At 64.5% G+C, this 67,328-nt stretch overlaps 3 protein-coding genes across 13 annotated transcripts; 2 read left to right on the top strand and 1 right to left on the bottom strand.

Annotated features, from left to right (window-relative positions):
• Nucleotides 1-23,051: 23,051 nt before the first annotated feature.
• Nucleotides 23,052-42,763, top strand: LSP1 (lymphocyte specific protein 1). The gene is given in 15 exon segments (XM_045038107.1): nucleotides 23,052-23,182; nucleotides 23,511-23,608; nucleotides 24,667-24,728; nucleotides 30,899-31,029; nucleotides 31,260-31,342; nucleotides 31,345-31,393; nucleotides 33,699-33,866; nucleotides 35,589-35,784; nucleotides 36,137-36,229; nucleotides 36,498-36,541; nucleotides 36,711-36,792; nucleotides 37,815-37,949; nucleotides 38,286-38,363; nucleotides 38,517-38,619; nucleotides 42,318-42,763. Coding segments are annotated over 14 exon segments (1,440 nt in total). The 3' UTR covers nucleotides 38,607-38,619; nucleotides 42,318-42,763.
• LOC111556748 (proline-rich protein 33-like) lies at nucleotides 38,861-45,893 on the bottom strand. 2 transcript variants are annotated; one of them, XM_023240197.2, is made up of 2 exons: nucleotides 45,758-45,893; nucleotides 38,861-41,195 (listed from the first exon to the last, which is right to left on the bottom strand). In XM_023240197.2, the coding sequence occupies exon 2, from the start codon at nucleotides 41,184-41,186 to the stop codon at nucleotides 39,867-39,869; it is 1,320 nt and encodes a 439-aa protein (XP_023095965.2). In that variant the 5' UTR covers nucleotides 41,187-41,195; nucleotides 45,758-45,893; the 3' UTR covers nucleotides 38,861-39,866. The 2 variants fall into 2 exon arrangements, with proteins under 2 accessions (XP_023095965.2, XP_023095964.2); XM_023240196.2 differs by lacking the exon at nucleotides 45,758-45,893 and adding an exon at nucleotides 45,268-45,736.
• Nucleotides 45,894-47,227: 1,334 nt separating this feature from the next.
• Nucleotides 47,228-63,596, top strand: TNNT3 (troponin T3, fast skeletal type). Of its 10 annotated transcripts, none has more exons than XM_006937640.5 (17): nucleotides 47,228-47,323; nucleotides 50,216-50,248; nucleotides 50,428-50,441; nucleotides 50,965-50,982; nucleotides 52,047-52,064; nucleotides 52,217-52,231; nucleotides 53,218-53,229; nucleotides 53,445-53,459; nucleotides 55,877-55,895; nucleotides 58,267-58,312; nucleotides 59,290-59,406; nucleotides 59,509-59,586; nucleotides 59,722-59,835; nucleotides 59,933-60,042; nucleotides 60,162-60,252; nucleotides 61,938-61,978; nucleotides 63,384-63,596. In XM_006937640.5, the coding sequence occupies exons 2-17, from the start codon at nucleotides 50,232-50,234 to the stop codon at nucleotides 63,436-63,438; spliced, it is 780 nt and encodes a 259-aa protein (XP_006937702.2). In that variant the 5' UTR covers nucleotides 47,228-47,323; nucleotides 50,216-50,231; the 3' UTR covers nucleotides 63,439-63,596. The 10 variants fall into 10 exon arrangements, with proteins under 10 accessions (XP_006937702.2, XP_006937701.2, XP_011285377.2 ...); XM_006937639.5 differs by having other exon boundaries at nucleotides 53,215-53,229; XM_011287075.4 differs by lacking the exon at nucleotides 61,938-61,978 and adding an exon at nucleotides 61,340-61,380 and having other exon boundaries at nucleotides 53,215-53,229.
• Nucleotides 63,597-67,328: the final 3,732 nt, after the last annotated feature.

Here is a 67,328-nt window from a genome sequence, read left to right as displayed (position 1 = left end):
CCTGCACAGACCTCCCCCTGGCCCCGGCCTCAGGGCTCTGTGTGCCGCTCGGCTCAGTGCCCGAGCCAGGAGCCCGCCTGGAGCCCACCGCCCGCCAGCAGCGCTCACTCAGGCCCAGCCTCGGGTCAGCTTATGGCCTCACTTGACCACCCGCTGTGCCACTGGCCCGCGCACATGTGTGCGGGCGCCAGGATGGACGAGGCAAGGTGTCCACCTCTCAAGTTCCATTGCCGAATGACACCAAGGGACCCAAAGAGGGAGCGTCCGTTTCTCAGCAGACGCCTCTCGTCAGAGCAGGGCGCGGGCGGCACTGCGGGTCCCCGGGAGGCCTCGCCCCATCCTCGCCCCCCTGTCCCTGCCGAACGGCGAGGGGGGCCCCTCGAGGAGCCGCCGGTGAAGGGAGGTGTGGGAGCCCCGGCGGCCAGGGCTGGACAGTCCAGGGCATTTTCAGCTTTGTCTGTTTAAAGCCTGGGGAGGTTTGGGTGTGAGCACGTAGAAGGGTGCTGGCCTGGGAGGGAGTCTGACCCGAGGTTCTGGCAGAGGAGCTAAGGGGCAGGGTTGGGGCAGAGCAGGGGGGCTGAGCGGGGGGCAGAAGAAGGGACTGAGCAGGGGAGCAGAGAAGGGGGCAGAGCAGGGAGGCAGAGCAGGGGGACAGACTGGGAGGCAAAGGAGGGGGCAGAGGAGGGGTGCAGAGCAGGGGGGCTGAGAAGGGGGCAGAGCAGGGGGGCAGGGGGGCAGAGCAGGGGGCTGAAGAGGGGGCAGAGCAGGGGGCAGAGCAGGGGGCTGAGCAGGGGGCAGAGCAGGGGTGCAGAGCAGGGGGCAGAGCAGGGGGGCAGAGCAGGGGGCTGAGCAGGGGGCAGAGGATGGGGCAGAGGAGGGGGCAGAGCAGGGGTGCAGAGCAGGGGCAGAGGAGGGGGCAGAGCAGGGGGCAGAGGAGGGGGCAGAGGAGGGGGCAGAGGAGGGGGCAGAGCAGGGGGCTGAGCAGGGGGGCTGAGCAGGGGGCTGAGCAGGGGGCAGAGGAGGGGGCAGAGGAGGGGGCAGAGCAGGGGGCTGAGCAGGGGGGCTGAGCAGGGGGCAGAGGAGGGGGCAGAGCAGGGGGCTGAGCAGGGGGCAGAGGAGGGGGCAGAGGAGGGGGCAGAGGAGGGGGCAGAGCAGGGGGCAGAGGAGGGGGCAGAGGAGGGGGCAGAGCAGGGGGCTGAGCAGGGGGGCTGAGCAGGGGGCAGAGGAGGGGCTGAGCAGGGAGGCTGAGCAGGGGGCAGAGGAGGGGACTGAGCAGGGAGGCTGAGCAGGGGGCAGAAGAGGAGGCTGAGCAGGGGGCAGAGCAGGGGGCTGAGCAGGGGGCAGAGCAGGGGCAGAGCAGGGGGCTGAGCAGGGGGCAGAGGAGGGGGCAGAGGAGGGGGCAGAGCAGGGGGCAGAGCAGGGGGCTGAGCAGGGGGCAGAGGAGGGGGCTGAGCAGGGGGCAGAGGAGGGGGCAGAGGAGGGGGCAGAGCAGGGGGCAGAGCAGGGGGCTGAGCAGGGGGCAGAGGAGGGGGCTGAGCAGGGGGCAGAGGAGGGGGCAGAGGAGGGGGCAGAGCAGGGGGCAGAGCAGGGGGCTGAGCAGGGGGCAGAGGAGGGGGCTGAGCAGGGAGGCTGAGCAGGGGGCAGAGCAGGGGACTGAGCAGGGGGCAGAGCAGGGGCAGAGCAGGGGGCTGAGCAGGGGGCAGAGCAGGGGGCAGAGGAGGGGGCAGAGGAGGGGGCAGAGCAGGGGGCAGAACAGGGGGCTGAGCAGGGGGGCAGAGGAGGGGGCTGAGCAGGGGGGCTGAGCAGGGGGCAGAAGAGGAGGCTGAGCAGGGGGGAGAGGAGGTGGCTGAGCAGGGGGCAGAGCATGGGGGCAGAGCAGGGGGCTGAGCAGGGGGCAGAGCAGGGGCAGAGCAGGGGGCTGAGCAGGGGGGCTGAGCAGGGGGCAGAGGAGGGGGCTGAGCAGGGGGCAGAGCATGGGGGCAGAGCAGGGGGCTGAGCAGGGGGCTGAGCACGGGGCAGAGCAGGGGGCTGAGCAGGGGGCAGAGCATGGGGGCAGAGCAGGGGGCTGAGCAGGGGCCTGAGCAGGGGGCAGAGCAGGGGGCAGAGCATGGGGGCAGAGCATGGGGGCAGAGCAGGGGGCAGAGCAGGGGCAGAGCAGGGGCAGAGGAGGGGGCAGAGCAGGGGGCAGAGGAGGGGGCAGAGGAGGGGGCAGAGCAGGGGGCAGAGCAGGGGCAGAGCAGGGGGCAGAGGAGGGGGCAGAGCAGGGGGCAGAGCAGGGGGCAGAGGAGGGGGCAGAGCAGGGGGCAGAGCAGGGGCAGAGCAGGGGGCAGAGGAGGGGGCAGAGCAGGGGGCAGAGGAGGGGGCAGAGGAGGGGGCAGAGGAGGGGGCAGAGCAGGGGGCAGAGGAGGGGGCAGAGCAGGGGGCAGAGCAGGGGGCTGAGCAGGGGGCAGAGGAGGGGGCTGAGCAGGGAGGCTGAGCAGGGGTCAGAAGAGGAGGCTGAGCAGGGGGCAGAGCAGGGGCAGAGCAGGGGGCTGAGCAGGGGGCAGAGCAGGGGGCAGAGGAGGGGGCAGAGGAGGGGGCAGAGCAGGGGGCAGAGGAGGGGGCTGAGCAGGGGGCAGAGCAGGGGGCTGAGCAGGGGGCAGAGGAGGGGGCTGAGCAGGGGGGCTGAGCAGGGGGCAGAAGAGGAGGCTGAGCAGGGGGCAGAGCAGGGGGCTGAGCAGGGGGCAGAGCAGGGGCAGAGCAGGGGGCTGAGCAGGGGCCTGAGCAGGGGGCAGAGCAGGGGGCAGAGCAGGGGCAGAGCAGGGGGCTGAGCAGGGGGCTGAGCAGGGGGCTGAGCAGGGGGCAGAGCAGGGGCAGAGCAGGGGGCTGAGCAGGGGGGCTGAGCAGGGGGCAGAGGAGGGGGCTGAGCAAGGGGCAGAGCATGGGGGCAGAGCAGGGGGCTGAGCAGGGGCCTGAGCAGGGGGCAGAGCAGGGGGCAGAGCATGGGGGCAGAGCATGGGGGCAGAGCAGGGGGCTGAGCAGGGGGGCTGAGCACGGGGCAGAGCAGGGGGCTGAGCAGGGGGGCTGAGCAGGGGGCAGAGCAGGGGGGCAGAGCAGGGGGCTGAGCAGGGGGGCAGAGCAGGGGGCTGAGCAGGGGGGGCAGAGCTCAGGACTGCAGGTGGTTCCAGACAAGAGTCCCGCCTGTGCTGGCTTCTGTGTCTTCCTTCGAGTGTGGGCGAAGAGGAGGGAGGCCTGGGGTGACCCTGGGAGGGGCGACCGCATCTGGGCTCCTTCAGCACCCTGCGGCCCGCAGCCCCCCCCCCCCCGCCCCTGGAGGATGCGCCTGCCTCCCAGCCTCCGGGCCCATCGGGGCTCGACGGCAGGGGGCGGATGGCTGGCACAAAGACCCGCAGCCAGGGCGGCTTAAACAGCAGGAACTGGTGTCCCCCAGTCCCCACTCCAGGCGTGGGCAGGTGGGTTCCCTCCGAGGCGGTGAGGGAGAGTCTGTTCCGGGTCCGTCTCCCCCCCACCCCCGTCCTGCGGTTTCCTGCCTTGTTTGAAGCTCCCCGGCTGGTAGACGCACCCCCACCTCTGCCTCCGCGTCCTCACGTGGCCTCGCCCTGCGTGCGAGTCTCACTCAAATTTCCTCTTTTTATAAAAACACAGTCTCATGGGACGAGGGGCCCACCCTGACGACCTCATCCTCACTCATTACATCTGCAAGGACCCTTTCTCCACATCAGGTCCCACTGTGAGGTCCGGGGTGTGGGGGACACGGTTTCCCCCCCGCAGGAGGAGCGGTTGCCTCTGGGCCTTTGAGGACGGGCGTGGGCAGGGGAGGCCAGCAGCCCGCGAGGGCCCTGGGGTCCGGCGAGCGTCCAGAGGGTCACAAGGGCCAGGGCCTGAGAGGGGGTGAACGGGCGGGTCCGGCAGGTCAGGGCGGCGCCCCCCTCGACCCTGCTTTCAGTCTCCCTTTTGACATTCTTAACAGCGTTTGACCCAGAGGCCCCGCCTTTTCACGCCACACCAGGCCCGTGAATCAGGGGACAGCAGCGGCGGCCGGAAGACATGTCTTGGGAGGAGCACCCGGCCTCTGTCTGCCCTCACCATTCCTGGCAAGGCCCTAAATTTCCCAGCTGTGATGTTGGGCCGACCTCACCGTAGGGGCAGAGGAAGGACCAAATGGCGGGCCGATCCGGGGTGGCCCGTGTCCCTGGGGATGCTGGCCGCGATGCCGAGGCCCAGCCCCACTCGGACGGACGTCCAGCCACCGCATCCTGGTCCGTGGCAGGACAGCGAGAATGACCCTGGGAACCACAGAGGGGACGGGGGAGGCAGCAGGCTGAGAGCTCCCGGTGGCCCTGCGCAGTCCTGGTGCGGGACCCCCTTCACAGTGTTGAATGGGGAGGCTCCTCGGTGCGTGTGGGTGGGGACGAGGGCGCCTCACCGCCTCCCAGTCGGCTTGTCCCTTGGCCAGGCCCCACCCTGAAGCATGAACACTCTGGGGGCGCTACTGCCCTCCCCGCCTCCCTGGGGAGCCCCTACGCCCCCACCTCCAGGGCCTGGTGACGCTGCTGGTGCCAAGACAGCTCCAAGCTCCCTGAGTATGGGGGCGAGGAGACCGGGAGGGGCAGCAGGAGACCGGGGAACCCAGCAGCTCAGGGAAGTAAAGGAAGCAGGGGTGTGCGGCGCGGGGCATTTCTGCAGGGCCCCAGCGGTCAGTGGCCTGAAGAGCTCAGACCAGTCGGGGGGCCTGAGGTGTGGCCTCGAGAGGCTCGGAGAACAGGTGCATCTGTGCTCCGCTCCCGGGAGGCTTCCGTCCAGAGAGATGATGCTTATCGTGGAGGCTTGGGGGCCGGACCCGCGTCCTGGTGCTTATGCACGGCCTGCCGCGCCCAGACTTCCATCCAGGACTGTGGGGGATTCAGGAGCCCACGGGGGCTCCCCGACAGGCGTCCCGACACTGTCTGGCCCGTGCACGCACTGCCGCCTTCCCAGGGCCCCTCTCTGTCACCGCTGGCCCTTGCAACTTGCTTAACACTTCCTGATGACTGGTTGGGTTTTTTTTTTTCTCTTCTCTTGCATCAACAGATTAAAAAACAACACCCCAACCCCAGCCCCAGTGCCCTTCAAACCTCAACCTGCAGCCGGAAGGGGGAAGTGAAACCCAGCTGGGGGAGGGGGACTCTGGGACCAGCCGTCTGAGGGAGCAGCCGGAGTCACAGGCAGACGCACAGCCCCAAGCGGCCCGGACCCCGGCCCGATGGCAGAGGCTCCGAGCCACCCTGGCTCCGAGGAGCAGGAGGCGCTACTGGTGGACAAAGACGCCGGGTAAGAGTCCGTTCTGAGCGCACGGGAGAGTTCGCATTCACACTGGGGGACGCTTAATCTGGGGGTGGATGGGGCCACCGGGACTTGGGGCAGCAGGCGGCTGCAGGGTACTTCCCGGGGTCCCCGTCTCACCCCGCGGTGGGTGCGTGTCTCTCCACTCGGCCTCCGTAGCCGGGCTTCGGCGCCAGAGGCCGGCTTCGCGCCCCAGCCGCTGGGATGCTGACCCAGGACACGGAGGCCCGGACCCCCGAGGCGGGGACTCAGGGCCTCACCCCGGCAGAAGGTGGGCGTGGGAGGGCCTGGCCGGGAGGGGCTGCTTGGCCCCAGGACCCTCGAAGCCCTTGCTGGAGGCCGGGCCGGGTCCCCCGCCCGCCCCCGCCCAGGTGACGGAGGTGACGATGCTGGCCGCTGTCTGCTCCCAGTGCTGCAGCCGCTGTTGCTTAGAGATGGCGTGGGAGGCGGACGCGGGCAGAAGGGTATGCCATCACACCCAGAGCTGGGCAGGGAGCCCCGCGGAGCCGCTGGGTGCCAGCCTGTGCAGGGACAGGACACCCAGAGCCACCAGCATGGAGAGGAGGGCGCTGCTGGTCAGCTCCGTCTGCTCCCCACCCCCCTGCCCCCCGCAGCACCTGCTGGGCAGGGCGGAGCCCCCGGCCAGGTCCCCACAGCCTCAGGGCTGACTTGTTCAGTGCATTCTAACCACTGAGGTTGGTGTCGCCTCCCTGATCCTGTGGCGACGTTATTCGTAACGAGGGAACCGATCTGGAAGTCTCTGCCACGAGTGTGCATGTGTGCGTGAGGCAGGTGGAAGGGTGCCTTCCCCTCGCCCAGGCCCACAGGGCGCCCTGCTTCGGGGGTTCAGGGGCCCGAGCGCTGGGGGGAGGGGGCGACCGGCAGACAGCTGTGCCCCACTCAGGAATGTCTCCTCCCATCAGCCTGTCTCGTGTTCCTCCGGCCACCGTGTGCCCATAGAAGGGCACGGCTTGAGCAGCCTGGCCGGGGCATCCCCGCCTCCCTCCTTGACCCCCCCACCCCAGCTGTCCCGCGGGCGGAGGACACAGAGGACGGCGTGGACCGCGGCCGAGGCCCAGGCAGGCGGGGAGGCACCTGTGCCTGCTCGGTCAGGAGCTCGGCCTGAGAGCTGGCTGAATGCCCCTGGCCCCTTAGGGCCTGGGACCCCCCCCCCCCCAAGCACCCCTCCCCCCCCAATGTGGTGTCAGAACGAAACTGAGACCCAGGGTGAGGCACGGTTGTCATTTCACAAGGTGACTAAGGGAACTGGGATTTTCCTGTCCACAGTGGGTGAGAAGTCCCGTTGCCCAGGATGGGGATGTGTGACCTGGGAAGCCCCCATGGGAGACCCCAGGAGAGCCAAGGCTGGGCAGGTTGGGGCTAGAGCATTCCAGACAAGACCTGCCCCCAGACCCCCTCTATTGCCTGCGTCCAAGACATCGCCCCTCCTATCCAGCCAAGTCAGGCCTGCCCCCTGCAACTGGGCAATGGACTGTCCCCTCAGACTGTTCCAAGATGGGGCCACCCCCCTCAGACTAACCCCTGCCAGACTACCCTAAGATGGGGCCACCTCCCTCAGACTGCCCTGGGATGGGGTCACCCCCCTCAGACTGCCCTGGGATGGGCCACCCTGCTCAGACTGCCCCAGGATGGGGCCATCCCCCTCAGACTGCTCCCAGGATGAGGCCTCCCCTCTCAGACTACCTTGGGATGGGGCCACCTCCCTCAGACTGCTACAGGATGGGACCACCCCCCTCAGACTGCCTCAGGATGGGGCCACCCCCCTCAGACTACTCTAAGATGGTTTCAGCTCCCTCAGACTGCCCCAAGATGGGGCCTCCCCTCTTAGACTGCCCTAGCATGGGTCCACCTCCCTCAGACTGCCCCAAGATGGGGCCATCCCCCTCAGACTGCTACAGGATGAGGCCTTCCCTCTCAGACTGCCCTAGCATGGGCCCACCTCCCTCAGACTGCCCTAGGATGGGGCCACCCCCCCTCAGACTGCCCCAGGATGGGGCCACTTCCTCAGACTACCCCAGGAGAGGGCTTTCCCTCTCAGACTGCCTCAGGATGGGGCCACTCCCCTCAGACTAACCCCTGCCAGACTGCCCTAAGATGGGGCCACCTCCCTCAGACTGCCCCCAGGATGAGGCTTCCCCTCTCTCACTGCCCCAGGATGGGGCCAACGCCCCTCAGACTGCTATGGGATGGGACCACCTCCCTCAGACAGCCCCAGGATGGGGCCTCAGAACCTCACATTAGGGCCTAGGACTGGGGCGTACCCCAACAACGTGCCCTGGGCAGGGTGCTTGCCCCTCCTCTGTCCCACTTGTGGGCCAGGTCAAGATACCTTCTCCTTGCTCTGGCTGCCCAGCTGTGGGGTCCCACAGGGCTGGCCAGGACCACGGGTCTCTGTGGGGCCCCTCGGTGGAGCTGAGGTGTGGCCCTGCACCCCTCCCTGTGGGGAGCCATGGACCTGAGACCCTGAGGAGAGCGGGGGACAGGGCCTCCACACAGTGCACGGAAGGGAGTCTCAGGATGTCCCAGGGTCCTGGGCTTGGCAGGTCTGGATCCCGGAATCCCAACCCCTTGGAGGCCCCATGTGCACCCCCAGCGTGCACCCTGAACTTCACCAGGGCCAGACCAGGCTGTGCTGGGCCCTCCCCATGTCCACGTGACAGGAAAGCTGCCCCACACTGCAGACGGGCCTCGCCCCTGCCCCAGCCCGGCCTGCTCCCCAGCTTGGCAAGGATGCCCTCTCCCAGGGGTCTCCGTACCCCTGTCCCCAGCATGCTCTTTCTCCACGAGGCCACTGGACCCCACATGCGGAACCATTCACCACGGGCAGCAAAAGCCATACCTCCGGAGGCCCCTGCAGGCCGGCCCTGGGTCCTCAGACCTCTCTTCCCCTCCAGGATTTGCTAAAAGCACCTCCCAGTTCTGACAGGTGCCAGAGTCACTGCAGACTTTCCTTCCAAGCCCTGCCTGGCTGTCCTGCCCCATTGCCAGGTTTCCAAAGGCCCACCAGGCCCACCTGCAGTGACCACTGCCCTCGGCTTCCTTTGCATCTGCCACTGCCTGTGGTCAGACCCCAGCCTGGGAGCCCTAGTCCTGTCCTGGGATCCCTGGTCCTGTCCTGGAGTCCTGGTCAGTCCTGGAGTCCTGGTCTTATCCTGGAGCCCTGGTCCTGTCCTGGAGCCCTGGTTCTCTCCTGGGAGCCCTGATCCTGCCTTGGGAACCCTGGTCCTGTCCTGGGGCCCTAGTCCTGACTGGGAGCCCTGGTCCTAAGCACCAACCCCCACCCCCTGACTGATTGGGCAGCTCTGGCCCTGAGGACACTGATGGGGGCCAGGTTTGGGTAAGTCGCTGTTTCCCTGCCCCCTGGGCTCCTGACCCCCACTGCCCCGCAGGCAGGGCATGGCTCCTGGTCCCACGTGATTCAGGGATGCTGGCCCAGCACTTCTCCATGTGTGGAGCTAAGAGGCAGGGCAGACACCTAAGAGAGGGCAGGGACCACCTTCGGGGCCACCCTGGGCAGAGTCCCCTTCTGGGCTATCTGTCCCTGCAGAACCCCTTGGCCTTGCTCTTTGGACCCCAGGGTCTTCAGGAAAGAGGTCACAAGTCCCCTCGGGCTATGGGTGGCTGGCGGCTGAAGGAGGGAGCTGAGCTAGCCTGGGGGCTGTGGACACCCTGGACTTCATCCTCCTGACTCCCTCAGGGAGCCAGGGTGGGAGGGGTCTGTTGCCTTGGAGGGGCAGCACCCCACGGGTCGGGACCCCCACACACCGCCAGACCCCCTGGTGGTCCTTCACCCCTTGCCCTCCCCGTGAGGCTGGACACCCCCTGGTACAGCTGGGGCGCACGGCTCTTGGGCAGCAGGCAGCGCCCCAGGCCGTGAAGGAGGGAGAGTGGAAGCAGGTGGTGGCCTTGGCGGTGGGCTGCGGGTGGGTGCGCTGGGCGTGGCTCCCCAGGGCTCCTTCCCAGCCCTGCCCAGGCTCCAGACCTGAGGACTGCAGTCAGAGCTGGGTCAGGCCTTAGACTCCCAGGTGGGCCCCCTCTCCTCCTCCCTCCGGGTCAGGGGTCTCTGGCGCCCGGAAATTTCCCAGGGAGGGGGAGGCTGAGCTCAGCCCAGATGATGGATGCCTTCTCCCGTGCCTGGGCTGGCGGAGGTCACTGGCTTCCTCTTGCCTTCCCTCTGGGCCCTGTCACATTCTTTCCCTAGGTGGGGGACAGGGAGAGGACACCACACCATACTTGGGGACATTGCAGCCCCCCCCCCCCCGCTGCTGATTCAGGAAGCCAGAAATCCTCTCCTGCATCCTGGCCCCCTCCCTGGTCCCCATCTGCCTCCTCATACAAACAATGCTGGAGGCACAAGGGGCAGCACCAGGAGGGTCTCAGGGACCAGAATAGGGCAGGCCCCAGACAGGGTGACACTGTAGATCCGTGCGGTGGCTGGCCTACACGACCCCACTAGCCCACCTCTGCCTCGGTCTCCCTCAGAGGTTGTCAGAGTGGTGGGTGGGCCCTCAGTTGGGAAGATGAGGGTCCCAGCAGTGAGGCTGAGGGCTTGAGCTTTGCTCTCCTGGGGTCTGAGCCCCCAGTGCAGGGGGAGGAGCAGGAGGAGGGGCACAGGGTCCCAGAGGCATGGCTCTTTCTGGAACAAGTAAGCCCCACCCCTGAGGCCTCAGTATCCCCATGTGCCAGCCTTCACCAAGCTCTTCAAACAGAGGTTCCCGTTAGCCAGTGAGGCACTTGACGGGGAGAAACCAAGGCTTTAAGGGCCGAATGAACTGCCAAGAGACACTGTCCCAAACCTGGAGGGACATTGGCTGACCCCAGCTTGGAGGTGTGTGTCCTAACAACCCGCTCTGGGACCCGCTCTGGCTCAAGGTTGGGGTGTAGGCCCAGGGGGCCCGGGGTATCCGGGCTGCCTCTCAGAGGTGCTCAATAACCCCACACAGGGCTGCCTGATGGCTCTGCTCCCAGCGGGTTCCCATAGGGGTGAGGCCGGTGCTCCCTGAGGCCCATCCAGAATAAGGCATAGCTGAGAAGTCACCTCCAGAGACCTCCCCAGAGGCAGAAATGGGACGTGGCCCCATCAGAACAAGCTGATTTTTTCGAGAGGCGTCGCTCCCAGGGCCCACAGCCGGTTCATCTCAGGGAAGCCTCTTTCCAGGGGCTCCTAACATCTTCTCGGATATTGGGGATCCAGGGCAACCAGCAAAGAGAGTTCTCAAACCTTCCTAGAGGCCACCCCCGCCCCGCCCCTGCCCCCACCCCATGAGCCTGGACAGGGGGGCTGGGGGTCTATGTGGGGTGTGGGGCGGATAGGAGCTGGGGGAATATTGGAAATCAGGCCTCCTAACCCTGTTGGCCAGCAGAGCCTTGTGGTGCCGGACACAGGCCATTAAGAAGTGGGGGGCAGGAGGTGGGGAGGAAAGCCCCTCACCCTTTACTGGGGGTGGGGGGGCGGGCAGCCCTGTCCAAACTCCATCAGCTAACTGCCTCCAAGCTGCCAAGTTGGGAGCTGGTGGGGTGGTGGAGGGACCACTGTCTAGTCCTACTGGCTGGCAGGGAGGGACTGTCTGGGAACCCAGAGCCTGCCTGTGGCCCCCTCCGAGGCACCCACCTCCCCCCGGCAAGAGTGGGAGGGACTCGGACCTTGGAGCCTGCCACAGGGGCAGCTGTATGGTTGTGCAGAAGGCAACAGGGACAGCCAGCAGAGGTGGGGTGTGACAGTAGCAGTGTGGGGGGGGAGGGGGTGGCAGGTTCTGCACCAGTTCCCCCACCCCCCAGAGCCTCGGCTTCCTCAGCTGCCACATGGACTGTGTGGGAGGACAGGGGGACAGTCACTGCCCTGCTTTGTGCTTCGCAGATGGGACCTCAGATGCTGCTCCTTCCTGCTCCCAGGGAGGAGCACAACCCCGCACTCCATAGGCGTCTGCCCCCCTTCCTGGGCATAACTTGTTATTTTTATAGTTTTGCTGCCAAGGTAACCCAAGGCTGCCTTCTCGTCCTCCCCCAGGTACCACCTCTCAGGAGAGAAGTGGGACTCAGGACAGATGAATCTAGCCAGTTGTTTCTGGAGGAACCTAGAAAGAAACCTTCAGTCTTTCCCTTGGTCTCACTCCCAACCCAGTCCCAGCTTTCTCACTACACCCACCTCCCTGGCTCTTCTCTCTCTGCTGGGCTGAGGCCCACATAAGACAGATGAGGGCTCAGGGCATTTGGAGGCTGCTTCCAATGTAAACCAGAGACATTTCTCTATCCAGGGTCACTAGGAGCCATGAGGTCACCCTCTTACCCCTTCTCCCCACCCCCACCTGGGTGCCTATTGCATCTTTCATTGGGATACCACTCTGTGAGCGTGTGTGTGTTGAGGATGTTTGAACAAGAGGACAGATTCCTACTTCTCTGGTCCTTATTTAAGCTCTATTTTGGCACTCAGCCTACTGGGCCATGAGAGTCTTCTCTTTTATCTTCTTGGGCTACAAGCTTATGAGCCGTGTCTTAGTCACAGAAAAAAGAAAAAAAGAAACTAAAAGACTTAATGATGGAGAAAAGTCTGAATGAAAGGAAAAGTGGGTGAAGAAAGGTAGGAATTAGGAACAGTTGAATGGATGGATGGATGATGGATAATGGAGGAATGGATGGATGAAGGGGTAGATGGATGGGTGGATGGATAGATGGTGGGAGGATGAATGGATAGATGAATGATGGATAGATGGATAAGGGACGGACGGATGGAGGGTAGATAGATGGATGGACGGGTGAGTGGATGGGTGGATAATGAATAGATGGATGACGAATGGATGGATGGACAGATAGATGTTTGTGTCGACAGATTATGGATGGGTGGATAGATGGACAGATGGATGGATGTGTAGGTAGATGATGGGTGGGTGGATGGATGATGAATAATGGATGGGTGGGTGTGTGGGTGATGAATGATGGATGAATGGACAGAGGGATAGCTGTGTGAATGGATGATGGATGAGTGGATAGATGATGGATGGGTAGATGGATGTGTGGATAGATGTATGTAGGTATGGAAGATGGATGGATGGATAGGTGGGTGGGTGGGCGAGTAAATGGATGGATGGATGGATTGGTGAATGGACACATGGAATGGAAGTATGGATAAGCTTGTGGGTAATTGGATGGAATGTTGACAGATAGCTCATTGGTAGACTAATAGAAGGTTATGAAGACATATGGATGAAAGGGAAACCAACCACAAAAGACTTTTAATGATAGAGAACAAACTGAGGACTGATGGAGGCAGGTGGGTGGGAGGTAGGTTAGAGGGATAAAGTGTATTAAGAAGGAACTTGTGGGGCGCCTGGGTGGCTCAGTCGGTTGAGTGTCCAACTTCGGCTCAGGTTATGATCTCACAGTTCATGAGTTTGAGCCCCGCGTAAGGCTCTGTGCTGACAGCTCAGAGCCTGGAGCCTGCTTCAGATTCTGTGTCTCCCTCTCTCTCTGCTCCTCCCCCCCCCCCCCCCACATGCTGTCTCTCTCTCTCAAAAATAAAGATTTAAAAAAATTTTTTAAAAAAGAAGGAACTTGTTGCGATGAGCACTCGGAATTGTATATAAATGATGAATCACTGAATTCTACTTCTAAAATCAATATTGCATTGTATATTAACTAAAAAATAAATAATAAAATAATAATGATAAAAATAATAATAAAAGACATATGGATGGATAATGGATAGAGTTTTAGATGGACAGATCTAAAAGCAATGGACAAAATTGATCCATTGATCTAAAATCAATCTAATGGAGGGGCGCCTGGGTGGCTCAGTTGGTTGAGCATCCGACTTTGGCTTAGGTCATGATCTCACGGTTTTTGGGTTCAAGCCCTGCGTTGGGCTCTGTGCTGACAGCTCAGAGCCTGGAGCCTCCTTCAGATTCTGTATCTCCCTCTCTCTCTGTCCCTCTTCCACTTGTGCCCTGTCTTTCTCTGTCTCTCAAAAACAAAGAAACATTCGAAAACATTCTAATTAAAAAAAATAAGTAGAATCAATCTAATGGACAGGTTGGCAAAAAAAGGAAATAGTAGATGAATGGAAAGACAGATAGTGAGTTAATAGACGTATGGTTGGGTGGATAAGCTAGATAAACTATTGAAGAGATAGACTGATGAACAGATGACCTGAATCAGGAGTTTTTCACTCACTGTTCTCTCTTTCTAGGACACTTTCCCCCACCAATGTATATAGCTGTCGCTAATATTTCTCAAGTCTCTTTTCAAATAAGGAAAAGCTTATTCCTTCCTAAGGGGTTTTCTTTGACTATCATATATCCTCCAGATCTCCATATCCTCCCACCCTGGAGAGGATATTTTCTATAGCATTTACCATCATTTGATATATTTCAATATATACTTACTTATTTGTTTTTGTTGTTGTTGTTCTAGCTAAAATGTCACCCTGTGAGAACAGGGACTTTGTTAATGCTAAATCCCCAGTACCTAAAAAGTGAATACAGTAAGTGTTGAAAATGATATGAATAGATTGAACAAATCTTTGAGGACAATTGGAGGTATGAATACATGGATGCTTGCTTAGATGAACTATGGATGAGTGATAGTATGGCTGAAAGTAACTTTTTTTGGAGGTTTACCAGGTTGCAGCAACTATTTTAAGTATTAACTCATTTGGATGGCTTAATGGTCAAAGTAATTGACAAACACATATATGGAAAGATAAACAGATATGTGTTTATGCACATATACATGACTTGCTATATGGGAAGGTGGATGGACATATATATGAGTGAGTGTATGAATGAGATTGATTAATAGTAAATACTTTGGAGATATGAATGAAAGTGAGGACGGAAACATATTTGGAGTGATAGAGGATATATTAAAGAATGAACAGATAGTTCACTGGTTGGGTAGCTAGGTAAATAGATATAAAATTGACAGTTGAACACATAGGTAACTATATGAGTGGGTATCATGCTCCAAGTGGATGGATGCTTCTTCTAAGTGTTTTATATGTATTATGACATTTAGATAAATAGATGGATGGATGTGTGTGTGTGTAGACGGAGTGGATGGATGAATGGAGGGGTAGATGAGTGGGTGGATGGTTAGATGGATAGATACTTGCTCAGTGGAGAAATGTAAAGAAAGATGAATAGACACAGATATATATGTATTGATAAATGATTGAATGGATTGATGGAAGGATATCTTGTTCTTATGTGGGTAAATGAATATATAGATACCCTGAGAAGTTGATGTGCTAATAATGATCTATGGGGAAAAAATAACTCTATAGAGGGGATGGGTGGATGATGGATGGATGAATAGTGGATAGATGGAGGGTAAATAGATGGATGGATGAATGGATGAGTGGATGGATGGATGAGTGGTGGGTAGATGAGTGGATGGGTGGATGGGCAGATGGAGGGTGGACAGATGGATGGATAATGGTTGGAGGATGGATGGTGGGATGGATGGATAGTGGATGATGGATGGATGACGGGATGGATGGATGGGTAGGTGGGTGGATGGATGATAGATGGATGATTGGTAGATGGGTAAATGAATGGAAGGAGGATGGGTAGATGATGAATGGGTGAATGGATGAATGGAGGGTGGATGGGTGGGTGGGTGGATGACAGATGAGTGGTGGATGACTGGGTGGTTAGATGCATGGGGAAACCACAGGAAGGTTGACGTCAAATACTCTGCCCTGTTGTTCCTATTAGGACATGCTCCAGTTATAAAGCTACGAATGCCGGCTGCTGCATTTAAAGAGCTATTTTTTGCCACCTCCCACCCACCGGCATTTCTGATAGATAATCAAGTAATTCTATTTTAAGGTCTTAGTGGCAGAGAACTCCTGACATCCGAGGCAGCCTTCTCCCCATGGGAATATTTTTCCTTCTTTTGAACCAAACTATACCTTGGCACATTCCCTTCCTGGCTGTCTGTGACTGGGATTCCAGAACCGAGAACAGGAGGCGGGGGTGGGAGGTGGGGCAATGCACAGGTTGAGATGGAAAAGAGGCTCGGGCTCACTCTCCCTGGGTGATCCGGCTCAGCCTGAGGACCGACCCTGAAGCCCTGCTCCCCATCCCTTTTCCGTGCTCTGCTAGAAGCTTGAGGAGTGGACAGCTCTGGCAGGATGCTGGGGATGGGTCGTGGGCACGACACCCGCGTTCTCTGGCTTCCCCGGGGTTGTGGGAGGGGAGAGCTGCGGGTGCCCCTCCAGGACTGGCCACGGGACTGGCCTGTGGAGGGCGGAAGGAGCCAGACTTCATGACCCCCACGAAGTCTGCGCCGGCCAGCCACCCCCTGAGTCACTGCGGACCTGAGCTGTGGGCCCACGGGGCTGCCCCTCCAACACTCACTGCCCTCACAGTGACTCGCTCGTGTGCGTGCCGCTCGCCCATCTGATCGTAGCCTCGCCTCTGTCCGGTCGCACATCCCCCGGGTGGTCTCAGTCCTGGCCACCTGCGCCAGCGCAAGGTCAGGCTAGCTGGGGAGGTGACAGCGGCCGTGCCACTGTGCTGCGGGGACGGAGGGCGGCAGGGACAGGCGGTCAGCAGACCGGGTCGTGGTTCTGGCTCTCCGGTCCCAGTTCGGAGACCTCGAACACCGGTCTGTGCCTCGGTTTCCCCACGCGGGACCTGGGTGCGTTGGCGTCTGCCTCTCAGAGCGGCCGTGAGGGCTGGCGAGCCGGGCGAGCCGCTGGATGTAAGACCGCTGGGCACTGAGCTGGGCTCAGCGACGCCCCGCCGACATGAGTCCAGTTCCCGCCTTGTCCGGTCACTCGCCCGCGAGCATTCTCTAGTGAGTCACGGCGACTAAGCCCAACCAGAGGAACAGTGGGCTGGGCTGCACCTCCCGGGCCTTGGCCAGCGCACGGGGGCAGGGGGCCCGCTGGCCAGGGCACCGCACTGACCTTGTGCCCACCGGCCACCCTGGGAGCGTGCTCTCTGGTACCGCACGGGGCTGGCCGTGTTTGTCTCTGCCTCTGGGGTCTCCCTGCTCTGAGCTCCCGGGGTAGTCGGGCAGGGGCCGGGGCGGGCAGGGGCTCCCCATTTGGGGAGCTGAGAGGATTCCCCCCTCGAGGTGATCAGTGGAGCAGAGAGCTGGGCATAAACAAGGGGAAAACTGGCGAACCAGGAGGGAGGGGAGGGAGGGAGGGGAGGGAGGGAGGGGAGAGAGGGAGAAGAGGAAGGGAGGGGAGAGGAAGGGAGGGGGAGGGAGGGAGGGGGAGGGAGGGAAACAGAGATAGGGGCAGAGAGAGCCACAGAGGGAGAGGAGAGGAGACAGGGGCTGAGTGTGGGAGCAGGGAGGGATGGGGGGGGGGGTGGCTGGCGAGGAAGGAGCCGAGAGCCCAGGCCAGCTGGGGCAGGGCAGGGGGGCTTGATCCAAGACGTCCATAAAGGAGAGGACCAGTGGGCTGGCCAGGCCAGGCCCAGGACGAGGAGAGAGGCAGGGAGGGATGGAGAGGCAGATGTTGGGGGGGGGGGGGAGGGGGGAGGGGGGAGATACCCTGCTAGTAGCAGGGATGAGCTGCAGGGGGCTGGAGAGTGAGTGAGGCCAGCGGCCGCCAAGGTGACTGAGGGGACAGGATGCCCATCACAGGCTGCTGAGGTCCCGCTAAGCCCCAGAGCTGCTGGGCTGGAGGGTTTTCTCTCTGACATTTTTACTAGTCTCAGAAGGAGGGGGAGGGGGAGGGGGAGGAGGCCGAGGGGGGAGAAGGGGGCTGGGGGGAACAAAAGGGAAACGGCTGCTAGGCGTCCTGAAGGGGAGACCCACAGAGCGCGTGAGGCCGCACAGACAGGGGGGGGGGCGGGGGGGGGGGACAGGGGCACCCGGCCCCCCGGGGGCAGCCAGCAGGGAGCCAGCCCTGGAGACCCCCCCACCCCGGTGGAGAGACACAGGTCACAGACAGGCAGAGGGGGAGAGCAGACGTGGGAGGGGGCGTCAGAGGCAGAGAGACCAGACAGCCAGACAGAGGGAGCGACAGCTCGGATCCAGGGACGGGGACAGGGGACGAGGGAGCAAAGGAGGGGACGGGAGAGAGAAAGAAGGGAGGAAGGGGGGAGAGGGGTCCCAGTGGAGGAGGAGGAGCAGGGGGAGGGCAGCAGACAGAGGCCGGCAGCCTTTGAAGAAGGAGCAGCCGCGTCCCCAGGGCTGGGGTCAGGCCAGGTCGCCGGGCCGGCGGCATGAGTGGCTCTGCCCTCCTGAGGAGAAGTTCCAGCAAACGGGGCCTGGAGAACCTCGTGAGGTAGGTGCCCCCCGGCCCGGGCTGGGGCAGGGCGGGCAGGACCGGGGCGCCGTGGGCAGGGTGTGGGCCGTGCGCACGTGCGCCGGCCGCTGTTAGTTCGGCTCCGCCGGCCGCGCGCCCTCCTTCTCTCCCACCTGCACACCCGCCTGGCCTCGGCCGGGCCGCGGTCTCCCCGGAGACCTTCTCCTGGCCCTGGGGCCTCCGCCCCGGCCCGCCGCTCCCAGGGCAAGAAGTGGGCCTCTAGCACCGCTTCCGAGGCCTTGATGTGCTCCCGCCGGCCCCTGGGGACCACCCTGTGACCCCTTGCTTTACAGACGAGGGAGCCGGACTCTGCGGCCACACTCGCCACCCCCTGTAGCACACCAGCCCTGCGTGGGAGGTGCCACAGGGCCGTGGTGAGCGCTTGGGCCTCAGAGGCAGATTTTCCCCAGCTGAAATCCTGCCTCCTGCATCGTAGGGCTTTGGTCCGGGACCCTGTCTTCCCTGGACCTCAGTTTCCCCCTTTGTAAAGTAGTGGTCTGCTGGTACCTACCCCGAAGAGGACGAGAGGGAGAGCAGAGGCAAAGGGCCAGAGGTGGGCTCAGAGCCCCTGCTCCATGCCACGGGCCTCTCGTGGCCTCACTCTGAGCCACCTGCAATGTCCTTCCTCCTCCTCTACCCTTCCAGGCGTCTAAGGCCTAGCTGAAATGCTGCCTCCTCCATGCAGCCTGCCTTGGCTTCTCCTTTGACGGCATGGAGCGCGCTGGGCAGACTGCAAACTCCTGGAGGGAGAGACAGGCATCTCAGCACTCCCAGCTCCACCCAAGCCCTGACTCTGGGAAGGAGGAGGGACAAGGTGTGCGGGTCGGCTGAGAGCAGCCGGGACCCCTCCAGCTCGGGACAGTCGGGTCCCTCAGACCCTGAGTGATGGCTCTCTCCCGGCCCCACGCAGGCATGGCTCCAGGGCCCTGCTCCAGGGTCAGCCACCCGCCCCCCCCACCCCCCCACTCATTAGGTGGACCCCCACGAGTCAACTGCCGGGCTTCACGTGTGTTCTTTTCTGGCTCTGCCAGGCCCGCCCCTGAGCGGCTGACCAGGGGACCCTCATGCAGGACCATGCGTCTCAGGTGGGCCTCCTCCTCCCTGCCCAGCTGGGATGTGGCCGCCCAGGGGTCACTGCTGCCGTCCCCATCCAGAAACTTCTGTGGCCAGAGGACCAAGGGGCACCGGGGGTCAAGCCCCGGGGCTCACCAGCGCTGCTTAACAAGTGGGGAAACTGAGGCCCAAGAGGGCAGTTGTACCGTACATCGGGGATGACAGAAGGAGCCCCGACGCGGGCTGGGCACACGTCCCTCGTCGCAGGAGGACGTGGGCCACAAACACCTGTCCGGTGGTAACCACGGCTCCGTTCCGAAACCCAGCGTCAAGCTGCTGTCCTGGGTGAGCAGGGGACACCCTGGAGGCACCGATGGGGCAGGGCAGGTGTGGCACCAGCTCAGCCGAGAGTGGGGGCCAGGCCGGTGCGCGGGCCCGGAGCCCCCAGAGGGCCTAGACCGGGGAAGGTGGGCCTGCAGAGGCCAGTGGGGCAGAGACAGAAGGAAGCGGCCCTTTGGGCCCCCTCGTGGGGGGCGTGGGGGGCGGGGTGGAGGGCAGGCGAGAGCGTCTCCCAAAGAATAACGTGGGGGCGTCTGTCGCACCCCGGCGAGCCAGTCGCACACCGCACACGGGGACGCTCACGGAGGCACACGGACCGCACGGCTTCCAGGCCCAGCCACGGCCGGGCTTACACCCCCACGCGTGGACCCGAGAGGCCGGGCGGCCGGCGACATCCCCGCTGCCCTCACTGAGATTAGCGTCTCCTGCGTCTCGGCCGTGACTCCCCGAAGCCTGGGCAGACGACCGTTGTCCCCGTTTGACCGACGGAAAACCAGGCCCAGAGAGGCTAGTGACTCCCCCCAGGCCACCCCGGGCGTGGGGGAGCCTGCCCCCACCCCGGGCCCCGCGCTTCACCGAAATCCTTCGCCACGGACCTCCTGGGTGCGGGGTGGGAAGGGGGGCGTCGGAGGCGGTGCCCCTCGCGGTGACAAGCTCCGGAGGCACATGCGGGGAGCCGGCTGGGGTGGGTGTAAATTGAATCCAGTTTAAGCAGGCTAAAAACGGGCCCGGGCAGGGGGCCTCGTCCCCGTGCCCCTCCCGTACCCTTGGCACGGCTTGGCACAGTCCTTGCGGCCGTGGGGGTCCTCCTCAGCTGTCCAAGATTCAGGGGGGCAGGGCCAGCCGGGGACCGCTCCCTCCTCCTGCAGCCCCCCAGCCCAGCTCTACCCCCCTTACAGGTGGCTCCCTCCTGTCGCCCCCGGGGTGACGGGGGATCTAAAGCTCTGCCCGGGCCCACCTTGGGCCAGGCCCGCATTAGCGATGACCGGAGGGCGGCAAGGGGACCCTGGGCGCCCTCACTTCCACAGGCCGCCTGAATTCTGGGCTGCCTTCCCGGGTTAACGGTCTTTGGGAGCCTGGCTTTCTGAGGCGGCGGCCTGGCTGGCACAGCCCAACGGGGCTGGCTGGGTCACCCTGCCGGCGTCCTTATCGGCGTTTGGGCTCCCAGTCTCCCAGGGGAGGCTCTCCGGGCTGGAGGAGCCTGGCACAAGTCCTTGTGCCCACGCCTGCCCCCCACCCCCGACAGCCTTCAGGCCTGGCCCCCGCCCCGGGGACGCCAGGCCCGGGAGGCCTCTGGGGACCCCTGTGTGGCCAGCAGGGCAAGGGATGGGGCTGGCCCAAGGAGGCGATGGGTTGGGGGAGGCTAGTCCTCCAAACCAGGTTCCAAAGAGGCGTGGCTGCCTCAGGCCCACCCAGGGCCCCAGATGGGAGGGGGCTGCCCTTGGCCTGGCAGAGCCCCGGTGTCTGGTGGGTGGTGCTGCCCTGGGACCAAGCGGTCTGTCGGCCAGAGCCGCCCCAGGAACCCCAGCGAGCTGGCATCGCGGGGGTGTGGGGACTGAGCGGCCCAGCCCCCTGGGCAGGACGTCAGGGCCAGAACCCAGAGCACTGAGGTTCGGGCCAGGCTCCAGTCCCGTCCCTCGAACCAGAGCGGGACAGGGCGGAGAGCAAGCAGCAGCCTGGGCGCCTCGGGCACCTGTGGGCTCGCCACCCCCCACGCCCCTGCTGCAGCATCGAGAAGGCACCCGTGCCTCATGGGCCCCGAGGGGTGGCTGGAGAGGCCACGGCTCCCAGGAGCGCCTCGTCTAGCTCGGACTGGCTCTGCACAGGTTGGTGGCCGGGGGCCGACCCACACAGGTGTCCAGAGGCAAGTGGGAGCTGGTGGGGGGGTAGCCCTGGGCGGCCCCCGGGGGCAGGGAGAGTGCGGGATCTGGCGGTGGCCCACCCTGGAAGGTGAGAGCGTGGCTGTGAGGGGCATTGCCCACCCAGGAAGGGAGAGGTCCAGACGCGGGTTCGACACGAGGCTGGGGCCAGGGCGTCATGTGCCCGTGGGCTGTGAGGCTCTTCTAGAGAGTGTCCCTGCAGACGTGGGGACAAGGCCATGGAAAGAGAAAGGAGGTGAGAGACAGGGAAGGGGATAAGGAGGAGGGGGCGAGGGGCAGGAGGTCTCCACGAAGGCATAAAGAGGGCGTGCAGGGATGGAGACGTGATGGGGACAGGGACAGGATGGGGACGGGGACAGGATGGGGACAGGAGGGGACAGGATAGGGAAGCAAAGAGGACAGGGACAGGATGGGACAGGACAGGCATAGGAGAGGGATAGAGGGGGACAAGACAAGAGAGGACAGAGACAGGACAGAGTAAGGACAGGACAGGATGGGACAGGGGACGGGATGGGGACAGGATGGTGGGCAAGAGGCGGGAGAGGTCGAATGAAAGCAAAACAGAGGGAAAGGATGAACGAGGCAGGGGACGGGGTGAAGGCGTTGTGGAGGCTCATCAGCCACTCCCATGTGTCCCCTCCCAAGTGTCTCCTCCTGTGTGTCTCCTCCCACTTTGTCTCTCCTACGTGTCCCTTCCCACGTGTCCCCTCCTGCGCTGCCCCTCCCACGTGTCCCCTCCCGTGCTGTGCACCCCCGCTATCTGCCCCACATTGTCCCATGCTGTCTGTTCCACACTCTCCACACTGTCCCCTCCAACACTATCCACCCACACTGTCCCACCCTGTCTCCTCCCGCACTGTCTCTCCTCTGTTGTCCCTTTCCATGCTGTCTGCCCCATGCTGTCCCCTCCACACTGTCCTCTCTCACATTGTCTCTCTCATACTGTCCCCTCCCATGCTGTCTGTCCCATGCTGTCCACCCCCACTGCCCCACACTGCTCTCCCCTCGCTGTCCCCTCCCACACTGTCCCCTCTCACATTGTCTCTCCCATGCTATCTCCTCCCATGCTCTCTGCCCCATGCTGTTCCCTCCCATATGTCCCCTCCCACACTGTCCACCTCATGCTATCCCTTACCAGGCTGTCCCCCACCTGCTGTCCCCTCCCACGCCGTCCGCCCCACACTGTCCGCCCCACACTGTCTGCCCCACGCCGTCCCCTCCCACGCCGTCCTCGTGAAGCGGCAGAGGGCAGGAGGCCCCAAGGGCCAGAAGGTCTGGGAGGAGGTCTGGGGCGGCCAGTCTAGCACCTGCGGCTGTTCACCGGGGAGATGGGAGGGGCCGGAACGGGCAAGAAGGAAGGAGGGAAGGCCAGTGAGGCCAAGAGAGGGGGACAGGAGAGGAGAGGGGCTGCGGGCGGGGTTGCGTCTCCCCTGAGCGGGGCAGACTCCCTCTCGACCCTCCGGGTGCCCTGCACCAGCCGGCAGCACCTGTGCGCTGGGAGCCCCAGGTCGGACGCCACACTGATCAGCCTCAGTTTCCCCTCCTGCAACAGCCCCCAGATCCCGCCCGTGTCCTCAGGGACAGACACCAGGACAGGTCTCGCCCAACTCAGCCAGCGGGCCACCCCAAGCCCGGCCCCGCGTGCCCCTCCGTGTGGATAAGGAAGCTGAGGCTCGGGGAGGGTTCGAGGCCCGGTGGGCGGGCAGCGAGGGTCTGCAGGATTAAGGGGCACACGGCCAGGAGCTGTCGCGGCAAGACTGAATGGGGGCCAGTCCAGGGGCACAGCCCCGGCTCCTGCCATGCCCCCCTGGGCCCCCAGGATACTCAGTCCCAGGGGCTGGAGCACCTCAGAGGAGGGGCTGGGGGTGGGGGCAGGTGGCAGAAATGGCCCTGGCAGTGTCCAGCACAGGGTCAGGCCGCTCCGTGCACTTGGGGGCTCTCCGGGAAGGCAGGGCCGGGAGCCGATGGCAGGCGGCTGAGCCAGGCTGCGTCCGGGGACGGGGGCGGGCAGCCGGGCTTTGAGACCCCGGGATGACAGCCATTTGGGCACTGACTGGGCAGAGCCGGGCGCGGGGCCCTCGGGGTGTGCGGAAGACCGTGGTACGACCCGGCAGGGGGATGGGGACAGGGCGGCAGAGGCCCCAGCCGGTGCCAGCCACCAGTCGCGTGTCATGGAACGTGCCAAAGCCCAGCCTCGTGAGCGCTCCGAGCCCTGTGCCAGGCGGTCCCAGCCCGGCTCGGGAGTGCCTGGCTTCCCTGGAGGGCCGTCCAGCGCCAGGAGGAGCCGGGGCCGGGACTGGAGGTGAGGCCGGGGCCACCAGGCAGCCGGGGGGGGGGGGTGGGGACCGTGGGGTCGGTCCCACACACGGCCCGGAGGCGTGGGCAGGGGCAACTGGCTGACGCAAAGGATGCGGAGGGGCGGGGAGGGGGGGTGCCTGGGTGTCTCCGGGACACTTGGCCCGGACCCGGCAGCACTGTGGTCAGTGACTCGGAGAAGAGTCACAGCAAGTGCAGTGTGCTGGGCAGAGGGAGGGACGGTGAGCCCAGGGCCAGTGCCCGTCTCGGCCACGCCAGCATCCCACAGGCAGGGCGAGCCGGGCGGAGGGGGCGGCCTCGCTCTCTGACCCCAGGCCCGGAGGGGCAGGCCAGCCAGAGCAGACGGGGGCAGAGATGCGGAAGAGCCGCGGTGCCGGGGCAAGGAGGCTGACGGTGGAGCACATCACAGGAGGTAGGGTGCCCAGCAAGAGGGAGGTGACGGCCAGCCAGAGGGACATCAAGCTTGGTTCTGGACCTCACTGTGGGGCAGAAGGGGACAGTCCCCGATCCAGACTCTGGGAACCAAGGGAAACCTGGGATAGAAGGACTTGGAGGCAAAGCCCCCACGAGGAAGGTTTCCGGGACACAGACTCTGTCTCCCTCGAGCCGGAACCCTCTGCCAGCGAGCAGGCGCCTGGGCGACAGAGACTCCCCGGCACAGCCGCCTTCCGGTCGGGCCGTTTGGGCACATGATGAGGGTCCACCCAGCTGGCCCGGATGCCCTGGGGACCGCTGGTGGGACTGCCCTGCCCTGGGCTGGGTCGTCCTGACTGGCATTGAGGGTCTGGGGCGAAGCCGGGCCCTGCACGGGGCTGTCGGGGGAGAGGCCCGTCCGCCCCAGGGAGCCTGGGCGGCTCACGTGCTGGAGGGCGGCAGTGGGCAAGGCAGGGACCAGGAGAGCAGCTTAGTGGGGGGGCGTGTGAGCAGGGAGGGAGGAAGGGAACCCCAAGGAACGGGTGCTCTCCCCACACCGCTTTCTCCCGGAGGGGCGCCCGAGCGGGATGTGCTGGGACTGGGGGTCACCCAGGAGGGGCGTGGCTCTACATCGGGACTGGGGGGATGGGAGCAGAAAGGAGGGCCGGCCTGCACACTGCTTTGCTGCCCCTTCCTCTCCGACGGGCCTCTGCCCGCCATGTCAACCACCACCGGGCATGGGCACCAGGGACCCTGTCCCGAGAGGACTTCCTGCCGGCCAGTCCCCAATGGCTTGGAATAGGGGCCCTCGCCTGTGGTCCCTGAGCCACACCTTGGGCGCAGCGCTGGCTTTCTTGGAAGCTCTAGAAAGAGCTGTGGGCAGTGGGCAGTGGGTGCAGGGACCTCACTGTGGGCCCGGTCACCTGACGGGATAGAGAGCTGGTTGAAGAGGGGGGTGGGGACAAACAGGGGACAGGCCACTCCAGGCCCACGAGCAGGGGAGGGGGGTGGGGACAGCGGTGGCAGTGGCTGAGGCCTCTTGCCTCCTTTTCCCAGGAGGAGACCTCTCAGCTCCCCTCTTCGGCTGTGAACTGGGGTGGCCGTGCCCCCTAAGTGGGGTGAGAACCGGGTGGCATCTTGAGGCCCGAGGTGGGGGGGCATCCCGGGCCAGGCAGGGTCTGGAGCTGGTGCTCCTCAGGGGACCCCGGTGACCTGAGGGCCAGGGCAGAGGCGACCCTCCCTGATCTGCCCCCGGGGCTGGCAAAGAAAGATGGGCAGAAAGGGGATTCCTTGGCTTTGGGGGCTCTGTGGGGCAGCTAGGGGGTTTCCCCAAACAAGAGCCCCCCCCAAGTGCCACCCCACTGGGGGAAGATGAGGGCCGTTGGGCAAGGAGGCCCAGCCAGGGCCCTGCGGAGGTGACACGGTGGTTAAGGGGGTGCGGGCCTCAATGGCGAGAAGGGGATGCCCAGGCAGAAGGTGGGCCCGGCTGGGGGCTCGGGGCTGATGAGGGTGTAAAGGATCCCGGTGGAGAAGCCGCTCTGGCCTCCCTCCACCCCCGCCTGCCCCGGGCAGGGCTCCGAAGGCCCAGAGCCCCCCGCCGGGCCAGGTGGTGGCCGGGAAGGAGCGAAGGTCCCTCCTCTCAGCCCTGGCCTAGGCCCCGGGGCAGGTGGAGCAGGGCCCCCAGAGGCCACGGCTGTGCCCCACATCCCCCAGCACTAGGCCGGTGTCCTGGAGGAGGCCCCAGCCCGGGGGCCTCTGTCCCTCCCCGCTCGCCAGGGCGGCCTGTGCCCCCGGCCTGTGCCTTTCTCTCTGTGAGCAGGTCGGTGTCCCTTCCTCCGGGGAGACTTCTTAGATGGGACCTGCCCACCAGGACCAAGAGGGAGGTGGTGTGGGGGCAGGCCAGGTCGGCCGACGGTGCCATCCAAGGGGAAGCAGGAGCTGGGGTGGCCTGGGGAGGGGTCTTGGTTCACACGGTGCCGCACCCCTTTTTACAGCTGGAGAGCTGAGGCTGGGCCTGGGGTCTCACCCTGGGCGGGGGGGGGGGGGGGTCAGAGAGACCAAAGCCACAGCCCTGCCCTGGTCCCAGCCCCTCCACCTGGGCTGGCGGGCTGTGTGGTTGCCTCCCTTTGGACTTCACCCCATCCCCCCCCTCACCCCGTCAGCCTTCACCCCATCACCCCAGCGAGGTCAACAGCCTCCCCCCCCCACCTGTGTCCCCTGCAGCTGCCTTCCACTGAGCTCCTCCCTGCTCAGAACCTCCTGGGACCCCCAGAGTCCCTAGCTGCTCCGCCTTGGGTCTTCCAGAGACCTAACAGGACCCTCAGGCCCCTGGGCCCTACCTTGTGAATGCTGCCCCCTCTGGGAGCAACCACAAAGGGGAGGGGCAAGAAGGATTGAACTCCTGCACAGCTGGGCGGAGCTGCTTGAGGTGCCGGCCTGTGAGGGGGGGCGGAAACGGGGGAGGAGGAGGAGAGGAAGAGGAGGAGGGGAGGAGGGGAGGAGGGGAGGAGGAGGTGGGGAGGTAGGGAGGAGAAGGAGGAGGGGGGAGGAAGGGGAGGAGGAGGGGAGGAGAAGGGGGAAAGAGGAGGAGGGGAGGTGAAGAGGAGGAGTGGAGGGGGAGAGGAGGAGAGGAGAAGGAGGGAGGGAGGGGGAGGAGGAGGAGGGGAGGGGAGAGGAGGTAGGGAGGAAGAGGAGGAGAAAAGGAGAGCAAAGGAGGAGAGGAGGAGGGGAGGAGGAGAGGAGAAGGAGGAAGGGAGAGGGAGGAGGAGGGGAGGGGAGGGGGAAGAGGAGGAGGAGGAGGGGAGGAGAGGAGGAGTAGGGAGGGAGGGGAGGAGGAGGAAGGGAGGGGAAGGAGGGGAGGTAGGGAGGAAGAGGAGGAGGAGAGGAGGAGGAGAGAAGAGGAGGAGGAGGAGGGGAGGAGGGGAGGAGGAGGAGGAAGGGAGAGGGAGGAGGAGGAGGGGAGGGGAGAGGAGGAGAGGAGAAGGAGGGAGGGAGGGGGAGGAGGAGGAGGGGAGGAGGGGAGGAGGAGAAGTAGGGAGGAGGGGAGGAGGAGGAGAGAAGAGGAGGAGGAGGGGAGGGGGGAGGAGGAGTGAGGGAGGGGGAGGAGGAGGAGGGGAGGAGAGGAAGAGGAGAAGAGGAGAAGTAGGGAGGAGGGGAGGAGGAGGAGAGAAGAGGAGCAGAAAAGGGGAGGACGGGAGGAGGCAGGAGGGAGGGGGAGGAGGAGAGGAGAGGAGGAGGAGGGAGAGGAGGAGGAGGAGGGGAGGGGAGGAGGAGGAGGGGATGGGAGGAGGGGAGAGGAGGAGGGGAAGTAGGGAGGAAGAGGAGGAGGAAAGGAGGAGGGGAGAGGAGGAGGGGAAGTAGGGAGGAAGAGGAGGAGGAAAGGAGGAGGGGAGGGGGAGGAGGGGATGGGAGGAGGGGAGAGGAGGAGGGGAAGTAGGGAGGAAGAGGAGGAGGAAAGGAGGAGGGGAGAGGAGGAGGGGAAGTAGGGAGGAAGAGGAGGAGGAAAGGAGGAGGGGAGGGGGAGGAGGGGATGGGAGGAGGGGAGAGGAGGGGAAGTAGGGAGGAAGAGGAGGAGGAAAGGAGGAGGGGAGGAGGAGGAGGGGGGGAGGGAGGGGCAGGAGGAGGAGGAGGGGAGGAGAGGAGAAGGGGAGGAGGAGAAGTAGGGAGGAGGGGAGGAAGAGGGAGGGAGGGGAGGAGGAGGAGGGGAGGTAGGGAGGAAGAGGAGGAGGAAAAGGGAGGCGGGCAGGAAGGAGGCCTAAGGCCTCGGTGCTCCAGGCCTCTGCTCCCTGGTCACGTGAGACCCTGCTACCCCACTGCTGTCCTGGGCTCCCTGAGCCACCGCGTCCCCAGTTAGCCTGGTTACTCTCCCTGGGTCAGCAGGGTCTCGCCTCACCCGTAGTCCCTCTGTCTCCCCAGGGACTCTGGAGATCTGGAGGCTCCTGTCCCCTCCCGGCCCGGAGCCCTCCCTGCCAGTCTAACTGCATCTCCCCTCCTCCACGCCCACTGGGCCTCCTTCCAGAAAGGACCTGAAGGCTGGCACAGGGCTTCCCGGGGCCGCCTCACGGAGACTCTCCCGTCCGCCTCCCCGCAGCCGCCCCTCCAGGGCCACCTGAGCGCTCTGGCCGCTGGCCTTGGCTTGGCTCTTGTACCCTCTCCCTGGCCCACACACTCCGGTTCATCTTTCGGACCCAAGTTCAAGGTCGCCTCCTGGGCTCCCCTGGGCAGCGGGACTGGGCTCGTTTGCGGGGGGTGGGGGTGGGGTCGTCTACCTGGGGCAGTGACTTTGAGGAAGCCCGGAGACGCGCCCGGAGACGTGCTGCCGGAGGGGACACGGCTGGGAGGGCGGTCTGGACCCGTGCCAGGGCCCTCGGGTGGGGTGTGGGGGGGAGCCGGGTCCCCCCAGCCGCAGCTCCGTGCGCCCACCCCTGGCCCCGGGCAGCAGCGTGCCCCTCCCGCCGCCCCACCCCCCGCCCACCTGCTCATTTGGGGCCGCCTTCGAGCTCCCCGCTCACCCCCGCTGCCGCCTCTCTGCAAGGACGAGTGACCTCCGGGGCCCTGGCGGTGCCACACCCAGTGCCGTGCCCACAGACCCCTCCCCGTGCTGCCTGGGGCAGCCCCCGCCCGCCTCGCATAACCAGTGAGGGGCACCCTCGGAGTTGTGGGGCGTGGGGCTGCCCTCCCCTGAGCTCCCTGACGGGGCCCCCGACCTCTGCCCTTGGGGGCCCGCTCTCTGGGAGTCGGGGACGCTTGCCGTCCTGCTGTCCCCGGAAGCCAAGGCGGGGGAGGAGAAGGCCTCTCCCCGGGCTGGCTCCCCCCCACTGCCACTTCACTCACGGGCTCTACGGCCGCCGGAGGGACCAGTGGCTCTGCAAGTGTCCACCCCGGGCGACAGCGTAGAACCCCCTGGGGAGGCGGGGCGCAGAGGGGACCAGAGACCCCGGGGGTGGTCGGTCCGCGGTGGGGCTGACCAGGGCTGCTCCCCCGGCCTCTCTGGCAGCTTCCTCTGGCCGTGTCCGGGACACCTGTGGCCCAGAGGGTCCCCGCAGACCTGAAGAAAGAGTTCTCCGACGACAGGCCTGGCCCTGCCTGGCTGTCCTCCCTTTGGGCCCCCGCCCCCGAGCCCGGCGCCCGAGCTCTCCCCTCGACCTTTAGGCACCAGAGACGGGTGGCCTTTAGGCCTTTAGGCACCGGACAAGCGGCCTGCAGGGGGCAGAGTCAAGCTGGGACCAAACCCACGCAGGCAGACAGGGGAGGAAGGAGGTGGGGGCAGCTGCGAGGGCCGGGGCCGGCTCAGGAGCCTATCACGGGACCCTGGTGGGGGGACCGGGGGGGCCGCAGAGGGAGGAGTGGGGGGCCGGCGCCCCGAGTCGGGGCCGGTAGGCGGTGGACGTGGCCAACGGGGCAGTCCCCGAACGTGGGGACCCCCACTCAGGACGGGGAGCTGGGAGGCGGCCCGGGGCCCGCTGGGCTGTGCGCGCCCCGGTGCACCTGGGTGGGGGCGAGGCCCCGCGGCGGAGCCCGATGCTGGGGGAGCAGAGCCCCACTCGGCAGCCCCCGGGGCTGAACCCCGGGCTGCAAAGAGCCAGAGCAGACACAGGAAATAGCCTAATTGCGTTCGCTAAGGAACACCAAATCCCTTACAGCTGCACGCGGGCTGAGCCAGGGGCCACGGGTGGGGCGGCCATCGCCGGTGTCCTGACAGCTCCGTGGAGCCTGCCAAGGGGTCTGGGCTGCTGGCCGGGGAAGGGGGGCGCCTTTCCCAGGCCAGAGGCCCCCACCCCACCCCAGGAGAGCCGCCCCCTCTCAGTTCCCAGAACGGAGCCCAGCTGTGGAACAGTGAGGGGTGAGGTCACGGGAGGGGCCAGAGGGGCCGCATTACTCACATCCTGGGGCTGGTGGGAGGGGGGAGGCGAGGGGGAGGGCCCCTTGTCCTTGGGCCGCTGGGGCTCCCGGCCCAGGGCTTCGGGGGAGACACCAGGAGACCCCTACCCTGTATCCCTTGTCTGCCTGCCCCCCGCCCCCGCCCCCGCCCCCCGGCCCCTGCCTGTCAGGGCTCCCGGGGCCACGTGCAGATGGCGGGTCGCAGAGGGTGGCCCTCGGAGGGGCCGGCTCACAGGGCCGCTGTCGGGGCGATGGCAAGGGACAGCAGAAAACGGGGTCTGGAGCGGGGACCCTGGACCTGCCATTTTGGCCCCGCCTTGTTCCCGCTCGTGAATCCGTGTGCGTGCTGTGGGGTGTTTGGAACCGTGGGTGGAGGGTGGGTGCGCGTGCCACGCTGGCCTGGGTGTCGGGCTCACGGAGGACATGTGTGTGTGTGTGCACGCGCATTATTGCCTCCTGTGCACCTGGGCGTGCAAGGGGGGCCGGGCCCGCGTGGGGCTCTTGTGGCCTGGACATACCGCCCGACAGGTGGACCCCAGAGGATCTGCTCATGTCTGTGTGTGGGGGCAACTTGCCGGCTCTGCACTCAGATCTCGGGGCAAGGGTCTGGGGAGCGGGAACCACGACCCTGGGCCCTGGGGCAACACTTCCCCAGATAACGTGGCCCTGCAGCCTCCGAGCCGAGGGCCCAGGGCAGGATGGGAGCAGGCGTGGGGAAGGAAGGGCTCCCTAGGCCCCCGGGGGTGGGAGCCGAAGGCACTTCTGAGCATCGAGGGTGGGAGACCAGGGGTGCTGCGGGCTGAGCAGGTCTGGAGTCCCAGGTGGCCATGGCGGGGGGCGGTAGGGGGGGAGCGGGCCTGGAGCCCGGGGCTGAGGAGGGCCTGGCTTTTGTCTGGGAGGCTCTGGGAAGACCTGGGACAGATTAGATCATGGCTGGCAGGGCTGCTGAGACCATGGAGCCGGCCGTCCCGGCCAAGGGACGGAGTCCCAGAAGGAGCGGGCCGCGGGGTCAGGCGGCGGGCAGCAGCGGGAAGGGACCGAGACCCCAGGCTAGGGCAGTGAGCCCTGCAGAGGCAGAGACCAGGACTCCCCTCTCTGGGTCCAGTGGAGCCTGGGTGGTGGGGGAGGCAGGGCCGTTTCGGCGACCCAGGCCCGGGGTGCCCCCCGGATGCCGACAGTGTGAGATCTGCTAGGCCAGGGCCAGGGGGACCAGGCTGTGAACCCCTCGTCCCAGGCTGACCTTGTGTCGCCCTTAGTGAGGGACCCCGAGAAGCCACGGGGTCAGCGTGCACCGAGGGAGCAAGGTCTCTGGCTCTGCGGTGGCCTCGGGTCCGTCCTCTGTGAACGGGCCCAGAGAGGTCAGGTTCAGGGTGCAGGCAGCCTCTTCTTGGGGCCCTTGGGGGGGCAGGAGGGAGTGCCCCAGCCGGGGTACCCGGGCAGGGAGGTGGCTGCCCGGCTGGGTCTGCCCCTGGCCTGGCAGTGCCTGATCGGCGAGGCTGCTGCCACCGGATTCCAGTGGGGACACGTGGCACCTGTCTGGTACCTGCAGCAGCCGCTTCCCAGGGCCTCGGGGGCCACAGAGCCAGGCCCGCCTGTGTCCCGGCTCTGATTAGGTCCAGGAGGCCTGGCTGCTGGGCGGGGGGGGGGGGGGGGGGCGGAGGACAGAGGGTCTCAGTCCTGCCTGGACACCGGAGCCCCCTCCACCACCGGGAGGACAGGAGCAGCGGGGGGTGCCGGCTGAGGCCCGACTGACGCTCTGTGTCCCCCAGGCTCACGACTCAGCGGAGCGCGGAAGATGAGGAGGAGGCCGCCCGCGAGCGTCGCCGCCGGGCGAGGGACAGGGAGCTTCGGGCCAGGACGAGGACGGCGGCCAGTCCCCAGAGCCGCCGGAGCGGGAGAGCCTGTAAGCCACCCCCCAGCAGTCCGCCTGGCCCGCTCCCCAGGGCAGAGGGGAGGCTGGTGGTGGGGCCCTGGGCTAGGGCTCCCGGAGGAGGAGAGTGAGGAGGGGCTCAGCGGGGGTGCGGAGACAGCTTAGGGTGAGGGTCCCTGAAGCCCGAGGCGCCGGTGGAGCCCGCCGGCGGCCGCAGGGACTCACGTGCGGCCACCCCTCCCAGCCAGCCTCCCAGAGCGCTGACTCAGGCTCTGGCCGCCCTGCGCGGCCCTGGCCCCTGCTTGGACCGACACTGACCCCAGCTGCGTGGCCCTGGCCCCGGAGCCCCCCGCCCAAGCTCCCTGCTGCCGGTGACTCATGGAGGCCACGTCCAACTTGGCGGGCCGCAGGCCGGCTCGTTTCCTCCCTGGGCCCAGGAGGCCTCCGCGGCCGGGCTGGGCTGTTTTTACAATAATGCCCCCCTTCCTCCCGCCCCTGTTTTGTTCCATTTTCTCCGAGTCAGCAGCTCTGGGCGGGGTGGGGTGCTGCAGCGGTCACGGCCCCTCAGACCAGGTCCTCAGTTTAGATAGCAGGGGCTGGGGGCACATGGGGAGCCCACCAGCACCAGATCCCAGGCCTACCCTGACGGGGGGGGGGGGGCGGGGGACAGGGGCTCACCCTGCTGCCCGCGGAGGGAGCAGTCACCAGAGCCCTGGAGGGAGACGTGTCACCCACACACGGGGACCCCAGGGTGACAGGGGAGGCACAGCCCAGCAGTCAGGGGGCCCTAGACGAGTGGAGGAGTCACAGCCCAGCTCTTGGGGAGCCTTGGACTGATGAGGGAGGCATAGTTCAGCTCTCAGGAGCCCTAGACTGAGGGGGAGGCATAGTTCAGCTCTCAGGAGCCCTAGACTGAGGGGGGAGGCATAATTCAGCTCTCAGAGGCCCTAGACTGATGGGGGGGGCACAGCCCAACTCTTTGGGAGCACTGAACTGATGGGGGAGGCATAGCCCAGCTCTCAGGGGACTCTAGACCAAGGGAGGAAGCACAGTCCAATTCTCAGGAGGCCCTAGACTGATGGGGGAGCACATCCCAGCTCTCAGGAGGCCCTAGACTGATAGGGGAGGCATAGCCCAATTCTCAGGGGGCCCTAGACTGATAACAGGAGGCCTAACCTAGCTCTCAAGATATCCTAGACTGATGGGGAAGCACAACCCAGCTCTTAGGGAGCTCTGAACTTATGGGGGAGGCATAGCCCAGCTCTCAGGGGACTCTAGACTAATGGGAGGGGCAGAGCTTAATTCTCAGGAGGCTCTAGACTGATGAGGGAGGCATAGCCCAGATCTCAAAAGGTCCTAGAGTGATGGAGGAGGCACAGCCCAGCTCTTAGAGAGCCCTAGACTGATGAAGGAGGCATAGCCCAGCTCTCAGCTTACCAAGACTGATGGAAAAGACACAGCCCAGCTCCTGGGGAACCCTAGACTGATGGGGAGGCATAACCCAGCTCTCAAGGGATAGACTGATGGGGGAGGCATAGCCCTGCTTTCAGGGGAGCCTAGACTGATGGAAGAAGCATAGCTCAGCTCTCAAGGGACCCTAGACTGATGAAGGAGGCATAGCCCAGCTCTTGAGGAGTCTGAGACTGATGGGGAGGCCCAGCCCAGCCCTTAAGGAGCCCTAGACTGATGGAGGAGGCATAGCCAGAAATCAGGAGGCTCTAGACTGATGGGGGAGGCACAGCCCAGCTCTCAAGGGACCCTAGACTGATGAAGGAGGAATAGCCCAGCTCCTGGGGAACCCTAGACTGATGGGGGAGGCACAACCCAGCTCTCAAGGGACCCTAGACTGATGGGAAAGGCATCGCCCTGCTTTCAGGGGAGGCTAGACTGATGGAGGAAGCGTAGCTCGGCTCTCAGGAGGCCTAGACTAGTGAGAGAGGCACAGCCCAGTTCTCAGGGGACCCTAGACTGATGGGGGAGGCACAGCCCAGGTCTTAGCAGGCCCTACACTGATGGAAGAAGCACAGCCTAGCTCTGTGGGAACCTTGGTCTCATGAGGGAGATATAGCCCTGTTCTTGGGGAGCCCTAGCTTAATAGGGTCAGACACAACCTCGGCCTCAGGCAGCTCCAGACTACGAGGAGACACAGTCCTGCCCTCAGGGATTCTCTAGCAGCGGGGAGGCTCAGCCCAGCCATGGGTGCTGCCCCTGGCAGACAGGGTCTCCCACCCCTGGAGCCCAGGGTCTGAGGAAGGAAGGAGATGTGGCCAGTGTGTATAGCGTGCCCCCTGCCCCTCATGGCCCCGTCCGGCTCTGAGCACCGGCACTGCTCTTTTAGCCTCAGCCTGAAGCCCTCGGAGGCCCCTGAACTGGATGAGGACGAGGGTTTCAGCGACTGGTCCCAGAAGCCAGAGCCACAGCGGCAGCCCTGGGAGGCCGGGGGGGCCTCCAACAGCGGGGAGCCCCCTCGGAGCGAGAGTCCGGAGGGGCAGCAGGAGGAGAACAGGCAAGTGGGGGTCAGAGGCCGGAGGCAGGGTTACCAGGCAGGGGCGCTCTCCAAGCCCCCAGCCTGCGCCTGAGCAAAGGCCACCGGCCCCGCAAAATGCCCCCGGGCTGGGAGCAGGGGGAAGGGAGGAAGAGAGCTAGACGGCGGCGGGGCGGCGGGCCGAGGGGCTGCGGGGAGGGGTGGGGAGGAAATCTCATTCCTGGGCTCCCCAGGGCCCCTGGGCCCCATCCAGACCAGCTGCGGCCCGGCCAGGGTGTTGCCACATCAGCACACATCTGCAGCCCACTTACGTAATGGAGGCTCTGCGCCCCTGCCGCCCGCCCGCCCCTTCCTCCCTCGGGGCTGGCTGATCTCCATTCCCACGGAGGGGAGCAGGTATTTCCAGATGTGTGGGCCTGTGAGTTGGCCTGGAGGGACAAGCTTTCCAGATGTGCAGACGTGTTTGCTGGGCTGAACAGGGCAGGAGGGGGTGGGGGCCCAGGGATGGGGGGCTGCTCCGGGAGCTTCACCCCCACCCCAGTTCTGAGGTCTGAGGCACCCTGCAGGCGTGCTCAAGGGCCCCCCACCGTGGGCAGGGTCCAAGCTCTACCCAGGAGCTTCGAGCTTGGGGGACACCACCTCCCGGCCCTTTGAGGCCCCTCTAGTCTCCATCTCTAGCTAGGACCGTCTCCGTCTCCAGTCTTCCAACCACCCTACCAGTAGGTTCCTGCACCCCAGGAGCCAGCTGCCTGGCTGGGGCCCTGGTCCTGGCCACCCCCTGGTCACCGGTGCCCCTGCAGGCCTCATTTTCCCCCATCTGCCTTTGAGACTCAGTGCACCTTCCGAGGTGGGTCTGGGGTCTGCAAGGATGGCCTGTCCCCTCGTGTCGGGTGGCCGCAGCCCTGCCGGCTGCCTCCTCTTTCCCGCCGGCCCCAGGCCACAGCTGTTCCCAACAGCAGGGGGCACTTTGGCTCTTCTGTTGAACCCTCCTGCTCTGCTCACAAGCAAGCCTCCTCCCGCCCCACACCTGCCTGGCCCCGGGACCTGCTGGAGCTGAATGGGCCCTCTGTGTGCCCGGCCGGCTCGCACTGACCCACCTTGGGCGGTGGGCCTGGGTCTGGGCTGGCACCAACACCAAGGGGCGTGAAATCATGGAAAATGCGAGAATTTCTTGCTGGTTCAGTCCTGCTCAAATGCAGAGCCCCGCTGGCTGCCGGAAGGCATGGCCAGTGCAGGCAGCCCCTCTTCTCAAGGGTGCCGTCCTAGCTGTGACCTCGGCCTTTGCCTTGTCCCTTAGCTGATCGTCCCCCAAACCACCCACAGATCCTGCCCCACTCCTATGCAAAACCCTTCTTCCTCAGGCCCACCTGCCTCCCTCATGGAGCAGGGCAGGAGCGGGGGGGGGGGGCCTAGGCCAGCAGGGTGGACACAGACGAGCATGGCCCGGGGGCTGGGGCCCATCCAGAGAGTCTGGAGACCGGGTCCGGCCTCCGAGTGTGAGGCGAGAGGGGGCTGAGGCAGCGGGCCCTGTCCACAAAGGCGCCCCAGGGCTGGAGGGCTGCCTCCAAGGTCCTTGGGCCCACTTCCCCCGATGAGGCTGGGGTCTCAAGATTCCTTGGCACTCAACTGGTCAGACCGCCCCCACCTTTCGGACGGAGAAGCTGAGGTTTGGAAACCCAGAGGGACTCAAACCCAGCAACTGAACGCCCTTCACCGGGATTGCATCCCTCCCCTGCCCCCCAGGCCCCATCAGCATGCCTACGGGAGCCAGGGTGGTGATGAGCAGAGTCCAGCCAGAGTCAGCCTGGAGGAGTTGCATCTGAGCCCCAGCTCAGAGCTCCAGGATGGGCCGGAAACAGAGGAGACAGAGCCCAAGAGCCCAGAGGGGACCGTCCAGGGCAGCCTGGGGCCGGCAGAAGCCGAAGAGGCAGACGAGCAGGTGATGGTGGCTCCCTTTGGGGTCCGGGTGCACCCCGCCCCTTGGGCTGGGTCTGTGTCTGCTGACCGTCTGCTCAGCAGGCTGTCCTAGAGGGAGACGCCCCCCACACACACCCCAGACTCTGTGGCACCCGCATTCCCAGAGGGAGGAGGGTCTTCGTGACCCTGGGATCAAGCGACTCTCCTCCGGACTCACAAGACCCCACTGCAGAGAATTCGAGAAACAGAGCATGTCAGGGCTGGAAAGGGCCTGAGGCCCAGGGAGGGGAAGATGTTTGCTCCAACAAGTCCCGAATGGGGCAGGAGGGGTGCAAGGGGTGCTCATCGTATAAACTCTGATGTTCTATTCCTAGCACCAGAAGCGCCAGCAGCCCAGGACGCCCAGCCCCCTGGTCTCGGAGGGTGCTACCGAACAGGGCTCACCTCCCCTGAGCCCCAGCACCAAAGTAGGTCGAGCCCCAGAGCCTGCTGCCTTTTCCTCTTTCCCAGAATCACAGCACCAACCCCACGACAGCCCCAGAGAGGAAGCCACACGGCAGTGCCAGGAACACGAGTACACCCTGCCCTTTCTCTGCCATCCCCCCAGCCTGGCACTCAGCACATCCCTGAGAAACGAATCAGCGGATGGCTCGATGGGTGGATGGGAGCCACTGGGGCAATGGGGGGGTGGGGGGGCTCTGGCTGGAGACTCACATCTCTGCTTGCCTTCCGCAGCTCATCGACAGAACTGAGTCCCTGAACCGCTCCATCAGGAAGAGGTGAACCTGCTGCTTTCCAGACTAGGACTTGGGGTTCCCCCAGACGGTGTCGAAGAGAGGGGCCTGGGGGCTAGAGATGCAGAGCCCCGAGGGAGCTCTGGTAGGGGTCGGGGTGGGTGGGGAAGCCCAGTGAGGGAGCATGGGGCGTGACCCTTCTCCTACCCTCCAGTAACAGTGTGAAGAAGTCCCAACCAGCCTTGCCCATCTCCAAGATTGATGAGCGACTGGAGCAGTACACACAGGCCATTGAGGTATGCTTAGGCCTCCCTTCTTCTGCTGGGTCCCTCCTCTATTCACATACCCATTGTCTCATCCCAACCACACCCCTCCATCCAACCAATACCCTTCTATGCAACCAAGATCACTCCATCCAACCAACACCCCTCCATCCAACCAATACCCCTCCATCCAACCAAGACCACTCTATCTAACTAAGACCCCTCCATCCAACCAATACCCTTCCATCCAACCAAGACCCCTCCATCCAACCAAGACCACTCCATCCAAACAATATCTCTCCATGCAACAAAGACCACTCCATCAAACCAACTCCCCTCCATCCAACCAATACCTTTCTATCTAACTGATGCTCCTTCATCCAACCAATGTCTTTCCATACAAACAACACTCCTCCATTCAGCAAACACCCCTCCATCCAACCAAGACCACTCTATCCAACCAATACCCTTCCATCCAACCAAGACCACTCCATCCAACAAATACCCTTCCATCCAACCAAGACCACTCCATCCAAACAATATCTCTCCATGCAACAAAGACCACTCCATCAAACCAACTCCCCTCCATCCAACCAATACCTTTCTATCTAACCGATGCTCCTTCGTCCAACCAATGTCTTTCCATACAAACAACACTCCTCCATTCAGCAAACACCCCTCCAACCAACCACCACTCATCCAGACCTACACCTCTCTATCCTACCAATGCCCCTCTCTCCAACAATCCCCCCTATTCAATCCATGCTCCTCCAGCCCTATGTTCTGAGCAGCATGATAGCACCACATCTGTCTCTTACCCCACCATATCACCTGTGCTCCTCAGATCAAGAAGGTGTTTCACAAGTACACCCAATGGAGGCACGTGCATTTTTTTTTTCCAGAGTGCCCTGCCCTAGCCCCTTACTGGGAAAGCACTCCTCTGGAAATACAAAGATGTAGAAGAAGTCATGTATTGGAGACCCTCACCCTGGCTTCTCTGACATGTCCCTTGTGGCTGTCCACTAAAGTGGTCCTGGGTTTTTCCTCCTCTGCAGACTGCTGGCCGGACCCCCAAGCTAACCCGCCAGCCCTCCATTGAGCTGCCCAGCATGGCTGTGGCGAGCACCAAGAGCCGGTGGGAGACAGGAGAAGTGCAGGCTCAGTCCACTGCCAAGACCCCCTCTTGCAAGGTAACACCCATCCCAGGGTGAGGTGGGGTCCCCTTGGTAAGGCAAGTAGGAGGCTGTCTAGGCTGCAGTGTGGGTAGACAGAGCACTGGGATGTTTGGGGGGTGCTCACCGGGCTGGCCCCCAGAGTGGAAGGCCATGTGGGGGAACTGGTGGCCCAGTGCATGTAGGTGGTGCCACTTTCCCTTTCTTACTTCCTCCCCTGGGCTCTCGTACGAGGAAGTGGGTGGGCAGGCCTGGGACCCAGCCGGGCAAGGCTGGACAGGAGAGAAAGGACCACGGCTTTGAGTTCCCTGGTCGAGGGTCTGCACCTGTGACATGTCCTTCCTCTGAACACAGGACATCGTAGCTGGAGACATGAGCAAGAAAAGCCTCTGGGAGCAAAAAGGAGGCTCCAAGACGTCATCGACAATTAAGGTAGGGTCTAAATGTGGCTGATGTAGGGAGGGCAGGTCTAGCAGTTGAAAGCAAAGAGGGGCTATCCTCAGTGTATCTGGGAGAGCCTCCCAGAGGCAGCACCATCTCCGTTCTGCCACTCTCAGCTTTGCTCTTGGTCACCTCTCCCAGCAGAGCACTCCGTCTGGAAAGAGGTACAAGTTTGTGGCCACCGGACATGGGAAGTATGAGAAGGTGCTTGTGGACGAGGGCTCGGTGCCCTAGGCTGCCCTTCTTGGTGAGTCTGGGGCAGCAGCCCGAGCGTGAGGTGTCGTGTGTGTGGAATGTGTCCTTCTGGGAATGTGGGGCCACGGACAAGGCCTGCTTTGTTACAGCTGCAAGGGCGGCCTGTGGGGACTGATTGCCCGGCCTTGGAGCTGGTCGGAACCCACACTTGGCTCGCTCTCCTACGCCAGCTGGGGGCCCCTCCGGGGTCCACCACCCTGCCCGTCACCTGGTGAAGAAACATGGTCCACTGCCGCGGTTAGACACACTTTATTAGTGGCCTGGGTCCCAGGATCCGTTTACAGCACCCATTATGCCCTGCGTGATGCAGCTGGCCGCCTACTGGCTGCCTCTTCCCCTCCTGAGTCCTGCACCCAGGCACCTCCGTGTCCCTCTGCCATCACTGCTGACCCCATCAGAGCCCTGACCCCTGTCTCGAGTCAGTGGGTACTGCAGACGCGGGGGCCCCGAAGCCGCATGAGGCCTGGGGTCCCCTCTGCTGCCTCCCCTGCCCCGGGACCAAGGACACCCGTCCTTACCCGGCCATCGAAGCTGGGCCCCGCCCCCATCTCCCACCAGCGAGCCCCCCTCACATCTTGCCCCCCAGGCGGGGGAATCAGAGGCGGGCAACAAAAGGAGCTGAGCCTGGGGTCTGGCCTCCCCCCACCCCCCACATGTGTCAGGAACGACAGTCAAACCGCGGATGCAGCCTCTGGTGCCCACGCACAACTGAGTCGCCCTGGCCAGCCCCGCTCTGCACAGCAAACATAAATCTGTCCCCCATCTTTCCCGGAGGGGCAGGGGGACCATAGAACCCAGCCCCAGCAGCCTCCCTGCCCTGCTGGCCCGCAGCCCCTCAGGAGCCCAGGCACCCCCCTGCGCCTCCTTGCCCCGAGTCCCGAGCCATGGGCCCTGCTGTGCGGGGCCGACTCATCTACCCGCTGCCTCGTCACTGAGCCGTGTTCCTTCCTTCTTGCGTGTGGTTTTACCCCGTTAGCCCCCATAGATATTCTAACCCAGTGCAGACCCCTTCTCTGCCCCAGTCCATGCCGTGGAGACCGGCCTCCTCCCCGACCCCACCTGCCCCCGCCACACCCCGCCACAGTCCTTCCTGCTGCAGCCTGTCCGTCCCGCACCTCCCGGCTGCCCGGTGTCCGTCCGGCCCTGGCGCCCTCTGCAGTGGCCGTGGCTCCCCAGCCGGACCCCCTGTCCCTCTTCTGTCCACACCACGGTCCTGGGCCCCGGTGCCGCCCTGACCGGTCACTGGAGCCTCCAGCCAGCTGCCGTCCGGTTGAAGTTCTTGGGCTTAGGGTTTAGGTCCACGACGGAGTGGACTGTAGGAGGCGGCCGGGCGGCCGCCTCCTGCAGCTTCCGGGCGTTGAATCGCGGCCTGCACAGGAAGGGCAGGCGGCCCAGGCCGGCCAGGGTACAAGCCCCATCCCTGGGCCCAGCCGGGCTGCCTTGGGACTTGGCCACTGACATGCGATACAGCACCGCGTCCCACATCCTGGAGGCCCGGGAGGCTGGAGGCCGGGACGCTGGGAGCGCGGGGGCTGTCACCTCTTGCCCCCCGCCCTCTGGGCTCTGCTCTGGCCCCGGGCACGGGGATGTTTCCGCCTCCTCCATCAGCTGCTTCTTGAGGCGCGTCCAGCCGCTGAGCCGGGGCCTCGGTGCAACTTTGGGGACAGGGGATGGGTGCGGGCCTGAGGGCGGGGCCGGGGACGAGGCCTCCCGGGGACTGGAGACCGCCTCGGCCTCAGCGGCAGGGCCAGCCACAGGGGGCTTCTCCACGGGCTCAGCTGAGGCCGGCCTGTGAGGCGAGGGTCCCGGTGAGCGGTAGGTGGGGACCATGGGCACCACAAGCCGAGGGCCACCCTCTCTGGGCACCAAGACCTCAGGGCCAGGGCACTGAGGAGGGGGGGCCTCAGGGCAAGGACCGGCAGTCTGGGCCTCGGTGGGCAGAGGGCAGATGTGGGCCGCGGGGGCCGGGGGCTGGGCCCCAGGAGGGTACGGGACCGTGTCCTTGTCCTGCCCACCAGGCCCCCCATCTGGGGCCGTCTGGCAGGGCTCCGGGGTCCTGGCCTGTGGGGACGGCACGAGCCGGATGTGTACCTGGCTGACGTGGGTGGCCCCTGCTGTGGGGGCCGAGACCTGCGTGAAGCCGCTGGGGGACCGGGTGGGGTGCAGGACCGGTGTCGTGAGCCGGAGCCCCGTGGCCTTGAAGTGGGCAGCCAGGCTCCTGTGCTGAGTGAAGCTGAAGGGGGCTGTGGACTTCTGCAGAGGTGATGCCACGTGCTGGATGATGGAGGGGTGGGGGGAGTGGGGCAGGGCGGGCACGGAGCGCGGGCCCTCCGCGGGGCGTGGGGCCGTTGGCTCCTGGTCGTGGCTGGCCTCACTCACGGGGGACAGGGACGCGCGGAAAGCCCCCAGTGGCACGGGGGCCCCGCCCCCGGTCATCTTCTTCCGGGCAGCCTTCCTCAGAAGTTTCTGCAGACGAAGGTTGTCCTTGCCTGGCTTGGGCAGCAGGGGCGGCGGGGGTCCCGAGGGCCCCGGGGGGCACAGGCCGGCCACGATGAGCATCGTTGCACCCTGGGGTGGAGAGGGACAGCCGTCACAGGCCAGCCGTCCTCTCTGCCGGTGCTCCGCCCCCCCCCCCCACCCCGTGGTGAGGTAGGAGCTCCTGAGGCCCAGAGGGGTCACGGCCCGACCCTGACCATCAGAATCTCTGCTTCCCGAGCGCCCGGCACCTGCCAGGTGCGTCCCTAGCAAGTCTGTCCCCGTCCGCAGCTCTGTGGGGCGGCTCTGCCTCCAGCCGCTTCGGAGAGGAGCCCACGGAGGCCCGAGCGACTCGGCGGGTGACGGCCGAGGGCGCCGCCCGGGGGCACAGCCTAGACCGTGAGACCCGTGGACGGGCTCCAAGGGGGAGGCACGTGCTGGGCCGGCCGCCCGCCAGGGCAGGAAGAGCGCCCGCCCGCAGACGCGTGAGGGGCGCCACACCGTCGCCAGTCTGACCACAGGCTCGTCCACTGTGAGCCAGCGGTGAGGGTGGCGGCCAGAGGCTCAGGAAAGCTGAGGCTGCATCATCAGAGGTCGATTGGCCGGGAGGTGGGAGCAATTTTCGCTGAGCTACGCTAAATGGGATATTCCCGCAGACATCCTGGCTGGGGTGGTCCTGGCCAAGCCGCCCGCCCTGGTTTCTGGGCGCCACGTGCTCGCAAGGACGTTGACAAATGGCGTCTGGGCCAAGCCGGAGGCCGGCCGGTTTGTGGGAGGAAGGAGGCCCGGAGCTGCCGGCCTGTGGGGGCCGGCTCTGTCAGGCGGGAGCGGGTCTGCCTGGGGAGGGGCCTCAGGGGTCTGCCCGGGGTTCCCGCTCGGCTGTGCCTGCTTCAGGGGGCCCAGGACCCCAGGGACCGCGGGAGCTCGGGGGCAGCCAGGCTAGCGGGAGAGCAGGCGACGGGCACAGCTCCCTTCACCTTGAATCCCAAGTAGGCCCGCGGCCCCGGGGGGGGCGCCCGGTGTCAGGAAGCCAGCTTCCAAGGTGGAAGCGGACGTGGGGTTCTGGTGGCTGGAGCAGGGCGGCTGCTCCCGGGGGAGGGGGTGCCGTAGGGAGGGCCAGCGTGGCCACCAGAGACGGGCTGGAGACGCGGAGGGCAGGGGGTAGCCCCCTCCCCGGACCGAAGCCTGACACCCCCACCCATGCCGGTGTTTCAGCTTTCCTGAGACTGCAGACAGCTCGGGCAGCACCCTCCGCCCTCGCAGGGGCGAGTCCAGCCAGACGCCCACCCCGGCCCTGCCATGGGAGCCGCTGCCGTTGCCTGCCCGGCCTGCCCGCGCCCGGCCAACACCCACCACCATCGCCGTCTCTCTACTCCTCGACCCCCCGACCGCTCTCCCCTCCCGCTCTCTGACCCCCACTCTACCTCGCACAGCAGGGGCAGGAAAGGGACTCTCACTGGTGATTGACCAAAGGGGCCGCCCCCGCAGAGACCAAGAGTCCCCGAGGAAGGCCCAGCCTGGGCAGAGAGAGGACACGTGCTGGGGGACCTCCAGGTCGAGAGACACCAGCGCCTGCACCTCATTCTCAGGCCCTGCCCCCTCCCTGCTCCCGGCTTGCAGCCTTGTCCTCCGTGTGCAATAAAGCTCCTTGTGTGTTCCAAGTGCTGGCTCTGTGTCCATAACTGGGGGGGGAGCGACAAAGAAGAGGGCCAGCCCGGTGGGAAGTCCTCCCCAGCCCCTGGACAGTGGTAGGATCCAGAATCAGACACTCTGTCCTGTCCCATGGCCTTCTGCAGTATTAGACTCCGAGATCTGACGTGTGTGGTGGCTTAAGTTGGGGCGCATATGATGGGGGGGGTTCAGTCTTCCTCTTCCAGAATATCTATGACGCTTCCCTCCTTGACTGGCCAGATTAAATTTTACTGCACCTGAAACAGTGTGCATTTCTGATCTGTACCCCTAGACTGTGAACTCCCTGAAAACAAGACCCACGTTGGGGTCATCCCCCATTCCAGCACCTGGGAGGTGCTCAGTGAAGACTTGGTGGGTGGACAGATGTGGATGGTGGATGGACGGATGGATGGATGGATGGATGGATGAGTGCATGGATGGATGGACAAATGGATGGATGGATGGATGGATGGATGAGTGCATGGATGGATGGATGAGTGGATGGATGGACAAATGGATGGATGGATGAGTGGATGGATGGATGGATGGATGGATAAGTGGATGGATGGACGAATGGATGGGTGGAGGGATGGATGGATGGATGAGTGGATGGATGGATGGATGGATGGATGGATGGATGGATGGATAGATGGATGAGTGGATGGATGGACAGACGGGTGGATGGATGGATGGATGGACGAATGAGCCAGTGGAGGGATGATAGATGGAAGGGTGGATGGACAGATATGGATGATGGATGATGGGTGAAGGAGTGGAGGGATGGATAGGTGGGTGGACTGATGTATAAATAGCAAGATGGGTGGATGAATCTTGGCTAATGGATAGATGGATTGATAGAGAATAGATAGACGGGTACATGGGTGGATGTACAGAAGATAGTTGGACAGAAAAACCATTGTATGGACAGGAGATGGAAGAAGCGATGGAGAGGCAGTCAGATCAATGCGCGCTGCATGGGTAGTAGGTGGCCGGCTGGCTGGCTGGGTGTGTTGGTGGGCAGATGGATGACGGCTGGATGGACAGTGGAAGGGAAGAAAGAGGGTAGTCAATGTGAGAACGGATGGGAACAAACAGGCGGGTGGGTGAACGGACCAGTGTGTGAAGGCGGAGACAGGGCGGAGGGTGTGCTCCCCAGCCCTGGGCCCGCACCCAGATCTGACATTGGGCTCTGCTGCCCTTGTTGTCTGGGGAACCCATTGAAGAGTGGGACCGCTGGACCTTTGGCGTTCTAGGTCTGGCTCTGCTGGGAACCTCCATTTTCAGAAGTCTCTGTGATTAAAATCGGCCTGCCTCCTGGAGGATGGAGTAAATACGGACCAGTCAGGAGCATTAACGCTCCACCAAGCCATCTTTTCTCACCACGGCCCACCTTGGAGACTGCGTCCAGGGCCGTGCTCTGCCAGCCGGGGCGCATCTCCCAGCGGGCACGCCATGTTCTCCCTCCCCACCCAGCGGGATGGCACATCAGCCAAGGGGAGCGGCAGCGGCAGCCACAAAGCCCATGGCGGTACAGTGAGCCGGGGTCAGAGCGGATGACGCCACCGGATGAGAGGCGGCGGGTGGGGCGGACGGTGCCAGGAAGCCAGACGGCCACGCTGCCCTGACCCACCCCGGCCCTCTCAGGAGCCTCGCACCCCAGCCCGGCCTCGGGGACGGGGACCCAGGGCTTGTCTCCTCTGAGTATCTCCAAGCCCGCTACCGCCGTGATGTAAGACCCTGCCTCTCAGAGACTGCGGGTCGGGGCCTGCGCGCCATAAGGGTCCAGAGGTTCAGAAGGCCCCCTGCCCGAGGGGAACCTGGACTGGGCTACCCAGGCACTGCCCCTCTGCCATCGGTCCCGCCTGCCCGAGAGCCCCACCCCAGCGCAGAACTCCAGCCCCGCATGCGGGAGGCGGAACAGACCAGTGATCTGGTAAAGAGGCACCCAGGCTAGTGGGGCCGCAGACGCACGGGGCTGTGGCAGGACCGTCTCTGAAGTGCTGCGTCAGCCGCTTCTATCTGGGGCCTGGCAGAGCCCAAGCCCGTGGGGCTGGCACCAGTGTGGGTGCCCAGGACCTGTTCAAGGTCCCTCAGGCCCTGCCACCCCACCCGTGCAAACCGGGGCCCGGACCAGACTGAGGGGCCCTGCTCTCCCCCGCCACCCTAGGGTCCCCCCTGAAGGTAGCTGGAGCCAAACTGCTCTGGGGCCGCCTTTCCCTGTCCCGGCTTCCTCCCTGCTCTGTGGCCTCGCTCAGCACCTCCGGCTTTGGAAGCCGCCCCCCACCATCCCTGGGCCCAGGGCCTGCGTGGTCAGTTCTCAAACCCGCTCTGGGGTTGAGATCCATCCTGCACCCCGACCAGGGCTGGGCCACCCTTCTCCCTTGCCCCCACCCCGGGACCCCAGACCCCCTCCAGCCCTCCGGGGAGGCCCCTGCCCTGCCCCTTTCCTCCCACCCCTGCCCGGCCAGGCCAGGTGGACCGGGGTGTGGATTACCTGTCGAAGGTTCTCGGAGGCCTGCGGCCTGTCCAGCAGAGCCTGCTCAATGCTGTCCGGCCGCACCACGGGCCTGGTGCCCTGAGGGGGAGGTCACGGATACCCAAAATAAAACCTGTGCTGTTCCTCCTCTGACCTCAGCGCCCGTTCTCTGGCTCGGCCCGTTCACGGGAGAGCACCTGCCAGGGGCCGAGGCCACTGAGCGGGCGGCCACCCTCCTCTGCTGGCCGAGGAGAGCCACTGCAGGGCCTGGGCGTGCCCGTCGGCAGGTGCCGCTCCTAAGAGTGGCAAGGGGCAGCGGGCGGCTCCCGGGAGCAAGGTGGTCTGAGCGGGGCTGGGTGTGCACGGGGTTTCCTCGACCAAGCCCCAGCACAGCCTACAGACAAGGCCGAATGGTCCCGAATGTGCTGTCCCCACGAGTGTGCCCACGTCTGCTGGGGCAGGGGGTGGTGAGGACCCAGAGGAGCCAGCCTGAGAAGGGAAACCTTACCACAGGAAAGAGGCCACGGTGGCCCCCGGGAGCCTCGTGGGGCCCTCCCTAGAAGTGAGTCTTCAGGTGGCCCCGCTGGGCAGAGTTGGCCAAGGGTCAGCTGTATGTGGCCCCCCGAAACCTTGGCCCATCCGAGGATCTGGGCAGCTTGGGAGACAGCATCAGACGGGAGGAACAAATTCAGATGGGAACGGGGGGCAGGAGGCAGGGGTGTCCCCAATAACTCCAGCCTCCGCGAGGCAGGAGGGAGAGGGTCCCTGCCTCCCCCTGCTGTGTGACAGTGGGCATGCCTCTCCTGTCGTGGGTCCCTGTGGCCTTATCTCCGACTTGCAGGGATTGAATGAGGTGCCAGCGGAAGCCTTCCGGAAGCTTCTGAGGCCCCAGAGCAGGCAGAGAGCTGGGTGGAGCTGGGGCTAGGGCGTGCGAGCCCCCCGACGTCCTTGACCGGAAGCCTCTTCTGGGTCTCCCCAGGGCTTACCCCGGTCCTGCGCACCGAGCAGACCCCACCGTCGGTGCTCCTCCCTTGCCTGGAGCCCTCGGGTCTGGAAGGAGGTGCCGGCCTGCTCTGACCCCTCTTCGTGTCTCGGTTTCCCTAATCCGAGGGTCAGGCCCGTCGGAGCTCGTGGCCTTGCCAGCTAGTGAGGGGACCATCAGAGGCCCGGGAAAGGTGTCTGCCGGGCGGATGGTGCCATCTGGAGTTCTGTGGACAGAACGGCCAGGCTCCACGGGCACGTGGCGGGGCCCGCCCTGAGCAGCACGCTGAGTCTGGCCCCGGGGAGAGAGGATCTCAGGGTCTGGACCCCCAGACGGCGGCTCCCAGGCTGAAGGAAGGGGTACGGCCCCGGTCGCTGGGGGAGACCCAGCAGGACCGTCAGCAGTCGAGATCCTGTTTGGGCTGTTTCTTCTCTCACACGTCTGTCCTGTGCCCCAACAGCACCCACGCGAGAGCCAGGCCTGGCCACTAAGTGGGGCGCAGACAGGACAGAGGCCTGGCTGAGGACGCCCAGAGCCCTGCTCTCCACGGCGGTCTCTGGGACGCCGGGCCGCGTGCTCTGATGGAGGACGAGGGTGGGCCTGGGGCAAAGTGCCCACGCCCCAGACACCGTGGGGGGCGGGGGGCAGCTGGACTGGGGGAGTCGGGGCCCCCGTCTGGGACCCCACAGCAGCCTGGCCCAGAGAGGGCCTTGGCTGCGTCCCTGGGGCCACCCCGTCCCTCCCGTCACCCCTCCTCAGCCCATCAAGAATGTGCCCGCTGTCGGGGGAGTAAAAATAGAAGCTGACACTTCCCGGGGAGGAGGGTGGACCTTGCCTCCGTCTCCAGACACGTCCCCCACATCCGCGCCTCCTCAGGCCTCCTCCTCTGTTGTTCCTATACTTGGTAAGGGGCCTGCGTGGGCACGGCCCCTTCCCGCCTGCCCCACATGCCCGGCCACCCAGCCCCTGGCCAATGGGCTGCTGGGAAAGATCAAATGTCACTATAACATGAAGGCGTGAGCTGAGCGGGCAGTGCCTGAGCCGGTCCTGTCCACAGGGAGCTCTAACCCTTCTCTCCAGACTCAGCCACAGGTCGGTATGGCCCAGGGCTGGGCGGGGCCGGCCCGGCATTTGAGGCACGTCTTGGGTCCCGGGGTGCTGAGAGGGCCAGGCCGTCGTGTTCGCACATGTCTCAGCTCCGAGCGTGGCGGCCTGGAGAGCCCACGAAGACAGCCCAGGGTCCCAAGGGTGCTGGCGCAGAGGGTGATGCTCTCTGGACGTGGGGGAAGCCACTCTGAACGGGAACGCGACAGCCGGGGTGGCCCGAGGAGGAAGGTGGGGGCTCCCTGGAAGGAACGGGGCAGAGGGCTGGACAGAGGTGCCCAGGAAGGGCGCTGCCCACCGCCCCGAGGGCCCCCGGGCGCCTGGTCCTGCCCCCCCCCCCCCAGCCCTGGCCCATCTGGGCCTTTCCCCGGGGACTCCAATAAGCTGAGGGCACCAAGGCCAGCCCCTCGCACAAGCCGGGAGTTCTTGTCCTCAATCACCCCCCTCATTGCCTCCAATCCTGGCATTTGTAGAGACGAACACGTCGGGGGGCTTGTGTAATTCATCCCCAGGGGCAGCTCCGTGAGGAGGGGAGGCCAGGACCCTCGCAGCCCCAGGGGCACCTCCCAGAGGTCAAGGACAGGGGTGGACGGGCCCAGGCAGGGGGCGCAGTGGGGACCTGGGCCTCTGTCCTCGCAGGGTGGAGGGCATGCTCCCCAGGGCCCCGCCCCTGCTCCTTGCCCTCCGGCCTCCCCCTGCCCCATGCCGTGGGCTCAACTGCCCTCCTGACTTCGCCCAGACCGGGCGCCCGCACCCGCTGGTGTCCTCAGCCACCGGGGGAGGCCGGGCCAAGAGCCACTGCAGGATACGGTGGGGGCCCAGCCGGGGAGTGGTGACGCGGCGGGGGGCCCACAGCCAGTGAGGACAGGGCCTCCCACCTTTCCCACCCCATCTCGTCACCTGGGAAGGAGGGAAGGGGGTATGCGTCTCCAAGGAGGTCTGACCTCAGGGGCTATTTTCACTGTCGCCCCCGCTGAGGGATGGGCTTCCTTCCCAGCTGTCGAAGTGCCGTCCCTGCCCTCTGGCACCCCCCACCTTGGCCCCGACAGACAGTGAGGTGAGGGGACAGAGCAGCCCTGTGATGTGTCCTTCAGGGCTCCCCTGGCCAGAGGGGCAGGATGCGGGAGAAGCGTCTGCTTCTCCCGGGAGAGTGAGACTTTGCCAGGGGCTTGCGGGCACCCTGCCTGGGGATACGGGGGTCCTCCTGGGCACCCCCTTGGACACCAGCCCAGAAGGCAGGAAGACAAGATGCAGGAGGTCAGGCGGGCCTGGGACACCTGCGGGGGCTGGCGGGGAGCTGGCCAGAAGGAGACCTGAGCTCCGCGGCTGCCCTCTCAGCCCCCCTCCCAGCGTCTTGGGTTTCTGGGCAGAGGTGTCTTGGCTAATTTGGGTGCCTATTTCTGGACACCTCAGCTGCCACTGGCTCCTTAAAAATAACCGGCCCCTGGGCTCAGGCCACACCAGCCCCCGCTTGAGGCTGCCGACAGGTGTAGGGCCCTGGCCGGGTCGAGGGGGGGCCAGCAGGGCGAGGCCCCGGGCTCTCATGGAGCCTCCCATCCTAGAGAGTGGCCCCCGGCGGGCTGGGGTGCTGAGGACAGGGCCCACGGGGAGAGACGGGGCCCGGGAGCAGGGGGAGACCCCAGCCGTACACGAGGCGGGAGGCTGTAACCGGAGCCACGCGCTTCCCCGGGCTGGGGTGGGGGGAGCAGCGATCTGTGGGTTAATTCTGCACGGAGCTTAAATTGCTCTGGGAAAATTAACATTCTTGACAGAGGCTTCGGAAAACTGTTCCCACCTTAGCGCTGTGATGCTCAGGCCTCCTCGGATGATGAGCTTGTGTTTTCTTATACGCAGCTCCCTGGGGGGGCACGGCTATTGTCTTCCACTAAGCTGTGATATGTTGTCATGAACTTTGTGTTTTAAAACCCCGGGCCAACAGTGTGATACAGCTGCTCAGAGCGTTCCCAGGCCCCGGGCCGCCTCAGGCGTGTGCGGCGGCCAGCTCACGGAAAGAGGGTCCCTGAGCGCACTGGCCTGGCGCGGGCCGCACCTGCACACGTGAGCTTCCCTGCAGACATTGACAAATTCAAGAGCGTCCGAGGGGCCTGGGAAAGCAGGCCGGGGAGGGCCAGCCAGATGGGGCCTCCACTCCGTTCGCGCTCGGGCCCCGGGCTGGGGGCACGCGGCCGCGGCCAGATCCTGTCCCCGTGAGCTCGGGGGGAGGTGGGGAGACGAGGAGACGGAACGGCTCGTACGTTCTTGTGATTTGGAGAGAGGGGGCTGCACAGGGCCCTGGGGGTGCCCAGGGCACCCCAGAAGGAAGACGTGGGGCCCCTGCAGGAAAGCATCAGTGGGGGAAGGGAGCTTGGAGCTCACACCAGGAGAGGCTGTCACAGGGATGGCGGGGGCCGGGCACACACACTGGGGGAGCTGGGCTCTGTAATCTAGGGGCTCCTAGGGAGCCCCCTGACCTCGGCCCAAAGGCACAGCCCATCACGAAGCGGGTTTTGAGTCCACGTCAGCAGGGTTTCCCTGCTGTCCAAAGCAGCCTAGACGCCCCTCCTCGGGGAGTGCTCTACAGAGGATGTCGGCCCTGGGTGGGGGTGGACGCCACGACCTTCCAGCATCCCGTCCAACTCTGCGATTCCAAGCTCCAGGCTGGAGCCGGGGCAGGAAGGGGGGCAGGGTGGGAGCAGAGTCCGGCGAGGAGGGCTGTGGGGGCCTGGGGAGGAGGCCCGCCCAAGGCCGGACACTTGGCCTCCACCCTGTCCTTGGACGTCCCCTCACACCCCCAGCCCTAAGAGCCCAGCGCGCGCCCACGCCAGCACTCCTAGACCAAGGCCTTCCTGACTCTCGTATTGGTCCCCCCCCCCCCCACAGAAACAACCCTCCCACCATGTCGGACGAGGAAGTGTGAGTACCAGTCTGAGTAGCTGCCCGCCCCGTGTGGGCCCCTGGACCTGAGCTGTGTTCAGAGGCCAGAGGACCTGCTGGTGTTTGTTACGAGCCGCTGAGTGAAAGCCCACCTCACCTGTTCTCTCTCTCTCTCCCCCCCCACCCCTTCTCTCTTTCTTACCCTCTACCCCCAACAGTGAGCAGGTGGAGGGTAAGTGTCAAACGGTCTCCTCTCTGCGTCCACCCCAGACGGAAATCTCACACTTGAGGCAGGCCCGTCCAACTGTTGACAACGTGGCTGTCCTTGGGGACCCCTGGCGGGGAACCCCAAGAAGCGTCACGGTCCGCGGCGGGTGCTAGACCGACCCCCCTCTGAACATGGGCTCCCCACTCCCGCCCCTGCGGCTGGGACCCCTCTTTCTCCAAGGTCATGTCCCCGAGATGTGGTCACATGAAAACCCTGCCCCCGTATGCCCAGCCTGTCCCGCTGGCTCTCCGGGCGGCGTCCGGGAGGGGGTCCCAGGCCCTAGCCGCCCCTTCAAGCTCACCCAGCAGGACCTGGGTGCCCCAGCACCAGACCCCCCAGCCCTGCGGGCTTTTCTCCCCTGGAGCTGGCGGCCTCCTCGGGGCCCAGGGACCCCCGGTCCCCATCCTCAGGGTTCCGGGGCTGGGGCAGCTGGCTCCGGGCCCCCCGCCCCCCGCTGACACGGCCCCTGTGTTCTACCCCATTGCAGAGCACTACGAGGAAGAAGGTAACTCTGGGAGCCCCGCACGCCCCCCACCCCGACCCAGCGGCCCCGCCGCCCCTTAGCTCAGAACCTCTGCTTGCGGCTCGGCCTCATCCGTCCGTCGGTTAACTGTGTGTCTCATCATTAACTACTCTCCGACGTCCCTGCTGACCTCCGGTCTCTTAATCCACTAATAGAAAATCCTTCGTTCCTGCACATCCCCGTGGTGCTGCAGGGACTGAGCTGGCACGTGCCGGTTAAGACTCACCCTCACCGACATCAAGGGCCGGGTGATGCGGACCCTGCTTGTCCCTCTCTCTGTCTCCGTCTCTGTCCCCGTGTCTCCGTCTCTGTCCCTCACTCTCTTCGTCTGACTCTGTCTGTCTCTGTCTCTCCCTCTCTCTGCCTCTGTCTCTCTCTCTGTCTCTGTGTCCCTGTCTCTCTCAGCATCCCCACCTTGGGGCATAAGCTTCGGGCCGATCTGGAGCCCCCTCCCTCGCTTGGGCTGGTGTCTGGGGGGGAGGCCCGCGGTCGTGCCTGGGCGGGTGCGGAACAAAGGGGTGCCGCGGCACCTGGGAGCCGTGCGGGAGGCGTCCCCGCACCCTCACCAGGCTGGGCCGTGAGGCGCTCTGGGTGCTATGTTCTATGTTTTGAACATGTTTTGAAAACACTTCGCTACCCTAACAACGTAAGCAAAATGTTTCTTTTTGTGCCAAAAAGGTGGAAAGACTCCTCTCTGAGTGGGACGCATGGTCCTGGGGAACTGCCCCTTGGTCCTGGGGAACTGCCCCTTCCCCAGCGAAGGCTCCCCTGCCCCCATTTCTGCCAAAACCCTCCCACACAGACACCCCCGTGTCGGGGCAGACGGGTGGCCGCGGTCCCAAGACCCCAAGGAGGCAGCAAAGGGCGCGAGGGTGCTCACGGGACAGAGGCAGAGTCCAGGCCCAGGTCTGCCGGGCTCACCACCTCCAGCCTGGAGCACCCACTGCCCCTTCTCCCCAAGGGCCCCCTCCCGCCACTGCTCATGCTCCCCTCTAATGACTGTCCTTGTTCCCTCTCTCCCTCCTGTCCCGCGGCTCCCACCTCAGAAGAGGCCCAGGAGGAAGGTAAGTGGGGTCCAGGAGCCCGGCCCCCATGACACCCTCAGCCCTTCTGCCCCCCGCGTGTCCCCACCCCCTAAGGACGTGCCGTGTGCTCTTGGCCTAACCTCTCCTCTCTCCTCCCGCCGCCTGCACGCCCGGCGCCCCTCCACCCGCAGAAGTCCATAAAGAAGGTACGAAGACACAGGACTTCTGGTCCCCATGTGGGGCCCGGGTCTGGCTGGAGCCCACGCAGGGCGGGGGAGAGGGCGGGGAGGCAGCGAGGTGCCAGCCAGCAGAGGACTCCCACATGTGGCCCTAACATCACCCACTAACCTTGGCCAACGCTTAACCAGAGAGGGGGGTCCCCGGGGCCACGCATCCTGTGAGAGGCAGGGCTGCGGATGGGCCTCAGGCCCCGGCACAGGGAGACCGGGTCAGTGGAGGCCTGGCCTCACCGTCCCTGGAAATATCCCTCCCCTGAGGGTGGGTAACCGAGAGCCCACGGCCATGTGACCCCTTGACCGGGTCGGGGCCCAAGCCAGAGGGCGAGTGAGTGCAGGATGATGGAGGAACAGCCCATCATCCCCCAGCAGGGACACTGTCACTCCCTGGCCACCCCTCCGCCATGCCCCATGGGCCCCTCTTCAGGATCCAGGTGCACAGCGGCAGGGTAGGGGACCCTGTGCCCGGATGGGCGGGCTGAGCAGCCGAGCGTGTCCCTCGGAGGCTAGACAACGGGGCGGTGGGTGCCCTGCTCTGAGGCCGGAGGGAGGGGTGACCCCTGGGCTACAGGCCCTGCCCTCAGGACTCACGCTGCTACCTTACCAGGCCACAGCCAGAGGCTGCCAGCCCGCGTCAGCCCTTCCCGGGGGGCAGAGGACAGGCGGGGACCCCAGGGTCCCCCACAACCAGGGGTCTGCCACTCCACCCTGAGCCCTGCTCCCGGCAGATCAGCGAGGCAGGGACAGGATCGGGGAGGTGGGGGGCGGCAGTGCCCATGAACGCTGACGGTGTCTCGCTGGCTTCCCGCACGCTCCCCGCCCCTTGGCCTCGGCCGCTGACCCCCCGCCCCCCGAGTGGCGACCGGTGTTTCCATTAACCTGGGATCCTTCCTCCTTTGACCTCTGACCCACGCGTGGTGTTGCCTCTTGTTCCGTGGCCCTCCCTAACCTAGAAGTTCATGAACCAGGTATGTGCCATGACTTCAGTCCCGTGTGGGTGCCTGTGCACACGCGTGACCACGTGCGGGTGTGGCCGGGCGCCCAGGGGCCGAGTAACCTACTCACAGTGTGGTTCTGCTGGGCCCCGCCACCCCTCACCCCTGTCCCCCTCAGCCTTTGCCGAGGCTCACAGCTGATCTTCTCTCTCCCCCTCCCCCACGGTGCCGTTCTGCTGCTCGCGCAGAGGAAGTCCAAGAAGGTATGCCCTGCCCCTGCCCCCCCATCCCCGCCCTCCCCCACTTGCGGCCCGGCTCCCGCCTCCTTCCCATGGGCTGAGGACAAGGTGGGAAAGGTTAGGTCCTGGGTGCTGGCTCCGGTAAGACTGACTGGTGGCCACAGGCTTCCTCCTGGCCCCCTGGCGGACAGCATTCCGGGGTTGCGGGGATGAGGACCTTCCCGGGCACCCGGCAGGCAGGTGGGGGTGGCCAGCCGGAGCCCGAGGGCAGAGCCCACGGCGGGGCGCTGGCCCCCAGAAGAGGATGCCGAGGTCCACTAGGACCCTCTGGACCCGACAGGTTCTGGTGGAGAAGAGCAGAGCGGGAGAGACAGGACAGAGCCTCGCCCTGCCCCAGAGAGCACATCAGAGAGGGGGCGTCAGGAGGGGTGAGGTCGAGGGGAGGGTGGGCGGCCACATGGGGTGAAGCGGAAAGTCAGGCTGGGGCCCCAGGCAGGATGGCGGTGACCTGGAACAGCCGGGGGCCTCGCGTGCAATCAGGTCCCACATCCCACCCAGCACCTGAGTCGGGGCCAGACACACCCTTGGCGGGAGAAGGCCCCCGGGGGGGGGGTGGCGAGCCGGGGTGGAGGCCAGGGAGACACGGGTTCGAGTCAGGGGCCCGAGCTGTCTGCAGTCCCTCCCCTCGGCGGGGCTGCGGGGGCCTCCTGGCTGGGCCTGAACCCTGAGCACAACCCTGAGCACGTCTTCCCTTCTCCGGCCTCAGAGAGGCTGCCCAGGGTGGGGGGCGGTGAGGGGTGCTGACCCCGGGCTTGGTGGGCAGATGCTGGGCTGCCCAGGTACAGGGGTCTGGGGAGCAGTCCTGCAGGGGCTAGAGGTCACCAGGTCACCCTGGGACCCACCTTGAGACGGAGAGTCAAACAGGCAAGTGGGAGCGGGGTGGGGGGGGCTCTACCTGGGGGAGCTTTGCAGCACAGTCCCCCTAGCTCTGGGGGGCAGCCCCGGGACCTCTCCAGCTGGGCCCCCAGAGAAGGCAGACAGCTCAGAGTCACCCCTTCCTCTTCCTTCTGCCCCTTGGTCAGTTTCCTGCTCCCAAAGCACCCCCTCCTCCCACCCAGTTTCCCCCACGCTCTCAGCCCCCCACAGGGATGCTGTTTGTGGGTGTGTGGCAGGCTCCTAAGCACCCCGGGTGAGCCCAAGCCGAGGGGGACACTTGGGGGTACGCCAAGTGCACGTGCAGCCAGACTCCCCACCCCCACCCCTGGTCGGCCAAGGGCACAGGCAGGGGAGCAGGTGGTCAAAGCCGAGTTCTCAGCCCGGCCTCTCTGGGTCGTGTAGGCTGAAGGCAGTACGGTGGACCCTTCATCTCTCTGAAGGGCCCAGAGCGGACAGCGAGGCACAAGGGTCAGGCAACTGTTAGACATCTGCAGACCCCAGGCTGTGTCCCCGCCAGCCAGGACCTCCCCGAGGCCGGAGGCGGGGGACGGGGTGGCCAAAGGAAGCAGCCCCCGCGGGAGGGCAGCCAGGCCCAGGCAGGCAGGTCGGGGAGGGGGGTAGCATGGGGACTGGAGATCTCAGCGTGGATGGCCCCACGGCAGGCCCCCCGAAGCACCCACCCTCAGCTGCAAGGCTCCCAAGTTAGGGAGGGTCTCAGCTTTCCCAGATGGGCTCTGCCGGCCCCGGTGGACAGACTCAGAGAAGCTAGGGGCTCAGCCTGCCGGGGACGTCCGCTCACCACCAGGCCTCCCCATCACGGCCGCCCTCAGCTCCTGCGTCGGGTCCCCAGACAGCCAGGGCACTGGTGGGGTCCGGGTGCTGTCCCTGGCTGGCGTCGGGCCCCACGGCCCCCGTACCCTCGGCCCCCGCCTCCCCAGAGGAGCAGAGGGAGGGTGAGGGAGGCAAGGGCCCCTGGCCGGACCCTTAGAGAGGACACACTGGGCCTGTACCCCTCTCCTTCGCCCGCCTGTCTGTCTTCCTCCCGACGGCCAGGCCGGCTGCTCGCGTGGCGTCCACCGTGGGGCACGGCTGCCCGGGCCTCGCACACGCTGTCCAGTTCCTATTTCTGCCCGGCACAGAGGTGGGGTGGTCAGAGGGGACCGGGCGCCTGGACAGGGGGTGCCTCCTCTCTTCCTCCTCGATCCCCCGAGGACGCCGTGCCCCTGGAGTCCGTTCCCTCCTTCCTCCCTCGTTCCCCCTCCCGTGCCACATCCTGGTCCACACGCCCGAGCTCTCCTCCTGGGACCCCACAGGGACTTTCTCTTGCTGCTGGCGGGCAGGCATATGGGTGGTAGGCTCGGCTGGAGGGGGAGAGGCAGGCGGGCGTCCAGGCAGGAGCCCCCAGCCCCCAGCCGGGTGGCCCCAAGGGGCCTGTGGGCAGGAGCAGGCCACCGGGCTCATCCGGTCTCTCTCCCCTCTCCCCATGCCGGCGCCGCGGTGTCCAGAGGAGAAACCGAGACCCAGGTGAGTGTGGGGCCCGGGCAGGGCTGGACACCAGGGTGGGCCGGAGGCAGGGGGCACCTGGGAAACCGGGGTCCCGTGGAAGACAACGCCTTTGGGCTCTGTGGGGGACGAAACCCCAAACCCCTTCGAGAAGGTGGCTGCTTCTTTGCTCCCTGGTTGGGTGTTTAAAGCTCTAGACATCTGGTGAAGGTCCTTGATGACAATGGGGTTATTTGGTGCCTTCCCCCCAGGCGGGGAGCAGAGACGATCGCTGGGGGTACGGTGGGGCGTCCCCACCCAATCGTCCAGTGTGGGCAAGGAAGGCTTTCTGTAAGAGGAGGCTGGGGGGCCAAGGGAGGACGGGGAACAGGGGGTCGGGGGAGACAAGGCAGAGAGAGGGAGGCACAGCGGAGCTCCCCTCTTGCTCCCCGGCGCCCACTGCGCGCGGCCTGCGGTGGGGTTCTCCCGGCCCTAGACGTGAGGCACCCTTGAGAGGGGCTGGAGGGAGGGTCTTGCCCCGTGGCCCCTTCAGAAGAAAACCGCGAGTGGACCCACCGCCCCCACTGGGGCCTCTGGGGAGCCATCGTCCTGGTCTGGATGGTCTTTCCCTCCTTTGACCTGCTTGTGAGTATTTCAGGGATTTGTTTTTTTAACCCAAGTCTTCACCAGCACGTGCCCGGGGTTCGCGCCCACCTGGGGAGCGCTCTGGGGTCCGGGGGGCTGCGGCGCGCTCCGGGTACAGCCAGCATATTTCCACCCACTGCACTTTATTTTTCTGCTATTTTAAATAAAGCTGCCGGGTCACAAGATATTTTCTAGCTTTGAAAAAATGTTTGTGTTTTCATTATGAAAATAAAACACCTCATTAAAGAAAATTTGGAAAATACGTAAAAGTCCAACGAAGAAAGAAAATCATCTATAACTCTCCCCGCCCGCCAGCCAGACTGCGGGAAAAGGCAGAAAAGAATAAAAGCCTTACTTCTTCCTACTCTTTCCATGCGTAGGGCTCGGAAAAAAAGATTTAAACTCTGAGCCGTTTTTCAAACATCGCACTGTCTATACAAACTTCAATTCTGCTTTTTTAAATTTTAGCACTATTCATAAGTATTTTTCCATGTTTTTACATAGCCTTCTTAAATATTTTGAATGGCCACATAATATTCCATCAATTGGACAAACCATAATTTCTGGAACCGTTCGCCTTCTGCGGGACATTAAGGCTTCCCCCAATATTTTACTACCATAAATAACGCTGGGTGGAAAGTGTTTTCTGTCTTTCGGGTTATTTCCCTAGGCCACATTCCCAGAACTAGAATTACTGGGTCAAAGAGTATGAACGTCTTTCAGGCTTTTGACGTCCGTTGCCAAATTGCTTTCCACGGGGGCCGTGCCAGCGCGGGCTCCGACGTGGACGTGAGCGGGTCTGTGCCCCACGCTGCCGCGCCCGGGGACACTGATGGATGAGGAGGGCCTCTCGGGGCCGCTTCTGCCCCCATGCCTCCGATTACTCCGGGAGAGCCTCTCCCGCGCACCGCCTCACTGGCCGTCTTTCTTACCGAGACCTGGCATCGTGCACCTTCTGCCCATTTATCTAACGGCAAAGGCGTCTGCACGTTTTCTCAGCCATCGGTTTGCACAAGGATATAAGTCTTCTCTGTACTCGCTGAAAATATTTTTCTAGTCTGGGTTGGGCTCCCCCCCCCTTCCAATTTTTGCTTTTTTTTCACATACATAAGTTTTTCATTTGCATGGAGTCGTCTGGCCATCTTTCCCTTAGCGGGACCTTCTGGTGCTGCCGAGCTTAGAAAACCCTCTCCTGTTCCAGCATTTGGGTCCATATTCAGACCCACTCTCTTCTGTGGCTTGTTTTAAACAACTGTTGTTGTTGTCGTAACTCTTTGCTCCATCTGGAAAGCACTGGGGGCAGGGCCCGGGATCCGAGGGCCTCGTTTCTTCCTCAAACTGCTTTCTGTCCAGCCCCCTTTCTTTGGGTCCCCAGGAAGACAGTTTAAAGAGGGGCCGGAGACACATAAAGGGTCAGGATGGCTGTTCCCGACCACAGAGGCCAACGCCCGTCAGGGGTCTGCAGTGGCCAGCCTGTGTCTGGTCTGGCCTGCCTGTACTTCTTTGTTTGAGAAAGAAGGAGAGAGTGCCCTTCCTGGACAGACGGGGGTGAAACAGCCCTTTCGATGTCCAGATGTTGGCAAAACAGAGGGACGCAAAGAGGCTGAACTCTTCTCAAAGGGGTCAGGCTGCTCTGGGGACAGTGGGTTACACGCCTGACCAGGACACACACACTTGTCCTCAGCTGTCACCCAGGGCGAAGGGTGGGAGGGCCAGACCCCTGGTAGGTCTCTACCTACCCCTGCTCACAAGCCTCTCTCTTCTTCAGACTCACTGCTCCTAAGATCCCGGAAGGGGAGAAAGTGGACTTCGATGTAAGTTTATGGGACCCGGATCAATATGGCCTCCATTCTCAGACCCCCCAGCTTTCAGCCTACAGACAAGGCCTGGGAAGGTCATCTGCTCTCAAGCAGCCAGAGCCAGAACCTCCTGGTTCCAGGAAACTCTGCCTTAATTTATTTCTGGACCAAAAGAAACTCCCACAGTGTCAAGCATCTCTCTTCCCTCCTCTCCCATCCACCCACCCATCCATCCACCCATCTGTCAATCCATCTGTCCACCATCCATCTACCCATCCATCCATCCATTCACTCATCCATCCACCTATCCCTCCAACCATACATTCACCCATCATTCATCCATTCACTCATCCATCCACCCATCCATCCAACCATCTGTCCATCATCCGTCTACCCATCCATCCAACTATATATTCACCCATCATCCATCCATTCACTCATCCATCTACCCATCCCTCCAACCATACATTCACCCATCATTCATCCATTCACTCATCCATCCACCCATCCAACCACCCATCTGTCCACCATCCATCTACCCATCCAACCATCCATTCACTCATCCATCCACCCATCCATCCACCCATCCATCCTTTCACCCACCCATCCATCTGTCTATTCAATAAACTACCTCACTCACCAGTTTCCCCTCTGTCTGGCCCATGTGGAACATCTCTGAGGATGATAACGGGGCCAAGTCAGAGCCAGTCCATCCCAGGAGTGCTGATGACCTCAGGGCTTTGCGGGGCCCCGATTTACCCACAGGGAGGGCAAAATTCCTACCCTGGGGCTCAGGGATCAGGTCGCCTTTGGGCCTCAGGAGGGCAATGGCCATGGGAACACGGTGAGGGCAAAACGTCCCTGGCCACCCTCGTGTTGGCCAGAGGAGACAGGGCGCCCCTGCCGGAGCATGGGAAGGGGCCGCCTGCCGCGCAGGGGGGGGGGGGGTCAGGCGGGAGGAGCTGGAGACGAGGGGCCTCTTCCACCCACAGGACATCCAGAAGAAGCGTCAGAACAAGGACCTCATGGAGCTGCAGGCTCTCATCGACAGCCACTTTGAGGCTCGGAAGAAGGAGGAGGAGGAGCTGATCGCTCTCAAGGAGAGAATCGTGAGTCGGGGCCCTTCTGGGGGGAGGCGGGGGCGGGCGGTCGCCCCGGGGAGGGGGCGCTGGGGCTGGCGAGGCGAGGTTGACCTGCTCCTCCCGCCACAGGAGAAGCGCCGTGCGGAGCGAGCCGAGCAGCAGAGGATCCGGGCCGAGAAGGAGCGGGAGCGCCAGAACCGGCTGGCGGTGAGCCGGGGGCCCCTTCCCCGCCCCGGACCCCGCGCCCGCCGGTGACCGGGGCCCCCGGCCGGGCTCCCCCTGTCCTGCGCGGGCGGGTCCTCGAAGCCCGGCACTGAGGCCTCGGGGACGGGGTCTCTGCAGGAAGAGAAAGCCCGGAGGGAGGAGGAGGACGCCAAGAGGAGAGCGGAGGACGACCTGAAGAAGAAGAAGGCCCTGTCCTCCATGGGCGCCAACTACAGCAGCTACCTGGCCAAGGTGAGCGCGGGCCCTCGGAGCCGCGGCGCGGACCGGCCTCCTGTCGGGGGGCGGCGCGCCCCTCCTGAGGCCGGGCCCCTCTGCCGTGTCCCCTCAGGCCGACCAGAAGAGAGGCAAGAAGCAGACGGCCCGGGAGATGAAGAAGAAGGTTCTGGCAGAGAGGCGCAAGCCGCTCAACATCGACCATCTCAGCGAAGATAAGCTGAGGTGGGGCCGGGAGGGGGCGGGGCGCTGGCTCTCCCTGGCGACCCGAGGGCGACGGCGGGTGGCCTGCGTCCCGCCTTCCGGCGCTCACAGGCCCCGCCGCGCCTTTGCCGCCTTCCCAGGGACAAGGCCAAGGAACTCTGGGACACCCTGTACCAACTGGAGATCGACAAGTTCGAGTTTGGCGAGAAGCTGAAGCGCCAGAAATATGACGTGAGTGCGGACACCTTGGCCCTCGGGTCCCGGGGCGGCCACCTCCCTGCACCCCCGCGGCCTCGGCGCCCGGGACGCCCAGGAGGGCCGTCCTCACGGGGCCTGGCCGCAGGCACCCTCTGGGGCCGCCTCTGTGTCCCAAGCGGTCGGCCTCGCTCTGAGGGCCACGAGAGGAGCGGAGGGCAGAGGGGCCTCGGGGTCCAGGCTCCGAATCGCCCGGAGCCGGTGGACAGCTCGCCCCAGTATAGCACAATTTCCTCTAGCACCAGGGTGGCCTCCTGGGATCCCCTGGGGAGGCCCAGGCTCAGGTCCCCAAGCTGTCACCTCCTCGGGTCAGTGCAGGCAGGAGGGCGCGCACCCCCTCCAGCAGCTGGGAAAGGGGTCTGGGACTGAGTCCCCGGCAGGGTGGCTGCCTAGAGCCGCCTGGGCGGGGTTCACAACTCGGAACAGTGGCCCTGTGCAGATTCTGTCTCCCTGACGCCCCTCCAGCCGTGGGGAGGGAGCGCCGTCCTGGTGGCTGGGAGCTAACCTGCCCTGTGCACACGTGACCCCACCAGCTTCACCATCAGCGGCATGGTCCCCGCCGTCCGCTGTCCTCCAGGGTCCCTGGCGGGAGACGGCGCACACCCCAGGGGCATCTCCCACGGCTGTCGGCACAGGCCGCCAGGAAAGCGGGCGTCCGGTGACTGGGAATGCGGCCCCTTCTCGGGAGCCGCGCCGTAGGGCAATTTGCCTGGTCCTTCTCAGTTTCCTCACCTCTCCTAGAAGGAGGAGGGGCACCGGGGCCGTCCGCGGAGCACCCGTGTCCCTTCCGCGCCCAGGGTCAGGGACACCGCCGTCCTCTCCTGACGTTCCTCCGGGAGGCCCGGCGTGAAGGAGGGGGGCTTCACCCGCTCATGGCCCCCCTCGGGGTCCAGGGAGTCGAGTCGGGCACCCAGTGCCTCCCGACACACCTGTGAGTGACCCGCAGTGGGTCCCCAGGGGCCGGAAGAGCCACGAGGGCCCCCGCCTGGGCTAGCCCAGCACGCGGCAGGGCCCCGAAGCCTCAGCCACCCACCCAGCCCGCTAACCATCTCGGTCTTTCTAGATCATGAACATGCGGGCCAGAGTGGAGATGCTGGCCAAGTTGTAAGTAGCCAGGGTCCACCCTGGACCGGGCTCGTGGTGTGCGATGCACGGTGAGCCTCTCGCATGGCAAGCCTGGTTCGTGGAGGATGGCAGCGGAGGGCACGGGGACGGAGGCCGGCCTCCCGACCCCACCTCCTCCCCACCACCTGCAGCCCGAGGCTTCCGAGGTCGCCCTGCCGCCCTTGCCGGCAGGCGGGGAAGGGCCTTGCCCGCCCCAGCCAAGCCTCTCCGGGCGGTCAGGAGGAGGGAGCGAGAGGGCCGGCTCCGACCGGAGTCGGGGGCTCCGCAAGGCTCGCCTCCCTCCCCACGCCCCCGCCCCGCATCCTGCCGCAGGCCCGCAGGTAAGTGGCCGGCTCCAGAGCGGCTGCGTGTGTCTCAGCCCAGGTCTCCAGCTCAGGCCGCCCAAAGTAAGTCAGAGGCACGAGCCCCGGGGCCGAGGGCCGCTGCCTTCCGAGCAGAGGAGCCAGGGCGCAGTAAGGCAGCAAGGCCTCAGGTGAAGAGGGCCACCGGCCCGGCCCTGCTCGAACTGCCAGGTAAGCCACCCGTATTCTTCACAGATCACCAACCTCAGGAGCCGCATCGATCAGGCCCAGAAGCAGTGAGTAACCCCCCCCTGCCCGTCGCTCTGTGCCGGGCACACGGTGCCAGGGGGCTGGCTGGCTGCCGCCCCCCTGACCGGGGCCCGGCGCTTTCAGCCGGTCCCGGGGGCCGCCGCCCTCGACGGTAACAACACTAACTGGTGGGCCACTGGCGCCCGCGTGTCTGGAACCCGCACCCCCAGGCCTGCAGCCTCCTCTGGCCCTTCCTCACCCCAGAGCCCCGGGAGGAGGCCGCCTGGGGATTTGGGCCGTCCTGGGCCGCCACCCCGACTCCCCAGCCGAGCGTTGCTCCAGATGCGACCTGCTTGGCTGCAGGCCTCCCTGGCCCCCGTTTCTTCAGACGGTGAGCCCTCCGTCTGCAAAATCACCCGAGGTCCGTGGGACCCATGCCCACAGACGCCAGGAAAGGCCTGGAGGAGCCCGCCGCCCCCAGGGTGGGCGCTCCAGTGCCCCCTGTGCTGGGGTTTTACCTCCCAGTCTGATCACTGAGCCCGTTCACACCCCCACGGAGTGCAGTGTCCCCAGGACCACTTGCCGTTGGGTTTCTCTCCCTCCTCCACCGGCCCCTGACTCCTTGCTGCTCCCAGGGCTGGGCTCCTCCGCCCCAGGGGACTGGCCAAGGGGACACCCTCCTCCCTGGGCTCTGTCATGGGGGTTGTGGCAGGCCTCGTGAGAGCCCTTCCGTGTGTGCCTGTGTGTGTGCGTGCATGTGCGTGAGGGTTCTCAGGCTGGCCCCTGCAGGACGCGGGCCACGGGCATGGCCACCGGCACCAGGGTCTCCCCTGAAGCCACAGCCAGAAGTTGTCCCCGGAGCGTCAGCTTCTGGGACCTTGACCCAGCATCCAGCTCCCTGCTGGCTGCCTGATGTGCAAAGTCAGTCAGACACAGCAGGCTCCTAAGGACCGCCATCCGGCAGGGCGCTGACCTTCTAGGCCCCGAGTCCACGAGGCCTGGCCTGCTGGCCCGGGGTCAGGGAACAAGGGACTGTCCTCAGCCTGTCCCGTCTCAGGAAGGCTGTGATCTGGGACGCCCAGCGCAGGCTCTTTCCAGGCCAGAGTAGCTGGGACAGTGAGAGCCATCTGTCCAGACAGCTTCCCTGGCAGGCTCCGGTCTGCCTGAGGGTGGCCCCCCGGAGCCCGAGCCCCTGGCAGGGGTTGGGGGGTGCCCTGGGCTCGCCGTTCCCTCCACTAACCACACTAACCGTCCTGGCACAAGGCGCCCAGGCCCAGCCGGGCCAAGTGCAGGTGAGTCACCATTGCTTGAAATGTGTGCCCGGGGCTTGGGTGGGTGGGCTGAGCTGTCGGGGCCGGGGGGCTGCCGGGGGGGGGGGGCGCTGAGGAGGATCCAGGCCAGGGCCCCAACCCCCTCCCCAGCCGCTCAAGACCAGCTTGCTTCCGTTTGCAGTAGCAAGAAGGCCGGAGCCCAGCCCAAGGGCAAGGTCGGCGGGCGCTGGAAGTGAAGCAGCCAGGGAAGCTTCCGGAGGCAGAGACCCTCGGCCCGTGCAGCCCACGGAGCAGCGCCCGGCCCCCAGACCCATCCCCGGGCACCCCCCACGTCTCTGTCCTCGCTGCCCCCACCTTCTGGGGCCTGTGAATAAAGCTAGCAGGCTCCCCTCCACTAAGCGTGTGCTGACTCTTGGACGGGAGGTGGGGGGGGGCCCTGGGGGGGCCTGGAGGAGGGGGCCGGGGGGGTGGCTTGGGAGGACAGGAGTATGGGGTGGTCACCCCGCGGGCCGGGGGCCCGTGAGACACGGGGCGCTCACCTTCGGGGTCGGCCCGGGAGACGACCGGGCCCTGGGCCCAGGTCTGGGGCGCCCCACCCCGGCTCTGCCGGCGGCTTCCACATCTGTCCCCCACCCTGCGGCCCACGTGCCCCTCGGTTCCCCGCCTCAGCTGGGGTCTTTGCCCCCCGCCCCCGCCGTGAGCGGTCCCCCGCCGCCTGGGTCGGCTCTGAAGCCAGGTTGGGGTGGGAGAGCTTGGCTTTGGGAGGGTGTGGGAGGAGGGGGGCCGGAGCACACTGGGAGAGCTCACAGGCGTCCCCCGGAAACGTGGGGGGCAGACGCAGGGTCCAGAACAAGGGGGTGCACTCAGCCCGAGGGGCCTCTCGCCCGCGGAGGAAAGGAGTAGGAAAACACATTTCAGCGAGGGCAGACACAGCACACACAGACCCTTCTTTCTATATTATCAGACGGCACAGTGCACAACTGTGTAATAAATTTGAAAATCCTGACCGAACAGAATTATGGAAAATATAAATCACGAAAATTGGACGGAGACGTAGAGCCTCGCACAGCGAAGCATTCACGGAGGCGGCTTCAGAGCCCGGAGCCGCCCCCCGGGAGGGCTGCGCGGAGCCGGAGAACCCGAGAAGCGCGCCTTCCAGAGAGCCACGGGGCGGCGGGACCCCGGGACAAGGTCGAACCCCCAGGCGGCACGTGCCCGCCCCAGACACAGGGCTGCGCCCCAGACGGACGCCCCGTGGCGCGTGTGGGCGCCCCCCCCCCCCCCGCACACGCTCACAGATACACAGGCACGCTCGGCCCCCCCCACCCCCGCGCCCCAGCCCCGCCGGTACACCCGTGGGGAGCAGGTGAGATACACCAAGCGTGGCCCCTGAGCCGTACTGCAGAGACTCCAAGGTGAAGGCCTTCACCGCACAGAGGGCGGGATCCGCCCAGCCCACGCTGCCGTCCCACCGCACGGCTTTCTTCCGAGAGGCGACAGCTGCCCGGGGAGACGGTCAGCCCCGAGCCAGGAGGGTCGGCTCACCCCGAGTTGTGCAGACACGGGCTGCCGGGAGCTGACCAGAACGCGGGCAACCACGGGTAACACGGACAGGTCCGGGATCTGAGCGGGAGGTTTGAAAGCACATCCCAAGTCGCCCACGGGTCAGGAGGATCAGAGTAGCGGGGGACAGACTTGAACCAGATAGTCAGGTGTGGAAGACGGGTGTTGGCAGAAGCCTGTTCCTCCACCGGGGCACCCGGCGGGGTGGGGGGGGGGGCTCAGCCGGTTAAGCATCTGCCTCTTGGTTTCCGCTCAGGGCATGATCTCACGGTTCTTGAGTTCAAGCCCCACGTGGGGCTCTGCACCGACAGCTCGGAGCCCGCTTGGGATTCTCCCTGTCTCCCTTCTCTCTGCTTCTCCCCTCCTCTCTCTCTCTCTCACTCTCTCCCAAAATAAATAAACTTGAAAATCTAAAAAAAAAAAAGAAAAGAAAAAGAAGGTTGTTTCTCTAAACCAGAGTACACGTGAAGCAATTTAGAAGCTGCCTGGGACCAGCGCTTGGAGCCAGCAGTCAGCCCCCTGCGGCCAAGTGGACCCAGGCAGGGAACTTATTAGCGTGTGTTTAGAAATGTCAGCACATCTGGGGCTGAGCCTGGAGGCCGGGCTCTGCCAAGCAGCGGGCCACACTGGAAAAGCAGGGGAGAGACCCCCCCCCAAACGCTCAGGTTAAACATCTAATTCAAGAAATCAAAAGATGGGGCGCCTCGGTGGCTCAGTCGGTTGAGCATCTGACTTTGGCTCAGGTCACGATCTCAGGGTCTGTGGGTTCGAGCCCCGCGTCGGGCTCTGTGCTGACAGCTCGGGGCCTGGACCTGCTTCGGATTCTGCGTCTCCCTCTCTCTCTCTTCCCCTCCCCCGGTCACGCTCTGTCTCTCTCTCAAAAATAAATAAACATTTAAAAAGTTTTTTTAAAAGAAAGAAAGAAAATCAAAGATTGGTTTTGCAGAACTGGTGAAGTGATCCTACTCGAATCACCAAAAATACTAAGAACTTTTTTAAATGACGTCGCGACCGAGGGGGTCCCCTCTGATGCGAAGGTAGTTTTATATTGGCAAGCAAGCCGTCCGGGGGACTCTTGAGACAGTCACCGAGCGGAGGCCTGGGGGAGACTTGGGGGAAACAGAACACAGTCAGTGAAGGCGATTCTCAGCCAATTAAGAGTCGAAGACGGTTTCCTTGGAGCGAGGAAAGCATCTTCCAAACGCCTACAGCAAACATCGCCCTCAACGAGGAAATGTTTCAAGACTCAGGCAGGAATGCCACCTGCCTCCTCACAGTCCGGGTGTCTCAGCCAGAGCTTCGGGGCGAGAAAAATAAACTGCCAGAAAAGGGGGTCAAGAGGCCAAGAAAAATCGTATCTTGTCCTACCTACTTGTGCCTTAAAAAGTTGCCACTGTTTGGGGCGCCCGACTGGCTCGGTCAATGGAATGTGTGACTCTTGATCGGGTTGTGAGTTCGAGCCCCACGTTGGGGATAGAGAGTCCTTAAAAAGAAAATCTTAAAAAAAAGTTCCCACCATTCACAACCAAATAGTTGTCTACCAAAAAAAAACCCCAAGAAAATAAAATCTGCAACTCTAAATCAGAACGAAGAGTTCTGTATAGGTGTGCGCGAGCATAAGATAGAAAGATCGAGAGTTAGGCGACAGTGTTTAAAAATACCATTTACAACAGAAATGTAGAAACATACAATAATAAGTACAAATCTAGGAAAACATGTGCAAGGCAAGCAGACAGATGATAAAATCGCATTAGTGGAAAGTATCTAAACAGCATGAATACCTACAGGCTATTATATGTTCCCTAAGACGAGGAGTAATGTATCAAAACTATTTGCTCTCTCTAAATTAATCCACGAATTCAGGGCAACTCAACCATGTGCCCGCAGGGATTCATGTAAATTCATGCTGAGTCTAAATGTGTGCAGAAGGGAAGGGGACTGTGGACAGACCAGACCACATGAGGGGCAGCGCCGGCTCCCAGACGGACACAGACACGGACAGGGATGTGAACTTGGGAACAGACATGGAGAAGGACGCGGTCACGGTCACAAGCACAGACACAGGCACAGACACGGAGGACAGGCACATGTGCGGGGCCATGGGCGCACCTGGTGTCGGGGGCCTGGGGGGTCTGGGGGGCCTGGGGGGCCTGGGACGGACCAACACCGCGAATAGTAACACAGTGCGCCCGCCTCTTCACACCGACCACCGAAAATCAGCCCCCCTGCCAAGTGAAGATCTAAATCTGAGAAGGAAAACATTCCAAGTTTCAGGAAGCAGCTATAGGAGAGCATAGCTCCCACCAGGGGAATTTCTTGAACCAGGCGTAAAACCTTCGCACCGTGAAACGGGAGTTCAGTGAAGTCCAGAGGCATAAAGAAAGTCTTAAGTAGGTGAACCTCTCCAGGTTAGGGAGCAGAGCGCAGGTGAGCCAGCTCTCAAGGCCTTGGTGGGTTCAGGGGCTCTGGACTCAGGCAGGGCCACGGAGCCAGGGTGGGTTCCGGCAGGCAGAGGGGCCCAGGAGGACGCGGGCCTCTGTCCTGCTCCCTTCGTCCCGCCCTC

Source organism: Felis catus, chromosome D1, assembly GCF_018350175.1.
Source record: "Felis catus isolate Fca126 chromosome D1, F.catus_Fca126_mat1.0, whole genome shotgun sequence".
Taxonomy (NCBI): Eukaryota; Metazoa; Chordata; class Mammalia; order Carnivora; family Felidae; genus Felis; species Felis catus.
This window is presented reverse-complemented; position numbering and strand designations above follow the sequence as displayed.

Excerpts from the sequence above, each read along its gene's own strand:
- TNNT3 (XM_006937639.5), top strand. Across the intron at positions 59,407-59,508 it reads TCGCTCTCAAGGAGAGAATC|GAGAAGCGCCGTGCGGAGCG; the intron begins GTGAGTCGGGGC and ends CTCCCGCCACAG. Across the intron at positions 60,253-61,937 it reads TGAAGCGCCAGAAATATGAC|ATCACCAACCTCAGGAGCCG; the intron begins GTGAGTGCGGAC and ends TATTCTTCACAG.
- LOC111556748 (XM_023240197.2), bottom strand. The coding sequence starts at position 41,186 with ATGCTCATCGTGGCCGGCCTGTGCCCCCCGGGGCCCTCGGGACCCCCG.